Genomic DNA, 72,089 nt, shown 5'->3' with positions numbered 1-72,089 from the left:
TCAGACCAGTTATTTTACATTAAGAGGGTTTGTGGTCTGCACTATTCTGGGAGGAGAGGGTAGCATCTGTCCTTCTGAGTTGTGAATTGATGGGTGATGGCCTATTGCACTTGTTGTTCTATGTGTCTTTGTTCCGTTTTAAGCACTTGGATTCCAAACCAGTTATTTTACATTAGGAAGATTTGTGGTCCGGACTATTGTAGCTGGTGGGTATAGTCTACACCCTTCTAAGCTGAGAATTGCTGGTTGAAGGCTCGTTGTGTCTGTAAGTGTCTTTAGTTCTGGTTTTAGAACTTGGGCTCCAAACCAGTAACTTTACATTGGAAGGGTAGTGGTCTGGGCTCTTGTGGCAGTAGAGTATAACCTACACCCTTCTAATCTGGGAATTTGGTTGAAGGCTCTTTGCGTCTGTTATTCTGAATGTTTCTTAGTTCTGGTGTAAGCACTTGGGCTCCAACCTAGTTAGTTTACATTGGTACGGTTGTGGTCTAGATTCTTGAGGTGGGATAAGGTGGCCTACACTCTTCTAAGCAGGGAATTGCTGGTGAAGGCTTATTGTGCCTGTTATTCTAAATGTATTTATTCTGGTGTAAGCACTTGGGTTCCAAATTACTTACTTTACATTAGGAGGATTTGTGGTCTAAACTCTTGTGGCAGGAGAGAATAGCACACACTATTCTGGCTGGAAATTGTTGGTTGAAGGCCTATTTTGTCTGCTATTCTGAAGTGTCTTAGTTCTGGCTTAAGCCCCTGAGCTCCAAAGCCAGTTGTTTTTCATTAGGAAGATTTGTGGTCTAGCCTCTTGTGGTGGGAGAGTGTGGCCTACACCCTTCTATGCTGCGAATTGCTGGTGAATTGCTACATTATTTAAACTGCTTTCTGCTGCTGTTACTGTGATTTTATGTACTTTGAATTTTATAGCAAAGGCTAGATTCAGACTCACTGAATCTAGACTGTTTGGTATCACTTGAACACTAAAACCAGCTGTTCACTGAGATACTGAAAAACCTGAAGTATCTGTTAATTTCAACTAACTATAAATGCCTGTTTTTACTCTAATATTGCACTTTTAATTTGTATTTGCATTCTACTCTTATTTGAATTATCTGAACTTTTTTTGTTACATTTTACTCTACACTGCACTAGTTCAGGTGTAGCATTGCCCAGTTCCAAATTTGCTATTTCTGGGTCTGTTTTATAATGCCTGAGCATCAACTTCAAGCCACCTTTCTTGGTGAAGGCCCTTCTGTACCCTTGTGAGAGGAGGCTGCTGTCTGGGTCCCATCTGACTGAGGGTGATTGGACTAGAGCTAAGAGAGAGTGCATTCTTGTTGGCTAGTTTGAGTTAAAAATGGTATTTTCTTGCTTTTTTTAAGCCCCATCTTTCCACTTATTTGCATGTAGTGCACCATTGTAGTTTCTGTTGGTGGTTATAGAAGCAAACATTTTGTTTGTTAAATTCTCCCAGAGCACGTTGCTTGTGGTCCTCCAGAGGTTTCTCATGGCATTGCTCTATTGTCAGGTAAAACACTACACCTAGCCTCAGAGATACCACCACACATCTCATCCACTAACCACTCCTAATTTTGACCTCATTACCTGATTATATAAATTTACCTATCACTATGGATGGACAATTTCCCAAAGTTTCTTCAGCCAGCTTGGTTAACATGGGTATCCTGAGGCAGTGTAGCAACTGACTTATGTTCACTGACAACCCTCTACTCCTAGTCCACACAAACACATATGAAAGATGCAACTATATTAAGAACTTTGAATCCACATTCTCTTACACACGTCAGTACATATGACAATGAATGGGTTGCCAGCATGTACACCTCACCTCCTACTCCACCCAAACCCATATCACACACATACCTACATATGTGGAAGTCCTCACCAGAAACATACCTAAACACCAGAGACCTCCCAAACAAAAGCACAAACACAAGTACGCTACACATAATACTTCCTCTGCAGAATACATTACACATAATGCCTTATGCACCTGTGTCAACCCTTAAGGCAAAACACAAAATCAAACATATTAGTCATAGGTGATGCCATCATGAGACACAGTGATGTCCCTGTCACCAATATAGATAAAGAAAATGTCATGGTCAGCTGTCTGTCAGGTGCCAGGATACACCATATCACAAATGCACTCAAGTCTCTAAACAACAGATACCATTATGATTCCTTCATAGTCCATGTTGATGAGAATGACTTGAGATATTTCTATCTGGACTATATGAAGAGAGACCTGACCGAGCTCTTGGACTATGTGTCTCAGGCGGGTATGTCCCTAGCCTTAAGCATCCTTTTACCTTCATTTAGAATGATGCCTCAATACAAACAAAATGATTGACTTCAATAATTGGCTTATCTTCTGGTGTCATTTTAATGGGATCCACTATCTGTCATCCTGAGATGACATGATTGACAGACCTCAACACTTTGCCAGAGATGGTCTTCATCTGTCATGCCTGGTATTTTGGCTACTCGCTAAGACTCTTGCCACCCCCATAGTGCCTGTTTCTCAAGAACAAAATTCCTAATGTAAAAACTCCATTTAAAAACAACCTCAGGGTTATGCTGCTAAATGCTAGGCATCTCAACATGAAATTGCATTCACTGGAAGCTGTCTTCACCTTGGAAGACACAGACATTTGTGCAGTCATGGAGACCTAGTTCAAGGCTACTGAGAGCATCCCAGCCATACTAGGTTACACCTACTTCCACATGTTCAGGCCTTAAAATATAAGGTGTGGAAATTAAAGGAGGCGATGTATGAAAATTCATCAAAGATAAATACACCTCCAGATTGGTTAAACAGTATGACTCCCTGGAGACACTTCAGGTGCAATTAACTATTGTTAGGACACCTGTCCAAGTCATTGCCAGCTACACGACCCCCTCCATGAATCAGAACACCCACTCTGTCTATTTGGATCTTCTTGTGTTTATCAGGATATATCCAAACACCAATTTTTTGGCAACTTTAACTACCCATCCATTGGCTGGGTAAGTTACTTGTGCTGAAACTCATTTGCCAAAGGTTCCATGACTTCATTAACTCCAGTGCCCTGGACCAGCTGGTTGACACCCCCACAAGGGGTGCCAACATTCTGCATGTGGTGCTCAACAATATGGGGGACAACTGTAGCATTCCACTGTGAGGTCCTCCCTGGTGAAATCGGACCACAAATCAGACTCATACGAAGTAACTATCATACATAATCCCCCCTAACAGCAACTAAACTAAAAAACTTCTCCAAAGCAGATTATAACCTCACAGGATGGTATAAATAGCTTCACTGCACCTCCTCCCTCAGGTGAAACTGGCAACTATGCCAAGCTCTACACCAATGCTTTATACAAACACTTGTATAACTGCATTGACTCGGCTGTACCTGAAAGAATGAAAATCAGCCCCTCAAGGAAGTGCAAACCTGCCTGGTAGACAAGTGTTATTAACAGGCTATACAATAAGAGGAAGAAGGAGTGAGCCCTTTAAAACTGGAAATCCTCCCCCCTCAGCTTAAACAAGCAAATAAGACTTCTTGTGAAGTCCTCCAAAGCAAACTATGAGCCCATATTAGCTTCCTCAACAAAGGACAACCACAATGCATTCTGTAGTTATATCCGTAACCTAAAAGGAAAGGCCCAGATTTGTGCAGAACTGATAGTTAACAATACCACATATACTGAGCCTGTGGACATAGCTAACTTGTTCGCCAACAAGTTCTATGACAACTTCACTTCCCTGTCCCCAGCACATGTACCCCATGATATCCCTACCACCTGTCTCTTACCTTGTATCTCTAAAGAGCAGGTCATAAATGCCCTCTTTAAGGCCAAAAACAGAGCAACTATGGGACCTGATAACATCCCAGGCTGCATCCTACATGGGCTCCAACATGAATTAGCAACACCATTTGGTACTCTTTTCAATCATAGTCTAAGCACTGGCTTTGTACCAGTTGAATGGGAAACAGCCACCGTTATTCCCTTGCACAAAGGTGGTGCTTTTACTGACCCCAGGTACTAGAGACCTATTAGCCTGACTAGCGTTATCTGTAAGGCCATGGAGCAAATCATCATGGACCTTATCAACAAACATATAGGTAATCTCCAGACACTTGACCTTGCTCAGTTTGGATTTCTCAAAGGGAGACATGCCTGTTAAACCTAGTGGACTTCTTCAAGACAATCTCCAAGGTCTGGATGAGGGAAAATCTGTGCATACAGCTAGCTGGACTTAGCCAAGGTATTTGACACTATCCCCAACTCTCAGGCATCACTGACAAACTCAACCAACTTGCCATCAACCCTTATATCTTTAGATGGGTTGCTAACTGGCTCACTGGCTCACTGATAGAACTCATATAGTCAAAACAGAGGAATCCACCTCAAATAGTAGACCTGTAACCAGTGGTTTTCCACAGGGATCAGTCCTGGGACCTGTACTGTTTGGAATCTATTTCTTTGAAGTACAAGCAAAAGTTAAAGGTCTATGGCTGACAAAGTTTGTTGATGACTGCAAAATGGGAGCGGTCATAGAATCTCCAAATGATGTCAACATCCTACAAGAGGGTCTTACACAAACAAATGACTGGTGCCAAAGTCATGGCTCTAAACTCAGTGCAAAAAAATGTATTATCATTCCCTTTCTGTGTAAATTGATGATCCCACTAAACACCATCAACACAACACCTTACGTATGCACTCAGTTGTGAGAGACCTGGACACACAGGTTGACAGCAACCTTAACTTTGACCACCATGTCTCCACAGTGGTAAGAAGGGCATTCTATATTGCTCATCTCATAGGTAAGGGCGATGCCTCCAGAAAAAAAGAAGTTATAACCTCCTTATATTCTTCCCTCATCAGGCCAATAATTGAGTTCAATGCGCCTTTGAGTATGTACCTTTCTAAGCACCTGCAGCCACTGGAGAAACTACAAAGGTTCCTCATAAGGAAAATTCAAGGTCTTCAGCGTCTGTCCTATGGGGATCGTCTGAAATCACTGTCACTTTAGTCTATTTCATACAGATTACTCAGAGGTAATCTCTGCCTTGCATATAAGGCAATCTCTGACCCTGCGTTATTGGAAATGCTGAATATCAGTACGTCAAATGGTATACGGATTACTCACTCTAAAGACCTTAACCTGGTATGTGACATTAATAAAACCTGCTGGAGGGACATAGTTGTCTCCCAGAGGTTACCACACCTTTGTAACAAACTTCCCCTTCATGTCAAACAGAGCACCTCACTGGCCCTCTTCAAATGCAATCTGGATGATTGGATGGGTGACAATAAATTCACCCTGGGGGTTCCACCTGTGTCCCTCTTGGACAGGGACAATAAGTGCTGATTGTGGAAATAAGGGTAAGAGCTGTGCTAGGCTTGTAAGGGTCCTAGGGTCGTTAGCCTAGTAACTTCCTATGATCCTATGAACAGCCTGTAGGAGACAGAATACAGGGATAGGGCTTTGAAGTGGTTTGCAAAGACATGTTACTTATACCCTGTATTCTTTTAGTGACGACAGTCTGTGGATATTCCAGTTGTTGGATATGCCTGGTTATGTACACAGCAAAGGGAGCACCGTACTCAGTGATAGGGCTGATGAATACTAAATACAGTGGAACAATGACCTTGAACCTAGATGCCATACTTTTTTTTAAGTTGCACAACATAGAATTATTTCCTCACTACTCTAGACACATGATGATCAAAGGCTAGATTGCTGTCTATCTGTGTCCCCAACTTCCTGACTAGTGGGTTGACTCTTAGGAGTTTGTTGTTAATATAATAGTTGCCAGGGATAGATGACATCCCAGAGGATACTATCATGCATTTCTTAACATTTAGTTTTAGTTCATGTCTCTGACACCAGTTATTTGTCTGTGTCAGCTGTTCCCTAGTGTCAGTGGGGAATTCTGTGACTGCTTCTAATCTGCAATAGTCTGCAAATTTGGTCAGCTAAAGGCCCTTGATATTAACTTTAACATCACAGAAGTAAATGCCAAAAAAGTGCAGTCCCTGAGAGGCTCCAATTATGACTGGCCTCTTTGAAAAGGTGGACTCTCCATTTCTAAATTCCTAGGTCCTGTCGGTGAGCCAGCTGGTTATCCTCCAGATCATATTGGGTTTATACCTAACCTCTTGAGTTTGTCAACAATGTCCCAGTTGGATATTGTGTAAAATGCTATGGCCAGGCCAAGGTATGCAGTGCAAACAATTTTGCCCTCATTCCTTGCTTTGATGATCTTCTCAAAGAAGTCCACCATGTTGAGTAGGCATTACCTGCCTTTGATGAAGACAGATTGGGTTACGTCCCCTGTCTGGAGGTTTCCTATGTCATTATTGATCATTTTCACAAAAGTCTTTCCATGACTTGGCATATGAGACTAGTGAGAATTATGGGTCCATGGTTTCCAGGGTCTATACATCTCCCACCTTTGTGCAAAGGGATGACTGTTGCTATTCTCCATTCATTAGGCACAAAGCCTATTTGGAGGCTGTGGCTAAATAATGATTTCAGAGGGCCTGATAGGTCATGTGGCAGTTATAGCAGAATTATAGGAGTGGTTAATCTGTTAAAGAAAGGAAGCTGCCATAGGCTCAGGTCCTATATGCTGAGCCTGGGAGGTTTTTTGCAAAAACTTAGAGATAAGAGTCTGGTTGCATGACTGCTATATAAAAGAAAAGGCATAATTTGGCATTCAAAATAAAACTGGCGTAAGTAAGCAAAATAAAAAAACTCTGGAGTCTGTCTAAAGCACTTTTACCTATATACCAATGAGTTGGTTGGGCTTCATCAGGTCAGTAAAAAATAATACAGTGACATTAAGGGTATTCATATGGTTAACTCTTCTAAATGTATGCATGTCAGACTTTGGTTCATGGGTGATTACTAGGATAATGGCCACAGCAAGTCTTTTTAAGCCTAGCCTTGCTTACCAAGGACTTACAAGTTAAACACCTTAACCATTATGACAACCCCAATCATTGACTTTGAGACCAGCATAAACAAAGCAACAGATTTAGCAACATTAAACAATCAGTGTATGTGAACCACTAATAAATCCTTATATAAGTTACAAGAAGAAAGTTTTAAAATGCATACTTTCTAGAAATACTAATACTGATAAACATAATGGAAATTAGACTAAGAAAATGCTGTTGCAGAAAGCAGTTTTACAAGTGCTTCTAAACCTGCTATGTTAACTGACCTAATATTTTCATCCTAATCCTGTAATAGTTAACATATGTGAATATAATCATAGTTAAAAATAGATTACGCACACAGTTAAGTACTTTGAAGAAAAATGCATCTGTCTGTCAAAGCTATTGGGCAGGATTCACGAAGGCTTGCATGGAGTCTTAGAGTAGAGTAAGAAGTAAGACTCCATGCAGCCATCATGTCTGACGAGCGATCCAGGAACAGCCTGCAGGGGCGTGCAAGAGAGCTCCTAAATGGCTCTTACATAGACAGGGCTGGGATATGCAAATTACCTCAATTGCAGGAGAAAGGCATGCAAATGAGGTAGATTTGTGATTCAGGAAACCCAAACCTGTCCGAGTAAGAGCAGTGTTATTTGCAGAAATGTACGCAGTTGACAACTGAGTACCATTCTACAAATAGCAAAACGGAGCCATGACAGCTCCAAATAAAGGTTGCATCCAGTGCAGGAAGCATGCCAATGACCAAATATATGGCCATTGGAAATGTTTCCTGATGCAATATGAAAATAAAAATATTTTTTTTTCTCCGATTTCCGATGTTTAAGCATAGCGCAGCGCCTCGTAAATGGGCTGCGATCTAAAACACAGAAAACTAAAAATTAAAACCCACAAATGTGGATCTTATTTAAATTGTTAATGTACAATGCAAGGGAATGGCAGGCTGAAGACAACATGGCCACCGAGTAGAGGTTGCTAAGGGGGGAAGCTCAGTCTAAGAGATGTAACCAAGCATTAGTAGGCAATCCTATGTAAATGAGCATTAGGATAGTGAATCACAAGTTTACATAGCAAATGAGCAGTCAGTGGAGTGTAGGAGTAGGATAATGGGAGTAACAGAGTAGAAGATAGCTGACATCATGAGGGGGGTATGTATGAAAGAAGTGAAGCTCATTGGAGCAGAGTGGCATGTGTCTGCTGTCATTTACACATCATGGAAAGAGGTGTGTCAACAGGTAGGCTAGGGAAAGGCAAGAAATGGAAGGTGTATGCTGTGGATAACACCAACGTTTCTTGCTGAGCGTGCATGCGTGCGTGTGCGCACCTGTAAACCCAAGTAAGACAGAGTGGGCATGTGTAAGTGTGAGTGCGCATATTTTAAGCCGGAGTAAGCATGTATAAGGTTGTTTAAAGAGTTGTAAGCACGTTTGTGCTGGTGTGCACACGTTTTAACCCAAATAAGCAAGTTTTAGTCCGTATAAGCATGTGTGCGCGCTCGTTAGCTGCTGTGCGCGTGTTTGCACTTGTGTGCGCGGTGCTCCCCCCTGAGGAAACAGAAAGGAAAAGGAAGAACAACAAATAGTAGGAAGCTACCAGGGAGTACTAGCAGAGCTAGCAGGTGAAAACAATTAGAATCAGGCAATTACACAGGCAGTACACTAGCCCAGCCCAGCCTAGCACTTAAAACTCTGCAAACAACAGTCCATTATGCTTCTCACAACAGACACTGCAGTAAGTTAATAGAAGTGAAAACTGAAAAAGCTTTACTGAGACAAAGAAATGTTAGGGGCTGCCATTGCTGCTATAAGGTAATATATGCAACATGCTGAGGGTGGTGACAATGGAAATGCTGCTGGGCAACCCACAGTGAGGAGACGGAGAAGAGTGTACAGGCCCAGGGTAACCTACCAGGGGCTGCATGAGCTGGAGATAGTGGAGTGCTATAGAGTGGACAGAGACCTCCTGCAGAAAAACACAGAACCAACTGAGGGGAACCCATCCTAGTGGAAACCAAGGTATGTGTTGGCCTAAGAATATTAGCAATAGGTACCTTCCAGAGACCAACTGGTGATATGATGGGGATATCACAGGCATCAGCACCCAGGGTACTGCACCAGTTCCTGGATGCCATGTCAACACATGTCGGTGATCATGTATATTTCCCCAATTCCCGTGAGGTATTGGCCAGCAATATGCATCTCTTCCAGCAAATAGTGGAATACCCTGAGGTAGTGGGTGCAATAGACTGCATGCACCTATGCATCAAAGCACCAGCCGGCGAGCGGGGTAGGGTCTACTTCAACCACAAGGGCTTCCCCTCCATCAACTGCTAGGTCGTGTGTGATGCCCAGGGCATAATACTGAATGTGTGTGCAGGCTACCCTGGAAGCTACCATGATTCCCATATCTGGCATCTGACGCAGCTGTACCAGACATTTGCCAATGGGGACATCCCACATGGTCACCTAGTGGGGGATGCTGGCTATGCACTGGAGCCGTGGCTGATGACACCCATCAGAAATGCACAAACACCTGAACAGGAATGCCATAATGAGGAACACGCACAAACACGTAATGTAATAGAGCATGTGTTTGGGCTGCTCAAGTCACGGTTCTGGAGCCTGTACACATCTGGTGGAGCCTTGCAGTACTCACCAACTACATGTACCCAAATTGTCATGGTATGTGCTATGCTACATAATATGATCTTGCGAAAACAGCTGTAGCAGGACCAGCATAGGCCTGGGCCAAACAGCTCCCCACCATTGCCAAGGCCATCACAGGCAGAGCGTGACTCAGAGGAGGAACAACCTGAGCCTGCCCCAGTAGGCAGAAGGAGGCATGCCCAGTATGCTTCGGCCTTGGCAAAGAGGCAATGCATAGTACATACACTGGCTCAGTAGGAACTCTGGAAATTATACCTCTCTCTGACTCACACATATAGTAAAAGGGATGCCTAAGTTGACACTACCTGCTTTCAAACATGTGCAGGGAGTGTAGTATGTGCATCCAACATAGGCAGCCCTGCAGCACTACCTAAGGCATGATTGCCATGTGTTAAGCAATATAAAGCAGTGCTAAACAGCATTTACCACCATGCAGTATATGCAAACAAAATCGCACACACCAACTAGCACAACTGTGGTCAATGATGAGTAATATTGGGCAACGTCCAGCAATGTTGGTGAATATTGAGCAATGTCGGACAAGTCTGATCTAAGTAGGGCATAGCTGAACAAAAGCCAACATACTCATATTTGTTTAACTGGCCCTTAAGCAGTCTGGTCTGCTCAGTATGAAAATATAAAGCAGTGATGGGCCTCAAATCCAGGATACTGTGCACGATAGTCAAAGTACTGAACCACTAAACCGTGACAGTATTGCAGTGGTCACCCTGTATGAAGGAATGTTGATAAGTCTATGCAAAGTATCTCACGGAAACCCTGCAGGCACAGCATAATCCCTGTCGAGTTATGACACAAAGGTGAGTCCTGCAGTAAGAACAGTACCTGACTTCCAACACACACAGTATAAATGTTAATATTGGTCATGTTCACACATATCAACAAATGTAGTGGACCTCAGATAGCAACATACTGAAAGGTCACACTAGGCATGCTCACACACTTGAATAAATGAGACAAATGTCAGGCAACAAAACACGGAAACCTGCACTGGGCATGCTCACACACTTAAGCCATGTCTGAGTACAGCAGTGGGCCACGCATATCTGGCAGTTGCATGTGTTAACCCAGGAACCTGTCACTATCCAGCAATCCACCCTGTCCACACAGTTATATGACAACAGACACATCTATAATATAGTGGAACCCTGTCATAATCAAATATGTTCTGCCGATACCAAAGTTGTTTATAGAAACTGGTAAAGGAAAGATGATAAAGACCTGCAAACAGTCTCAGCAATAAACATTGTGCATCCTGAATATTAGCATAGGTTCAGAGGTCGATACTAGGCTATCTACCCTAGGGCATGTACAAGCCTAGCCAGAGTGTGTTTGGCATTCACAACCCTGTCAGATTACTACACTGTGTGTGTGAATAGTAGGTCAAACAAGATAGCCCATGTACTTTTAGGCTAGTGTGCCTCTGTCTAGCAGGGACACAGAAGATATCCCAGGGGTAAACATACGATCACCCATACAGTCATCAAGATGTCTCCTGTAGGTGGTCAGTGGGTGGCTCTGCCTATGTGAAACTGGGATTACAATCTGGAGTGACTGGAGGCTCTGGGATAAGAATCTGTCCCTCCAGCATGTCCTTTTAACATCTGTGCTGAGGTATACATCCCTGGAGTGTGTAGCTTGAAGGGAGTCGGATATCCTGAGGTGGAGCATGTCCAGTAAATCTGGGTTGGGTATATCTGTAAACAACAGGCACACATCATATCCGAGTAGGTGGTAAGCGACTGAGTAGAGCTGGAGTTACTGCATCTGAACTGTGCAGGGCATCTGTGTGAGTCCCTAGATCTGCTTGGTGAGGAACTTCTGTGGCCTGTACAGTTGCTGCATGTGTCGGGTAAGGTACACCCCAAATGTGGCATTGTAACCAAGCATGGTTGTGATGAGTATAGGGGTACAATGACCTCACTTGATCTAGATGTGAAACCATATGGGACAAGGTGGCCCACATAGAAGGTATGTCCAATCACTTTGGCAACGTGAAAGTCAAAGATGACAGTACGAACAAGTCATGTCCCCAAACCCCTAACAACTCCTACCGTATGTAATGGAGTACTACCTATGTGGTAATGTGTGGGCATGTTGTTATGCAACCAATGGCATTTAGCTGTAGGGCATGGCTCAGGCACCAGTCATCCATCTCTGTGAGACCCTGTTTGAGTATGCATGTGGCAGCTGGAGAGTTGATCATGGCACCCAGTTTGCAATCAAGTGCAAACATGTTCAGCCATATTCCCCCTGTGGTAGCCTGTATGTCAAACAAATATATACTGAACAAGAGAGGTCCCAGGACTGAGCCGTGTGGGATGCCATGTGTAACTGGTGTATAGGCAGACATGGCACCTGCCATTCTGACCATGTGGGTGCTATCCATGATCCAGGTAGCAATCCATCGTGTGAGATATGTGCCCATATTGACACTGGTGAGCCTATGCATAATGGCCCAGTGGGTTATTGTGTTGAAGGGTTTTACAATGTTCAGGTAGGCTGTGTGGACAACCGTCCCTATGTCGATGGACCTGTTAACCATTTAAAGACTACAGACAGGTTCAAGAGGCAAGATCTGCCCTCAACAATGCTGAAATGTGTAGGACACAGTGTCTGTAGGTTTGTGTATGAGTTCCATGACAATACGCTCCATAGCTTTGCAGAACAGGCTAGTTAGGCTTATAGGGCAATATTGTCTGTGGTCCGTTGTGGCACCAACTTTGTGGAGTGGGACCACTGTCGTTGTACGCCATTCCTTGGGTACATATCCTGTAGTAACTCTGATATTGAACAGTGATGTAATGTGAGGGTTACGTCTGTCATGAAGCTCGTGTAAGATGCAGGCCGGGACACCATCTGGTCCCATTGATACTGTGATGTTTGCTTTGGGGAGGGCAGCACTCACCTGTTACTGTGTGATGTTAGGGAGGTTATACTCTGTTGGGATGGATAGTTGCTCCTTAGGGGGGATGGGGGGAGACATCTGCACTGAACCTGTTTGCCAGGATGTTGGCAATGCCAGTGGGTTCAGGGTACATTTAGTCAGTATGCAGTAACTCACAGCATATCAGTGAGTGTCCACCCAGGTTCCTGACATAACTGAAGAAGGCAGTGTGATAGTCCTACATGTCTGGTGCAATTGTCCGGTAGAAGCGGCCCTTAGAAAAGTTAATGAGTGATCGTAGCTGTCTGCTAGTACAGATCACAGATGCCTTCCCAGTCTGGGATTGTGCTCTATTATGTAGTAGCATCCTCCTGACGTTGTACAGCTTATTAATGGCTGGGGTCTACCAGACAGGTCCTCTGCCATTGGAGTAGTGAGTCCTGTTGTTATTTGGGATAGCACAATCCATGCAGTCCACTAGATGTCTATAGAATGTGTATGCAAAGGATTCAGCAGTGTTAGCCATATTTGCCGCTGTCTCAGGGTCTCTGAATGATACCACCTTGCTTTGGTGAAGTGAGACATTGGCTCATGAGAAGTTCACCAAGATTACCCAGGATGGGTGTGTGGAGGGTATATGTATGTCCAGTGAGATACATGTATGTTCTGACCTTACCAATGAGGGGTATATCGCTGGTGTGGAACATAGAGTCCCCATGTTGGTGATGATCATGTCCAATATGTATTCCCCCTTGTGGCTGTGCTGACTGTTTGTGCCATAGCATATGAGTCTACAAATTGTAGTGACTGTTGGGTGAGGGTGTTGGGGCTTGAATAGTATCCCCAGTCAATATTTGTGTATGTGAAGTCACCCAATATAATGGTGTTTGTGGAGACCTTCATATTCTCCATAGTTCCCATGAAATCCGAGTGTGGTTCCTGAGTTTGGGAGGGTGGTCTGTAGCAGGCAACAAACTGAAAGGCAGTTTTGCACAATGGTAGTTGTATATGTATGGTCTGTGATGCTTTGTGCAGTGCTACTAACCCGGAGGTGTGTGTATCTGTGATGTATATGGATACTCCCCCTAGTTGTGTTGTCTGTTCCAACTCTTGTTGTCAGAAAGCATGGTATGAAGCATAACCTGGTAGTGCTGGTGTGCATAAGTGAGCCTGAACCAGGCATCTGTTAGTGCACAGATATCACTATCCTCCATACTGAGGAGAGTCCTGAGTGGCCGCAAAATGAGGGTAACACATCTGGTGTTGAGCAGCATTACCCTTAGTTTCATTTAACCTGTAATGTCTATGGAGGTGGGTTTGTCTTTTGAGCCCTGCTTAAAAAAGGCACTATGGTGGTAGCAAGAGCCTTGGCCAGTATTCAAAAGTCCAAGGGTGACAGGTGCAAGCTGTCCATAGTGAAGCTACATGGCATGTTGAGCATGTCACCACAGGCTGACAGACACTGTATCCCCTATGAATGAAACAAATTTGTTAGGCAACTGTTAAACGTGATATGTTTGTCTGTATACTGTGACATCATAATTGGTGGGTGTAAGATGCATTCCAAGGTCAGGGTCATACTGGCCTGGGCTACATGATCAGAGTGTTCCTCCATGTATCATGTCATGTGGTCCAGGGAGTAACATCTGAGGTTTTCCGCACCAGCATGGACAATGATGGTGCCAGTCCTGTACTTGCTTTGGAGTGACTTGACTGCCTGTTTTATGTGGCAGATCCTGGAACCCGACAGACAGCCCAAAGTGACTATTCCCTTGTTAGGGCTGGTGAGTGGTACATCAGTGTGCCTGACAATAAGTGTCACCTATTACAAGTGTATTAGGTGTGTTGTTTAGCCCGAAGGGCAGTGACTGTGTGACACAGTGACATTGTGAACTATGTGATATGTGGGTATTGTAGTGGGGTAACAGTTGTGTGTGTGTCTGCTTTGGAGGGCTCTGCTGCTTAGGCAGAGTACATTTACAGCATCCGAGTATGTCTATGTGTGATAATGTGGTTTGAGTGCTGTCGCTAGAGGATATGTGAGACTAATATGTGGTGTGTGTGGTTAACTTCACCACCTGATAGACTGTACCAGTCATGGGTCGAGAGAGTTCAGCACCCTGTACGTCTCTATAGGTGCATCGCACACATATATCTGAGTTTGTCAGGAGGAGGAGAGGGTTGTCTGTGTACATGAGGCAGATGTGACATTGTGTCAATATCACAATATTCACCAGCTGGACTGGAGAGTACACACAAAACCGACCCCTGGACATGCCAGGATATTATGATGACATACTCTGTAGCCTGATCACAAAGGATCAGTAGGTTGTTAAGTGTGTAAAAGAGTATAACAGGGATTAGTGCTCATGTTCGTTGGTGTTTTGTAAAGAGTAGCTGAGAAGGAGTCCAGACTGAATCATGACACCTCCTTCAGCTATGTCATAAATAGCAATGTACACCCATATATGTCCTGAGTCAGGGCCAACTGTACCTGACTGACAATGCTGACACCCTGACAGACAGGCCCATATGTACATACCCATCTCCCACTGACAGTAGGCCATATCATCATACCAGGAGATATCACATGTAGAATGGATGAGCAGCTACCCCCACTGCCAAAAGCATGGCAGCAAGTGGAATACATTGATTCCCAATATGTGTCATGCACAAACTACAGAACAAACAGATCCTGCACCTGAACAATCAGCTGAGCCTCACCCCTACACAGGATGTGGAACCATTGAATGTGTCACAGCAACATATGGCACTCCCCACAAATGTTGGTGCACAACACACCATGGGAAGTCAAGTCCAGTATGCCTATGAAGTCTGATCTGCAAGGTCATGGAGTCCATCATGGTTGCAGTCATAAACATAGCTATTGGAAGCTGACATGCACACAACCCTAGCAACTGTGGTATGTTCATGTGCGGATCATGGTTCCCAAACATGCTAGACTGTTTGCAAGGCAGCCACCCAGGACATACATCAATGAACACATCTACACATGTCTCACATAGACTTTGAATTGCCCTTTATCAACATCCCAGACACGTAGTATCCACAAAACCAACAAGCTGTGCATAAATATGTGTTGACATATGACGGAATGTCAATGTGTCCACAGATAGATCACACAAGGTAAGGATTATGAGGTCTTGTTCCAAGCTGTCGACACCTGCTGACCCACATGGACCATTCCTGGAATGGCTTAAAACAAAGTGTACAGACATCACCATGTCCAGTCTGATGATGTCACCATCCTATAAATACAGCAGGAGAAAGGAAACCAGCCAGTAAAGCAAATAGCGCTCCGTGTTAATGCAGCTCTCTTTAGTATCATAACATAGCTAGATAGGGGGTTGAATCCTGTAACCAGTGAGTGCGTGTGTGTGTGGGGGGGGAGGGCTGAGTGCAGTTTCCTTTGAAAGGTGTTCCCTTTTTGGAGACTGGGAAAACACACTAAAAGAGGTACATTCCTCTTTGGAAAGACTGATGATGTCACCATCCTACAAATACAGACGGAGAAGGGGAGCCACCCAGTAAAGCAAATAGTGTGATGTGTTAATGCATCTCACTCTAGTATCATGGCATAGTTAGATAGGGGTTTGAATCCTGCAAATGCTGACTGTATGTGTGTCAATGCGGTGTGGGTTTTGCTTTTACTATGATATGACATATTATGATTACAACAGTAAGTGCATTGCACACATCAGGTATCTGCATGGCAAATATATATGTGTACATGTCCCCTCAATCAGTACATAGTTGTGAAGCCTGCATACTACATGAATACATTTATTTCCATTGACAGGTTGTGCCGCTGCTTCTCAGATCATAGGTCACATATGTATGTATGTGACAAGGCCGTCCACTGTCGTGTTCTGTGGCCAAGGTCATCTGGGCCACACACACCCATGACAGTTACTTAAGAGGAGTGTGAGTGAGGGTATATGTCTGGGTATATGTCAGACATGTTCATACACAACAATGACTGCCAATAATGGACAGACTTTATAGGTGTACAACTGCCTTGTGGATATGCATTCAGGCCTCTAATGCCTTATGTGATACACCTTGAGACTCCACAATACCTATGGATATGTGGATACCAAGGGACACATGACATAACATGAGGCTGTATGTACACATTGGTACCCAACATACGTGTTGAGGGCTGCCACCTGTGCGGTACTGACGGGATAGTATGTAAAGTACATGAGGATGACTATGCCATAGTCAGCTTACTGCTATACAGCATGTATCAGACAACAGGTATCTGTCTGTATGATACCCTTGTGTAGGATATGCGTCCCATCCTGGGAATGCATTGTAGGCCAATGCATGCATTTCCAGATTTGGATGGACACATCCCTAGTGTGTTTGCATGTACCTAAGGGGGCTATATGCCAAACAGGTGTGGTCCCAGGAATGGGTGGCGGTCATTGCCACTGGTTAGTGTTATAGTGTAGCACCAGAAGGATCCAGTTGTTACTGAGTTCCCTATGACTGTGTGTCATTTGTCAGGACATCATCCAATGATTGCTTATAGTCATGCTGCTGAGGTTGTGTATACTACCAGGCCGCAAATCATTGACAGGTATTAATGGTATCACCCACAGCATAGTGTCAACCCATGTCATACACACATGTCTATCCATGTTAGTACATAACTGTAGTAGAATGCATACTGGCCATTGAAAGATACTATGAGATGTTAACAATGTGTACGACAGGGTATGCCACACGTCCCATGGGTCCATTATGCACATACATGCAGAAAGTGCACACCCACCATGTTCACAGATGTACACATGCTAATCTGTACTGCACACATCACACACGTACTGTCCACTCACTAACACATGCTGGCAACACATTACACTTCAGCCAAGTGGCACATGGGTGGACAATATATACTCAGACCTAACAGTGATGTAAACAATGCTACATTGACAATCAGAGCTGTTAGGTATGTCTGTGGTCTTTCCACTTGCTGTAGTTGTCATGTGAGGTACATACCACATGGGGCATTGTGATGAGTAGAGGGGAACACTGACCTATATTTCCTAGATGACACAACTTTTGTGATGACACTTACCACATAGACAGATTACATGATTACTGTGGCACTGTGATTATCAAAGGGGAGCCTACTGTCCATCTCTGTCCCGTGTTCCCTTCTGACACCTTCAGTCTTAGGCAGGCTACCACCTATGTGGCAGTTACTCAGTAAGGTGTTTTGGAATGGGATATGGCACTGCAGTATCAACACTGGTGTCCAGTCCATGCCTTGGACAACAGGCACCATTTGCAGTACATATGACCCTGTGTCTCCCTCTCTCTCTCTCTCTCTCTATATATATATATATATATATATATATATATATATATATAGCTATATATATATATAGATATATAGATATATACATACATACATATATACATATCTAATATCTAAACATATCTATACATATCTATCCGTATCTGTACATATCCATACATATCCATACATATCTATATATATCTATATATATCCATATATATCAATATATATCTATATTTATCCATATATACCCATATATATCAATAATATATATATATATATATATATATATATATATATATATCTACATATATCTGTATCAATCTTTATATGTATATATGTATATATCTATATATAGATCTGTATATCTATAATTCTATATATCTATATATATCTATATATGTATATATATATATATATATATATATATATATATGTATATATATATATATATATATATATATATATATATATATATATATATATATATATATATATATATATATATATATATATATATATATACACACACACACATACACACACACATATATATATACATATAGATAGATATATATATATATATAGATATATATATATATATATATATATGTATATATGTATATATATATATATATCAACATACATCTAAACATCCATTGCTGTACATATAGCTGCACATATAGGCACATATACTGCCCACCTTTCATGGTGGGGATGTCAATTATGCAACAGTTGTGAGACAGACGGTTATGTAATACTATTGCACAATGTTGTGCAGAATGCATTCTGTTGTCCTCAGGCCATATAGCTGTAGCAGGCCTCACTGCCTGTAGCTCAGTCCCACAGCATTTAATCACCACATGACATATATCGGCACTGCTTGCTGTCTGCAATGCCACACACTACAACCTACATACATATGTGCACATAGCAGCCTTCAACAACATACATATGTCCTGCCTTCTCTAACAGTTGCAGTACGTCCCTTGCCCTATGCAAATGTGCATGTACATATAGATACAGACTGCTGACACATATGGATGATTCACAGTATGTAGGGTACTCTTCAGACACATCTTTCAGATGTCAGCAAATACATATCTGTTACATACCTTACCTTTGTATTCTTCACCTCTGTCTGTTGTAGGTGTTGTATTTTTTTTTTTTTTGGTTTTGCCTTCCTCTGTGTGTTGCTGTTTGTTTTCAGTGTCTGTCTCCTACTGCCTGTTTGTATCTGTCTGTCTGTCTGTCTCTGTCTGTCTCTCATGCTCTCGCTTTCTCTCTCTCTCTCCCAGTTGGTGCAATGATATTATTGCATGTGTGGACAGCAGATACAGGCTGCTTTTCTAGGTATCTGCACATGTGCATGTGATGGCCTCTGCACCAATTGGTGCCCACCATTTAGTAATTGCATGCAGTCTGTTGTGTGGTAATTGCTGTTCTCACTGTGATTTCAGGACACTGCTATAAAATGATAGGTTAGGTAAATGTAGCCCTTTCAGTTTTGCAAGGTGGGGACCATGCTTGTTTGCTGTGGACACTGTTGTCTCAGTCAGAAGGTTGGTATATGTCTCATATCTGGATTCTGAGCATATGTATTACTACAACTTTTCTGACATACAAGCAGTGTCTACTCTCACTTATTGACATTTATCATTAAGTGGGATTCCCCACCTTTCTGCCTACTGCTACTACATTTCACAGGGAGTCTGAGGGGCACAGCTAACATTTGTTTGCAAATCAGGGATATCCCTGTAAACCAGTCACAGTTGGGAGGTCTGGCCTCTGACCTATTCAAATATGCCAGTGTTTATCCTGCTTTGATACTGTGTGGGGTTTGCAAGGTGCTACTGTAACATTATGCCCTACTAGCATGGCTGGTTCTCTTTTCACAGTCATGTCATGCAATTCCACAACACTTGCTGGTTAAGGGCCACAGAACATGATTTGTGTTATGCCATTCCTATTCTCCCTTTACATTCACTCATTGTAATGCATGATATATTTATTTCAGCACCACGTTATTGTATATCTGCTGTGGTCTAGTGGTACTTCATGCAGACTGGTGAGCCCAAGGTCTCGGGTTCGAGACTGACATGTGTATTTTATTTTGCTGCTGAGCAATACAAGAGCCCTGTCATACAGAGTGACTAAGGAACTTTCAAGCAATTGTAAGCAGGTTTGTGTGGGTTTGCGCGACACTTAGCAATGCTTAGCTAAGCTCACACAAGCTCACACTCGCGCACCCCCGCTAACTACTGCTTAAAAGTGCTTACTCCCGCTAACTCCCGTGTGAATTTCTTTGAAAGAAAAGAAAATGGGGAGATAGGAAAGTGGAGAAAAAGGGGGCACAAAGAGAGAAAGACAGTAGGGAAACCAGCTGGGATGTGCAGGAAGGGTGTAGGGAAGGCCCATAGCTGCCCATTTCTGTACCAGCAACAGCTGTGCATATGTTCATAATTTGGTGTGAAATTTGCAACCTTCCACCCCTGAGAGAAGGGTAAGGGCAACAGAGTATGTTGTACTGCCAATTATAATTATCAGTTTACATGTCCGGCAGACGTGTGCGTGAAATGGGCAGCTATGTATGGGGCGTAATTTTTTTGTGGGAACAGATTGCCCTTTTTTTTTTTTCCAGGTGAGAGTGGAATGTGAGGTAGGGGATGTAGGTATATTTGGGGAGGTAGGTTGGGGAGGTAAACAGACAAGACAAACAAGATGCATAAAGGGGTGGAATTTGACACATGGGGTGGGTGAACACAATTGATGGGGAAGGTTGTTTGGAAATCGCAAGCCCATGAGCCCACAGATGGTTACAGTGGAACTGAGATCCCCACCCATGGGCAGTCACCACTGCACCTTCACAGCCCCGAGGGTGGCTGTGCTGGGGGCTGAGTAGGATGGGCAGGCTCACCCGGGAGATGCGCCACTCTCGCCTCAAGCTGGCGTAGGGGATCAGCGACTGAACGCTGGATCTCCCTACACAACACAGCCTGGACCCTTCGAAGGGTGACAGGTGTCCCTTCCCCGCCCATGCTTGCATGGGGGGCATGAGCCCCATCCCCTGCAGTGCTTCCACCTGAAGGTGGCATAGGACCAACGGAAGAGGGGAGCTCGGGCTGGGCACCGGAGCTGCTGGTGCCAGGTGCACTCGCCAACTGAGGAGGGACAGGTGGGTCCCCTGGGACCGGCCTTCCCATATGTTCTGTGATTAGGTGTGTTAAATTACAACATAAACAACAGCATTCCAGATTAGTTGTAACAGCATGCAGTAATATTCCCATTAACCCAACACACCAAGGTTCCAACAGTTGAACAGCAAGCATAACACATGCATATATTGAACAACAGTGGATATTCCAACAGCATGCAGGGATGTTTGGTAGCAACAGGCCACCATGAACATGGTGTTTGAACAGGGCACATGCATCAACATGAATGCAAATATTTATAAAACAATAGGACATATGCCCCAACAAATATTTAAGATTACACATACCCATTGAGGTGTGGAATGGCATGGTTTATGCACAAACAGTAGGCTGTAGAAGAAACCTCAGTTAACATCTTATAATCACTTTTACTCTACACTACATTCCTAGTGACTGCAAGTGTATATTTCCTACATGTATTATTACACTTGCCACCAAGCATTAGGTTGTGTAATGGGTTTGGCTAGTTCAATATATACTTGACCTATATCTGACATACTAACTGTCCAAGATGCAGATGTTACTGCTACATATTTCATGGTTGCATTTATATTTCCTTATCTACATATCTGGATATTTTCACATGACATTTTCACTTCAATATGTACAGAACCCTGCATTTATTGAAGCACACTCACATTTCTGGGGAACATATTAGCATGCTACTTGTGTGCCAGATTTACTTATGCATGCCAGCCAGTAACTGACTGTTGAGGACTGTATATATGCTTCACAGCTACTAGCACTTCCATCACCCACTGTAGATGGGACTGCAGAACTCTGGGTTGCCAGCACTTTCTAACACAGTACTATTTGTATCATGCAAGGCTACAACAACATTTCAAACTAAGTGACACACACACACTCTGGGTGTTAAACCTTTATTACTGACATTACACACTTTTCCACAGGCTCACTCCTTTATTTGTTATAACAGTGCATATGGCAGACATATTCAAGACATATTATGCTTTTATTAATGGGTTAGAGCACACTTTTGCAGGCTCACTCACACATATTATATGACAGTACCTGCAGAGATTTTATTCCAGACATATGTTACTTTTCTTAATGGGTTACTACGCTCTTTTTCTGGCACTATGACTATTTCATATGACAGTACATGCAGAGGACTTATTCAGGCCATTTTATGGCTGTATTATTGTACTACAACACTTTATTTCATGCTCTCTCCCCTATTTTATATAACAAAACATGCAGAATTTTCTCTAACCTGCCTGGTGGCACAGCCTTTGCAGCCTATCAGCATAGGCTTGCTGATTCGCAGCACGGTCACCTGCAGCTGTGAAGTAAATGAAAGGATATTGAGACATACCTATCCGTTATACAGAATCAATTATCAGTTCTTACATACTGCATTCTATGGCTACTTACTCAGTCATGGGGCATCCTGCATCCCACGGGCATCCTGTATCCATTGGTTCAGGCGGTCCTCCTTCCTTCTCTTCAGGTCTGCATGGTGGTGATGGACCTGCTCACCAGTACGAGGAATGCCTGTGGCACTGCTGAGGTCATGAGCTAACCGGTTCCAAGCCTCAGCCTTGAACTCCATCCCTTGGAACTGGCCCTGCAGGAGTCTGGATTCATGACGGTGGACAAGGAGCCAAACCATGTATTTTGACTCCTCGATGCCCCAACGCTGCGCTTGGAAGCATGAACCCTCTCCTGCACCTGCCATTCTGACTGCAAATGTGAGCTACAATCAGTTATGGCGAGTATTCCTGCCTATGGGGCTTAAATATGCCGCATTTCTCGCACTTTTTTGTGATTGGCTGTTTTTGAGAATTCTAGGCTGACTGCAGACATGCTTAGCAATGATCTACCATTTCTAAGTATATGTATGCTAATAGTAGCTGTTCTTTCTAAGCTGTCATGGCTTAGTGGTTCTGTACTTTGATTAAGATACATAGGGTCCTGGGTTCGAACCTTGTCTTTCTTTTATTTTAATACTGTCTAGACAGGCTAGGGTGTGTGGCTGCATTTAAGCAACTTAGCTCTACGTTGCTCCCCGGTGCCCTATGGTGCCCTGGTTGGCTCGGCGCACACGTCTGCACAAACACATTGCGCTGGGTAAAGCACATTTAAAACTTTGGCCAACTCGATTGTGCTGGGTAAAGCGCTATTAAGCTATGGGCACCTGTATTGCACTGGGTAAAGCGCTTTTAAACTTTGGGCACCTCTGTTTAGCTGGGTAAAGCACTGCTTAACGGCAGCCTATTATATATCTGGATCCTTTAAAAATATATATTTTGTTCACTGATGCATTGGCCATTTCACTGCTTTTACTAATATTTTAATCGTATATGTCTGGTATTATTTCATATACTGATTTACAACATAAATACAAAGAGGAGTGGTGGGACTCAAACGGTGAACCCCTCCTCTTTGTACTTAAGCTCTACCATTACACGATTGCAATTTGGTGCGATTTTCCTAAACATTCTTTCTTATGCTCTTCCATGCCGGAATTGCTAACTACAACTAAGCAATGGGCACACCAGCACACACGTGCACAAATACGGGCAGCTATATCGTGGATTTAAAAAAAAATAAGAATTATTACTTTATATAAGTGGGATGGGGCTTTACAGTGTCAGGGAGTGTGGTGTTGGGAGCAAGTACATTTGAGCGAACTCGCTCTTGTGTGTTGACATTATGCTTTTTAAAACCTTGCAGGGGTGTGGACATTTAGACTGCTCAGCAGTCGGACACGCCCCCTGCTTTCCTACTCAGTCTGTGTAAGAGTTACGGTTGAGTCAGCATGCCCTCATGAATATTCATGGCACGCTGACATCATACCATTCGACTGCAGCCTCCGAGTAAGACATATTAAGTCTTACACGGAGGTTTCTTGAATCCGGGGGATAATTTATTTTATTAGTTTCTAATTGCATCTTATTATTATTATGTTCTTCATAATATTTTCTAAAGCATTAAATTTTGTATTTTAAGTCAGTCACTTTTAGTTTTATCCCCTTGCTTGACGATTATTTATTTTCTGATTTAATATTTTCTACTCAGCATTTGCAGATTTATCACAGGGTTTTAAATATGATTTTAATTTAACTAAATTAGACTGCAAAGAAATCAACTCCCTGTCCCACTCTTTTTCTCACCTATATACCAACTTTTAATTCTTCCATACAGACAAGCTTTTAAAGAATCCAAAAGTATAACCTCCTTATTAATTTCAATGTATTTATCTATTTTCTTTAGGCACCATTCCTTAAAACCTTTATTTTTATTATATATGCAGGGATTCTATGGTAGTAAATCAAATTACTAGGTTTTAATGTTAACATAAAAGAAATAGCATTCTGGTCAGATAAAGGGCATGAAGTTATCAATACATTATCAGTTTTGGAAAATACACTACTAGAAGTAAAAATGTTGTTAATGTTAGTCTGAGTGCCAAATCTATATGAACAATGTGTAAAGTTAAGAGAATTTGTTGAATTAATATCATAAATATCTTGCAAATGTAGAAAAGGAATACATCGATCCACTTTTTTGCTACTGAGGATAATTTAGGAATTCTATCATTAGTCGTATCTTTACTGGATAGAGTACAGTTAATATCTCATGCAATAATCAATTCACCTTTTGCATAAAATGTTATAATTTCTAAATATTTCTTGGTAACTTTGGCTCCAATCCCAAGTAACAAGTAAGAATTCACAAACATATATTATTTTTGTTAATTTCTACTACTGCTAATCCCAACATTTATTTATTTGTTTATTTATTTATTTATTTACATTTGTTCACATGGAAATTCCAACTGGACACAGGTTCTTTTTTAGTGGAGTGTATTTTTTATCAGAATATGTATTAAATACTTTAGGCATAGGTAATGAATTTCACCAAAGAATGAGAGTGCCTATCCTTGTTTACTTAAAATGAGAGCTCACAAGAGTTGAATAGCCTTTTAACATCATTGTATCAACATCTTCAGATAATAAACATGTTTCTTGTAAGAAAATTATGTGAGCTTTATGCAAATTTAAATATTTAAGTTAGTCCTTTTCAAAGGATAATTAAGTCTATTAATATTTAATGAGAGACAATTATATGCCAACATTTATAAAAACATTTGTATATGGAGATATAAAGTGATTTAGTACAAGTAATAGTAAGCAAATACTAAAAATGTTTGTTATAGATATATAGATAAAAAAATAAATGTCAAATGTGTAATCATTTAAATTAAAGTAAAAATAAAAAAAAAATCAATAATTTATCATGGAATAAAAATTCCTTGGTTTGCTGATATGGCCAAACAAATCATTTAATAATGTACACATCCTACCTTCAATAAGGTAAACAGTTACTACTACTGCTTGACTATAAAATAGTAATACTAGAAGATAAATAATTAAAGTACACTCAAGTCACAGTTGAAAAAAATCAATATAAAGTAATAGTGAGTAAAATATCAACAGTATGAAAACTGGACCATATTATATATTATTAAATATATCCAAAAATTCCACCCAAATCATACTACTCAAATATTTTCTTCAGTCAAAAAAACTGTTATATAACACAATTTTTTTAATAGAAACAACAAAAATAGTATTTTAGGCATTCTAGTTATTGAAGCATAGACAAATTGGAAATGCATTAAACTAGTTTACACTTATAATACTTCAACCTATAAGCATTATAGTAGGTTAAACATATCAAAATATGATATATTACTGAAGCTTATTAGATAAAATGAAAGAAGAGTGATAGAAAGAATCAAGTATCATGGATTCATAGATTAATACCACACTAATAGCCAATCACCTCATATAACATTCAGCCCTGGGCCCTGTGTTAGTAAGACTAACTGCACTTGCAGACTAGTATTAATTGATTTTGAAGAAGGTTTTAACTCATTCAACTAGGACTATGTGTGGGTAGTGTTGGAAGTTTTTGGACTTCTTTTCAACTTTATTCTAGGTGTGCAAAGCTTTATACAGTAACTCTTGTGAGGCTGTAATAGCAGGTTCATATATTTTCCACTTTTTCCCATTAAAGAGAGGAATGAGACAGAAGTACCCACTCGTCTCTATATTATTCTTATTAGCAACTAATCCATTTCATACTGACAGGATAAAACTGAATGTGCATAACTCTGAATTATCTTTGTGTAATAAAGAATGGATTCAGGGTAATTTTGTTTCTTTGTCATCTTCTGCCAAGCCTGCCAAGCATTTAGGAATGTATCTGTTAGCACAGTTGCTGTGAATGATTGATTATAACATACAGATTTTTTTTGATGAAGCTCATATTAGTTTGTATGTGAAGGGCTGGTTAATGCTAACTATATTTTGTAGGTTTCATACTGCAAATATGTTTTTAATTCACAAACTTTGTTATGTTCTTTGGCACTTAACTTCCACTTTCATAAACTACTTTTTAAAATATTTAAGTTAATCCTTTAGTTTATTTGGAATAAGGGAAGGAAGAAATTCCAAGACCATATTCTATTTGCAGCTGAAGCTATGCAAGGCTTTCAGATCCAAATAAATACAATTTATAATATTTTTGGTGAAGCAGGGAGACTTTTTGGGCTAAGTTGGAAGCCAAGGCTTGTACCATGAGTAGCACTTCTAATTTACTGCTGTTGTGGACATCCTCACAGATAAAGTATAACACCAAGGACTGAAATACCTTGGAGTCTGTCAGAAAGGCTTAAGTCTATGTTTCTAAAAATTATAAGGATTAAACATTTAGGGGAAGAGAAGTTCCATTGTGAGATACTCAGATTTAGAAGTCCGTGGTAAAACAGTATATTGACAAACTTTGCATTTAAGGGGATATTATCCCTTACCCATTTGGTAAGTAAGGATAGGTATGGTATTGGTGTTCACTGCTTTATGGATCTATAGATAATTCTTGGTCTAATTAATGATGAACATGGGCATTATAGTCATCTTAATTATATGGTGGGCTATTCCACTCTCATAGATCTTATTAAAATAGAAGTTATCCCACTCTGGGAGATAATTATAAAATATCTCATTTTATTTCACGGGATCCCGGGGCAACAAACATTGTGCATTTTCTGAATAAGTTATATGTTTTGTAACCAGGAGAGAAATAACTGAGTTTGTTAGAAAGTTTAAAGAATTGGACGCTAAACAAATCATTAATAAACAGCTTTCTTGTACATCTTATCTTGTCCTTCACTTCAGGAGCATCATTTTAAAATTCTTCGTAAGGGACATTAGACCCCCTTTTGATAGCAGGCATGTGGAGTGGGTTGCCTCTGACTTATTTGAATGCTGTGATACTCTTGGAGCTGATGTAATTCATCAGTTTTGGGCATATCCTCATATTCATTTCACTTTGATCCATTATCCCCATCATTATGAAAAGAGTTCTTAAAATACTGTTAGATCCAAGTATCAAATCTTTGATTTTATGTTCAGATTGGTTGAACTCCTTAAGATAAGGTAGGCTGCGTTTCTTTGGATAAGTTTCAGTTTCTTTAATGAGATGTGTTAATGCTATCTTTTGGAAATCCCCACAATCTCTTTATAGCCAAGCTCCAGAAAAGGCAGCGTTAACATTTGTTAGGAGAGTTTGTGTATGGGGATCTATAGCTAATTTGAGTAGTAATATTAAATTGCCATTTTAGTTTTAGAATGACTATGTAGCCCTATGAAATTATATTTTTAAGGTGTACCCCAAATAGTGGAAATTATTGATTTTTAATATTTTCTTTACAGCAAAGAAAGAGCAAGAGTTTTTAATTCTTTCTTTTTTCCTCTTTCTTTCTTTTTTATTTTATAGTTTACTGTGGCTGTGATATTTGAACTTTCCATATGGCTGTAGTTTGCAGCATTATCCAACTTGTTCATCTGATTTTAAAAGATCAAAACATTTTTTAACTTGTTCACTGATAAGGTTATTGTGATTTGCAGATGATGTTACAATGCTGTTACGATTTTGGAATTAGAAAAAACAACCTGATCTGACTAAATGTTACAAAATGTTTATTATATATATATATATATATATATATATATATATATATATATATATATATATATATACATACATATTATATGCCTCCCAGCCTTTGCAACCATAGATAGAGCACCAGACAGTGATATCGACTTCCTTCCACTACACCTACACATTTTCTTAGTCTACTCTATGTTTCCTCTTTGCAGCAAACTGCATTGCAACCTTCTTCACTTATATCCCTAAATTTCTCTTTCATTACTTCATAAGCTCTTTATTTACTATGTCAGCATCAAACTCATCTCTGTTTCCATTTGTTACTACCAGGCCTCCAGAGCATGTATCATCAACTTCTACTTCCAGAGTTATGGATATAAAAAACAAGGGAAAATGTTCCTCTATACAGAACTTCACAAAATAACATCTGATTTTAGGAGGGATGAGCAAGAATTTGAGAACAAATTAGGGGCATCACTCCAAACTCTGGACATTTGAAAAGTATGCCTCCAAAAACTTGAAATAAATTTCCACATCTTACCTTCACCTACCTAATATTCTTCCTTTCTCTTTGGCTCCTTTCTTAACCTTTCTGGCTACCTTTTCTGCTGCTGTGAAAGTACTATGTATCCAGTCTCCTTAGTGCTTGATCATATATTGAGCCTACCCTTTCTATGTACAACACTTTACGAGCAACTCTTTTCATTCCTTGTTTGTCATCAAGCTTTATTCTTCTGTCCCCATTTGTCTCCTCAAGCCTTCATCTGCTTCTATATTATTTCAAGTCACCATAGATTTTCCCTACCAGTTTTTTTTTGTCCAGGTACATCCATATTAGTACACTCTATAAGTAGTGCTCACCTGATGTTTTACCTTCCATGTGCTTAATGCTCCCTAGTTGCCTGTATATTAACCACTCACCCCTTACTAGCCTGAAATCCTCTTTCAGATCTCTAAATTGTTTCATCTCTAGCTTTAACTTACAATTTAGTTATCACATGTGGCTTAGCCTAAGTACTTCTTCTTCTGTTATAGACTAAATCAGGACTACTTTCTATTTACTAAAATGTTATTACTCCATCTCAATTTTTGAAAATCCTGTATTTGCTATATCCTCTACCTCAAATCATACTTCAGCATTTCCATATGCCATCTGACTCCTTCTCCAAAGCACTTCATCCATTGACCTTAAAGTTTCACTAAAGAGTTTCTTCAACTCTCCAGTCTCATGCCATTTTTCATTCCATGCTGTAGTATTGCAACTATAGGGACCCCACATTCCTTTGTAAGTAAGGTGTTCTCCATCCTTGATCCACTTATCTTCCTTTCTAACATGTCTTCACCTGCCTGGGCTTGTATCTTTCTCTCTAACATGTCTTCACATGCCTGGGCTTTTTGTTGTGTTCATACAGTTATGATGCATATCTTTCATACTTTACTGCTTATTACTACAGGTCTAAGTTCCCATAACTTTCAGTAGTATAGCTATCTATATGAAAAGTTGTGTAGAACATCACATTGAAACCAGAGTATGTATGTTGGTGGATTGTATATTCTTTCTTTTCAGTTTTGCTGCTATACATTTTATTCATATAAAAAGTAAATTATCTTTAAAACATTTGTATAACACCACATCTTTAAAATCCTGAGAATGCACTTTTTGATTTTATGCAATATTTTTATTCAGTTGGATAATGAAATGATTGCCAGTCTGAGTATTTTAGTATTTTAAGCTGCTGTTGATATTGAGTACTGCTTCTGATCATATGCTATGATGCTCACTGGATATACATTTGCTATTCTGTGATCATTCCAGTTCTTTTATAGCTAATCTCATAAAACATTTGTTTTCCTATACCACAGGCCTGCAGTGTGCCTTAAATTGTTGCAGGAATGAAACAAGCCCACAGGTGCAGTGGGATAAGCCTCAATTGCAATGTGCACCCATGATGACCCAGGTTTCACTAGGGTGTGGAAATGGAAAACTTGCTGGGTAGAGAAATAGCACTGACTGGTAGATATGAGTGCATATCTTTTGGGGGAGGAAGGTGGTTTATGAAGCACAATAGCTGACATCTGCTGAAGGAGACACATGAGTTTGCAAACAATGAATTTTCAGGGAGCTGCCACATTGACAATACATCCTTAAGAGCTGACCCAGTTAATTGGGATTTGGGAACTTTTGTGGACAGTGATCTAACTTTTGACCAACATCATGTGTCTCTTATTATAAGAATGTCCTTCTATATTGCAGCTTAAAAACAAAATAATTATGCCTAGATCTAGGGATGTCATTACCCCCTTTACTCAGCCTTCATTAGGCTGATCATTGAATATAATACCACCTTTGGCATATATCTGACCAGACACATGGAACAACTGGAATGTCCATAGATGTACCTTATTAAAGGATACAAGGCCTAAACAATATATCCTACATGGACCAACTCCAAGCCCTGTCACAATACATTACACTATACTGAGTATCCTACAGATTGCTAAGAGGTGACCTGTGTCTGGCAAGCAAGGTATCCTCCGACCCATTACTGATGCATTTACTGCACATCAACAAGTCAACTGTCATCAGAAATAATCTAGGGATCGAAACCTCTTCTGCAAAATCAACAGAACAGTTTGGAAGAAAAGGTATATCTCACAGAGAATACAGATGTTCTGAAACTACCTCCCCATCCACATAAAACAAAGGGCCGGATTCACAATGGCTTGCACGGAGTCTAAGAGTAGAGTAAGACTCCATGCAGCCATCATGTCCAATGAGTGATCCAGGAACAGCCTGCAGTGGTGTGCAAGAGAGCTCCTAAAATGGCTCTTACACGGACAGAGCTGGGATATGCAAATTACCTCAATTGCAGGCGAAAGGCATGCAAGTGAGGTAGATTTGTGATTCAGGAAACCCGAACCTATCCGAGTAAGAGCAGTGTTATTTGCAGAAATGTACTCAGTTGACAACTGAGTACCGTTCTGCAAATAGCAAAACGGAGCCGTGACAGCTCCAAATAAAGGTTGCATCCAGTGCAGGAAGCATGCCAATGGACAAATATACGGCCATTGGCAATGTTTCCCGATGCAATACGAAAAAAAAAATCATTTTTCTCCAATATCCGATGTTTAAGCGTAGCGCAGCACCACGCAAACAGGCTGCACTCTAAAAACCAGAAAACTAAAAATTAAAGCCCACAAATGTGGACTTATTTAAATTGTTAATGTACAATGTAAGGGAATGGCAGGCTGAAGACAACATGGCCACCGAGTAGAGGTTGCTAAGGGGGGAAGCTCAGTCTAAGAGATGTAACCAAGCATTAGTAGGCAATCCTATGCAAAGGAGGGTTAGGATAGTGAATTGCAAGTTTACATACCAAATGAGCACAGCCAGTGGAGTGTAGGAGTAGGATAAGGGGAGTAACAGAGTAGATGATAGGTGACATCATGAGTGGGGTATGTAAGAAAGAAGTGAAGCTTATTGGAGCAGAATGGCATGTGTCAGCTGTCATTTACACATCAAGGCAAGAGGTGTGTCAACAGGTAGGCTAGGTAAAGGCAAGAAATGAAAGGTGTATGCTGTGGATAACACCAAAGCTTCTTGTTGAGTGGGTATGCGCGAGTGTGTGTGCCTGTAAACCCGAGTAAGACAGACTGCGCGTGTGTAAGCGTGAGTGCGCGCGTTTAAGCTGGAGTAAGCATGTATAAGGCTGTTTAAAGAGTTGTAAGCTTGTTTGCGCTGGAGTGCACGTGTTTTAAACCGAATAAGCAGGTTTTAGTCCGTGTAAGCATGTGTGCGTGCATGTGAGCTGCTGTGAGCGTGTTTGCGCTTGCGTGCATGCCGCTGCCCCCCCGAGGAAACAGAAAGGAAAAAGGAAGCACAACAAATAGTAGGAAGCGACAAGGGAGTACTAGCAGAGCTAGCAGGTGAAAACAATCAGAATCAGGCAATTACACAGGCAGTACACTAGCCCAGCCCAGCCTAGCACTTAAAACTCTGCAAACAACAGTCCATTATGTTTCTCACAACAAACACTGCAGTAAGCTAATAGAAGTGAAAACTGAAAAAGCTTTACTGAGACAAAGAAATGTTAGGGGCTGCCATTGCTGTTCTAAGGAGACATATGCAACATGCTGAGGGTGATGACAATGGAAATGCTGCTGGACAACCTGCAGTGATGAGACGGAGAAGAGTGTACAGGCCCAGGGTAACCTACCAGGGGCTACATGAGCTGGAGATAGTGGAGCACTTTAGAGTGGACAGAGACTTCCTGCAGCAAATTGTTGAGCTATGCAGGCCATGCCTCACACACAGAAACAACAGAGGGGATCCCATCCCAGTGGAAACCAAGGTATGCGTTGGCCTAAGTATATTAGCAACAGGTACCGCCAGAGACCAACTGGTGATATGATGGGGATATCACAGGCATCAGCATCCAGGGTACTGCACTAGTTCCTGGATGCCATGTCAGCACATGTCGGTGATCATGTATATTTCCCCAATTTCCGTGAGGTATTGGCCAGCAATATGCTTCTCTTCCAGCAAATAGTGGAATACCCTGAGGTAGTGGGTGCAATAGACTGCATGCACATACACATCAAAGCACCAGCCAGTGAGTGGGGTAGGGTCTACTTCAACCACAAGGGCTTCCCCTCCATCAACTGCCAAGTCATGTGTGATGCCCAGGGCATAATACTGAATGTGTGTGCTGGCTGCCCTGGAAGCTACCATGATTCCCATATCTGGCATCTGACACAGCTGTACCAGACATTTGCAAATGGGGACATCCTACATGGTCACCTAGTGGGGGATGCTGGCTATGCACTGGAGCCGTGGCTGATGACACCCATCAGAAACACACACACACATCTGAACAGGAATGCCATAATGAGGCACACGCACAAACACGTAATGTAATCGAGTGTGTGTTTGGGCTGCTCAAGTCATGGTTTCGGTGCCTGAACACATCTGGTGGAGCCTTGCAGTACTCATCAACTACATGTACCCAAATTGTCATGGTATGTGCTATGCTACATAATATGATCCTGCGAAAACAGCTGCAGCAGGACCAGCATAGGCCTGAGCCAAACAGCCCCCCACCATTGCAAAGGCCATCACAGGCAGAGTGTGACTCAGAGGAGGAACAACCTGAGCCTGCCCAGTAGGAAGAAGGAGGAGTGCCCAGTATGCTTTGGCTTTGGCAAAGAGGCAATGCATAGCACATACACTGGCTCAGTAGGAACTCCGGAAATGATACCTCTCTCTGGCTTGCACATATAGTAAAAGGGATGCCTAAGTTGACACTACCTGCTTTCAAACATGTACAGGGAGTGTAGTATGTGCATCCGACATAGGCAGCCCTGCAGCACCACCTGAGACATGATTGCTGTGTTAAGCAATATAAAGCAGTGCTAAACAGCATTTACCACCATGTAGTATATGCAAACAAAATCGCACACACCAACTAGCACAACTGTGGTCAATGTTGAGTAATACTGGAAAACGTCTAGCAATGTTGGTGAATATTGAGCAATGTCAGACAAGCTTGGTCTAAGTAGGGCATAGCTGAACAAAAGCCAACATGCTCATATTTGCTTAACTGGTCCTTAAGCAGTCTGGTCTGCTCGGTATGAAAATATAAAGCAGTGATGGGCCTCGAACCCAGGATACTGTGCACTATAGTTAGAGTACTGAACCACTAAAACATGACAGTATTGTAGTGGTCAGCCTGTATGAAGGAATATTGATAAGTCTATGCAAAGTAACTCATGGAAACCCTGCAGGCACAGCATAATCCCTGTCAAGTTATGACACAAAGGTGAGTCCTGCAGTAAGAACAGAACCTGACTTCCAACACACACAGTATAAATGTTAATATTGGTCATGTTCACACACATCAACAAATGTAGTGGACCTCAGATAGCAACATACTGAAAGGTCACACTGGGAATGCTCACACACTTGAATAAATGAGACAATGTCAGGCAACAAAACACGGAAAGCTTGAACTGGGCATGCTTACACACTTAGGCCATGTCTGAGTACAGCAGTGGGCCACACATATCTGGCAGTTGCATGTGTTAACCCAGGAACCTCTCACTATCCAGCAATCCACCCTGTGCACACAGTTATATGACAACAGACACATATATAATATAGTGGAACCCTTTCATAATCAAATATGTTCTGCAGATACCTAAGTTGTTCATAGAAACTGGTAAAGCAAACACGATAAAGACCTGCAAACAGCATCAGCAATAAACATTGTGCATCCTGAACATTAGCATAGGTTCAGAGGTCGATACTAGGCTATCTGCCCTAGAGCATGTACAAGCCAAGCCAGAGTGTGTTTGGCATTCGCAACCCTGTCAGATTACTACACTGTGCGTGTGAATTGTAGGTCACACAAGATAGCCCATATACGTTTAGGCTAGGTGGGCCTCTGTCTAGCAGGGACACAGAAGATATCCCAGGGGTAAACATATGATCACCCATACAGTCATCAAGATGTCTCCTGTAGGTGGTCAGTGGGTGGCTCTGCCTATGTGAAACTGGGATTACAATCCAGAGTGAGTGGAGCCTCTGGGATAAGAATCTGTCCCTCCAGCATGTCCTATTAAAATCTGTGCTGAGGTATATGTCCCTGGAGTGTGTAGCTCTAAGGGAGTCGGATATCCTGAGGTGGAGCATGTCCAGTAATTCTGGGTTGGGTATATCTGTAAACAACAGGCACACATCATATCCGAGTAGGTGGTAAGTGACTGAGTGGAGCTGGAGTTACTGCACCCGAACTGTGCAGGGCATCCATGTGAGTCCCTAGATCTGCTTGGTGAGGAACTTTTGTGGCCAGTACAGTTGCTGCAGGAGTTGGGTAAGATACACCCCAAATGTGGCATTGTAACCAAGCATGGTTGTGATGAGTATAGGGGCACATTGACCTCACTCAATCTAGATGTGAAAACATATGGGATAAGGTGACCTATATAGAAGGTCTGTCCATCCACTTTGGCAATGTGATTGTCAAAGGCGACAGTACGAACAAGTTATGTCCCCAAACCCCTAACAACTCCTACCATATGTAATGGAGTACTACCTATGTGGTAATGTGTGGGCATGTTAGTCCCAAAGGGGATGACTATGCAACTAATGGCATTTAGCTGTAGGCCATGGCTCAGGCACCAGTCATCCATCTCTGTGAGACCCTGTTTGAGTATGAATGTGGCAGCTGGAGAGTTGATTATGGCACCCAGTTTGCAGTCAAGTGCAAACATGATCAGCCATATTACCCCTGTGGTAGCCTGTACGTCAGACAAATATAGACTGAACAAGAGAGGTCCCAGGACCGAGTCGTGTGGGATGCCACGTGTAACTGGTGTATAGTCAGACATGGCACCTGCAATTCTGACCATGCGGGTGCTATCCCTGATCCAGGCAGCAATCCATCATGTGAGATATGTGTCCATATTGACGCTGGAGAGCCTAAGCATAATGGCCCAGTGGGTTATTGTGTTGAAGGGTTCAGGTAGACTGTGTGGACAACCATCCCTATGTCAATGGACCTGTTAACAGTTTAAAGAATACAAACAGGTTCAAGAGGCAAGATGTGCCCGCAACAACACTGAAATGTGTAGGACACATTGTCTGTAGGTTCCTGATGTCTATGTGTATGAGTCCCATGATGATATGCTCCATAGCTTTGCAGAACAGGCTAGTTAGGCTTATAGGGCAATATTGTCTGTGGTCCGTTGTGGCACCAACTCTGTGGAGTGGGACCACTGTCGCTGTACGCCATTCCTTGGGTTCATATCCTGTAGTAACTTCAATATTGAACAGTGATGTAATGTGAGGGTTACGTCTGTCATGAAGCTCGTGTAAGATGCAGGCTGGGACACCGTCTGATCCCATTGATGCTGTGATGTACGCTTTGGGGAGGGGAGCATTCACCTGTTACTGTGTGATGTCATTGAGGTTACACTCTGTTGGGAGGGATAGTTGCTCCTTAGGGGGGATGTGGGGGAGACATCTGCACTGAACCTGTCTGCCAGGATGTTGGCAATGCCAATGGGTTCAGGGTAAGTTTAGTCAGTATGCAGTAACTCACAGCATATCAGTGAGTGTCCACCCAGGTTCCCGACATAACTGAAGAAGGTTGTGTGATAGTCCTACATGTCTGGTGCAATTGTCCGGTAGAAGTGGCCCTTAGAAAAGTTCATGAGTGATCGTAGCTGTCTGCTAGTACAGATCACAGATGCCTTCCCTGTCTGGGATTGTGCTCTATCATGTAGTAGCTTCCTCCTGACATTGTACAGCTTACTAATGGCTGGGTCTACCAGACAGGTCCCCTGCTATTGGAGGAATGAGTCCTGTTGTTATTTGGGTTAGCACAATCCATGCAGACCACTAGGTGTCCATAGAATGTGTTTGTAAAGGATTCAGCAGTCTGAGCTGTATCTACCACTGTCTCAGGGTCTCTGAAGGATACCACCTTGCTTTGGTGAAGTGAGATGGTGGCTCATGAGAAGTTCACCAAGATTACCCAGGATGGGTGTGTGGAGGGTATATGTATGTCCAGTGAGGTACATGTATGTTCTGACCTTACCAATGAGGGGTATATTGCTGGTGTGGAACATAGAGTCCCCATGTTGGTGATGATCAGGTCCAATATGCATTCCCCCTTGTGGCTGTGCTGACTGGTTGTGCCATAGCATATGAGTCTACAAATTGTAGCGACTGTTGTGCGAGGGTGTTGGGGCTTGAGTAGCATCCCCAGTCAATATTTGTGTATTTGAAGTCACCCAATATAATGGTGTTTGTGGAGACCTTCATGTTCTCCATAGTTCCCATGAAAGCTGAGTGTGGTTCCTGAGTTTGAGAGGGTGGTCTGTAGCAGGCAACAAACTGAAAGGCAGTTTTGCACAATGGTAGTTGTATATGTATGGTCTGTGATGCTTTGTGCAGTACTACTAACCCGGAGGTGTGTGTATCTGTGATGTATATGGATACTCCCCCTAGTTGTGTTGTCTGTTCCAAGTCTTGTGGTCAGAAAGCATGGTATGAAACATAACCTGGTAGTGATGGTGTGCATAAGTGGGCCTGAATCAGGTGTCTGTTAGTGCACAGATATCGCTATCCTCCATACTGAGGAGAGTCCTGAGTGGTCGCAATATGAGGGTAACACATCTGGTGTTGAGCAGCATTACCCTTAGTTTCATTTAACCTGTAAAGTCTATGGAGGTGGGTTTGTCTTTTGAGCCCTGCTTAAAAAATGCACTATGGTGGTAGCAAGAGCCTTAGCCAGTATTCAAAAGTCCAAGGGTGACAGGTGCATGCTGTCCATAGTGAAGCTACATGGCATGTTGAGCATGTCACCACAGGCTGACAGACACTGTATCCCCTATGAATGACACCAATTTGTTAGCCAACTGTTAAACGTGATATGTTTGTCTGTATACTGTGACATCATAATTGGTGGGTGTAAGATGCTAGACAAGGTCAGGGTCATACTGGCCTGGGCTACATGATCAGAGTGTTTCTCCATGTATCATGTCATGTGGTCCAGGGAGTAACATCTGAGGTTTTATGCACCAGAATGGACAATGATGGTGCCAGTCCTGCACTTGCTTTGGAGTGACCTGACTGCATGTGTTATGTGGCAGATCCTGGCACCCGACAGACAGCCCAAAGTAACTATTCCCTTGTTTGGGCTGGTGAGTGGTACGTCAGTGTGTCTGACAATAAGTGTTGCCTATTACAAGAGTATTAGTTGTGTTGTTTAGCCCGAAGGGCAGTGACTGTGTGGCACACTGACATTGTGAACTATGTGATATGTGGGTATTGTAGTGGGGTAGCAGTTGTGTGTGTGTCTGCTTTGGAGGTCTCTGCTGCTTAGGCAGAGTTCATTTACAGCATCCGAGTATGTCTATGTGTGATAATGTGGTTTGAGTTCTGTCGCTAGAGAATATGTGAGACTGATATGTGGTGTGTGTGATTAACTTCACCACCTGATAGACTGTGCCAGTCATGGGTCGAGAGAGTTTAGCACCCTGTATGTCTATATAGGTGCATCTCACATATATATCTGAGTTTGTCGGGAGGAGGAGCGGGTTGTCTGTGTACATGAGGCAGATGTGACATTGTGTCAACATCACAATATTCACCAGCTGGACTGGAGAGTACACACAAAACCGACCCCTGGACATGCCAGGATATTATGATGACATACTCTGTAGCCTTATCCCAAAGGATCAGTAGGGTGTTAAGTGTGTAAAAGAGTATAACAGGGGTTAGTGCTCAGGTTCGTTGGTGTTTTGTAAAGAGTAGCTGAGAAGGAGTCCAGACTGAATCATGGCACCCCCTTCAGCTATGTCATAAATAGCAATGTACACCCATATATTTCCTGAGTCAGGGCCAACTGTACCTGACTGACAATGCTGACATCGTGACAGACAGGCCCATATATACATACCCACCTCCCACTGATGACAGTCCATATCATCATACCAGGAGATATCACATGTAGAATGGATGAGCAGCTACCCCCAATGCCAAAAGCATGGCAGCAAGTGGAATACATTGATTCCCAATATGTGTCATGCATAAACTACAGAACAAACAGATCCTGCACCTGAACAGTCAGCTGAGCCTCACCCCCTACACAGGATGTGGAACCGTTGAATGTGTTACAGCAACATATGGCACTCCCCACAAGTGCTGGTGCACAACACACCATGGGGACTACAGTCCAGTACGCCTATGAAGTCTGATCTGCAAGGTAATGGAGTCCATCATGGCTGAAGTCATAAACAGAGCTATTGGAAGCTGACATACACACAACCCTACCAACTGTGGTATGTTCATGTGCAGATCATGGTTCCCAAACATGCTAGACTGTTTGCAAGGCAGCCACCCAGGACATACATCACTGAACACAGCTACACATGTCACACATAGACTTTGAATAGCCCTTTATCAGCATCCCAGACACATGTAGTATCCACAAAACCAAGAAGCTGTGCATAAATATGTGTTGACATATGAAGGTAAGGATTATGAGGTCCTGTTCTAGCTGTTGACACCTGCTGACCCACATGGACCATTCCTGGAATGGCATAAAACAAAGTGTACACACATCACCATGTCCAGTCTGATGATGTCACTATCCTATAAATACAGCAGGAGAAGGAAAACTAGCCAATAAAGCAAATAGCGTGCCGTGTTAATGCGTCTCTCTGTCTTGTATCGTAACAAAGTTAGGTAGTGGTTTGAATCCTGCTGACTGTGTGCGTTTGTGGGGGGGGGGGTGTATGTGTGCAGTTTGTTTTGAGAGGAGTGCCCTTTTTGGAGACTGGGAAAACTCACTAAAAGAGGTACATTCCTCTTTGGAAAGTCTGATGATGTCACCATCCTACAAATACAGCAGGAGAAGACAAACAAACCAATAAAGCAAATAGCATGCCAAGTTAATGCATTTCTTCTTAGTATCATAACATAGTTAAGTAAGAGTTTGAATCCAGAAAACACTGAGGGGCAGGGAGTGTGTGTATGTGTGCAGTTTCCTTTGAGAGGCATGCCCTTTTTGGAGACTACTGGGAAAACTCACTAAAAGAGGTACATTCCTCTTTGTAAAGTCTGATGATGTCACCATCCTACAAATACAGCAGAAGAACAGAATCCAGCCAGGAAAACAAATAGCAATCTGTGTTAATGCATCTCTCCCTAGTATCATAACATAGTTAGGTAGGGGTTTGAATCCTGCAAATGCTGACTGTTTGTGGGAGGTGGTGTGTTTATTGTGTGCAGTTTCCTTTTAGAGGAGTGCCCTTTTTGGAGACTGGGAAAACTCACTAAAAGAGGTACATTCCTCTTTGGAAAGTCTGATGATGTCACCATCCTACAAATACAGATTGAAAAGGAAAACCAGCCAGTAAAGCAAATAGCACACCGTGTTAATGCTTCCCTCACTCGTATCATAAAATAGTTAGGTTGGGTTTTGAATCCTGCAAACACTGACAGTGGGTGTGTCACTGTTGATCAATGCGGTGTGGGTTTTGGTTTCACTATGGTAGGACATATGATTAAATAAAGGGATATTGAGACATAACTATCCGTTATACATACTCCATTATCAATTCTTACATATTGCATTCCATGGCTACATACTCAGTTGTGGGGCATCCCGCATCCCACGGGCCTCCTGTATCCATTGGTTCAGGCGGTCCTGCTTTCGTCTCTTCAGGTCTGCATGGTGGTGATGGACCTGCTCACCAGTCCGAGGAACGCCTGTGGCACTGGTGAGGTCACGAGCTAACCGGTTCCAAGCTTATGCCTTGTACTCTGTCCCTTGGAACTGGCCCTGCAGGAGTCTTGACTCGTGACAGTGGACAAGGAGCCAAACCATGTATTTGGACTCCTCGATGCCCCAACGTTGTGCTCGGAAGCGTGTTCCCTCTCTGACACCAGACATTCTAACTGCAGATGTGAGCTACAATCAGTTATGGCATGTATTCCCGCCTGTGGGGCTTAAATATGCCGCATTTCCCTCACTTTTTTGTGATTGGCCATTTTGTAAAATTCTCGGCTGACTGCAGACCTGCTTAGTAATGGTTAAACTACCATTCGTAAGAATATGAATGTTAATAATGGCTGTTTCCCCTATGTTGTCATGGCTTAGTGGTTCTGTACTTTGTTTCTGATACACAGAGTCCAGCGTTCGAACCTTGTCATTCATTTTATTTTCATACTATCCAGACAGGCTAGGGGGTGTGGCTGCATTTAAGCAACTTCACTCTTTGTTGCTCCTCGGTGCCCTATGGTGCCCTGGTCATCACGGCATGCACATCCGTGCAAACACATTGCGTTGGGTAAAGAGCCATTGAACTATGGGCACCTCTATTGCACTAGGTATAGCGCTATTGAACTACGGGCAACTCTATTGCGCTGGGTGAAGTGCTGCTTAACTGCAGGCAATTTTATATCAGGATCCTTTAAAATATTTATTTTGTTCACTGATACATTGGCCATTTCACTGCTTTTTAGTAATGATTAAACATATTTGTCAGGTATTATTTCATATACTGATTTAAAAAATAAATACGAAGGAGAGTGGTGCGACTCGAACTGTGAACCCCTCCTCTTTGTGCGAATGCTCTACCATTACGCTATTGCATGCAATTGGCATTAACATTCTTTCTTATGCTCTTCCATGTCAGAATTGCTAACTCTAGCTAAATAATGGGCACACCCGCGCACACACACGCAGAAATACGGGCAGATATTTTGGGGATTTAAAAACATATATTTAATGTTTTGCATTTTAGAACTGTGATAGGGGTTTACAATATCAGGGAGTGTGGTGTTGGGTGCAGGGACATTTGAGCGGACTCGCTCTTGTGTGTGTGCTTTGTTTAGTTTTAAAACACTTGCAGGGGCGTGGACATTTAGACTGCTCTGCAGTCGGACATGCCCCCTGCTTTCTTACACGGTCCGTGTAAGACTTACGGTTGAGTCAGCATGCCCTCATGCATACTCATGGCACGCTGATGTCATACCATTCAACTGCAGCCTCCGAGTAAGACTTATTAAGTCTTACATGGAGGATTAGTGAATCCGGGGGAAAGTTAATCCCTGTCCATATTCAAGCACAGCATAGATCTATGGATACAAAACAGAAAATTTACCCCATGTCTACCCACTGTACTACTAATCAACAGAGGCAGCTCCTAAATGTTTTATCCCATGCATGGGTCTCCTCAAATTATCTGTGGTATGATCCCAGATATTCTCATTAGGGTTAGTATACAATTATCGACCAATGATGGGTAAGGCCAATCTATAACTAAACAAAAAGGGAAAAGCTTTAGGCTTAAAATGGCCCACAAGGGCAACCAGCCTAGTACTTACCTATAAAACCTATGAACCTATGAATGTCCCAAGGAGAGATGCCAGCAAAATACAACACTGTAGTTGAGATGCATTTGCCTGTGAAACTGTTATAGCTTTGCAGGTCCTACTTTAGAAATGCATCTTCTGATTGCCCTGGAGTTGGAGATCGGCACACAAAGACAACTATTCTCACATTATTAGGACCATTGAGGACATATTAGATGAATATGGGATGAGAGGCTTAATAATTGTGTGAAGATAGAGAAGAAAAAAGGCTACACAACCAGTTATCTAGCTATCAAATAAATACATTAAAAACACAGTCTTTAACTCATTCACTCTAATGGAGCTCAGGAAGTTTGCACTGTAACTTGCAATGGTCGGAACCTAAGTCTTTTGATCGAACCAAATTCTGTCCTCACATTTCAAACAAGCATTCATATCACTGGAACCACAGGGGTTATTAAAGAAGTATAAATGGGAAACTGTTCAGCACAAACTATTTTTATAGTGGTCGTATTCTTTAGGTTCTAGGTTAAATTGAATTTTATAAGTCACAGTAAACACAGTAATTATTACATTTGTAATATTTTGTAAACAATTTACAATACTCCAGTAATCACTCAAGTTTCAGAACTACTGTCAACAGCATTTTATTCATCTTGATGAGAGCTTTCATGTGAGGCAAATGAGTTCTGTTTGTGTTTCTTGGTTGTTGGGATATTTAAAAAATGTGAAAATTATATCTATATAAATTAACATTGTAAAATAACTTTTAATATCTATTTACCTGCACTAGAGAGAGGTTAAAATATTAATGCAGTTGAGTTTGCCATTGTGTAAGCTTTAAGATGAAATCAATTGAAACCTTGTACATATCATGGTTTTGGAATTATTGATCCAGATATGAACAAGCAATATTTGATGCCTAGAAGCATTAGTAGGAGTAAACTGAAGATGCACCTGGAGGCATCACTTGGGTGTAATGACATTAATGTTTGCTTTCCCCATCTTACGCCTTAACATTTCTTTATCACAAGCATATTGAAAACTGCTTACATGACTGGTGCCACACCATATATTAAGGGACCAGTCTAAGTCACAAGTAGAAGGGTAAGTACAACATCTATTGCTATTTTAGTAAGGCAAATCAACAAGCATACCCTTAGAAAGTTAAAAAAACCTGGAGTTCTTAGTGAAAATACACAAAAATGTAGATGGTCTGCAAGCCCTACACAGAAAGTGAGTAGTAATATGAACCCTATACCTCTACCCTTTTGCTAACTATGTTAGAATGAACACAAATATTGAAGGCATGGTAATGGGGAATAACTTAGAAATAAAAATAAAATTATTTGCTGGTGGCATCCTGCTCACAATATCTGATAAAGATAAATCATTAACTGAATTATTCCAAACAATGAACTTCTTTCAAACTATTTATGGTCTTCTGTTTAATGAAATCAAAACTAAAATGTTATTAATTAACTCAAATAAAAGGGAATTAAATAATGACTTTGTTAAGTACTTAGCACCTGATAATAAAATTAATTACCTAGGAATCTTATTAACTAGCAACACTACAGAAATAATAAATATTAACTATATTCATATGTTAAGTCAAATAAAATCATTAATGCAGAAATGGAATAAGATATTTTATACAATAGAAGATAGGTTGTATGTAATTAAATCAATAATTTCCCCCCAGCTGTTATATTATATACAATTATTTTCCATCCCTCCTACTAAGAAAATTATACAGAAATACAATAAAATGCTGCTGAATTTCCTTTGCTTTAACAATAAGCCTAGAGTAGTGCTTAACAACCATTTAAAAGGTTGGGAGAAGGATGGAATTAATCTAGCAGATATAGAGATTTATTCATTGGTATCTATTACTAAAACAGTTACTCTATCGCTGAATTCAACCTATACAGCCAAATGGAAATTAATCCATGAATCTATATGTAATATTATTAGTAACTGAGCCCATAAACAATATAATATAAATCCAACAAAATTCTTTTATAATGTCATAAAAGATAACATAATATTTAATAAATGTATAAAAAGAAAGTATATAATTGTTACTGAAACAATAATACTGTTTAGAAAATAAATAAACAGGAACTCAGATATAAAGACATGATTTTGTATTACATCCTATAGCTTGTACACAGAAATGTACAACTACCTTTGATTCAAATGTAATTACAGGGCTTAAAGAAAAAAAAAGTGATTTATTGATATCAAACACTCAATGGCAATACATTACTCACACTAGAGCAAATCAAAAGGAAATTTGAGTTAGATGATAAATTGTGGCTACCAATACAACAAATAAGCTAGTACATTACAAATAAGCTAGAATTGGTGACACCATCTTTAAAAAAAAATATTCCTAAGTTCATACATCTTGTGATACTTTTAATAAATAATACTTATAAAGGACAATGATATCTATCCAAAGATGACATCCTGCTGACAATATCTGATAAAGATAAATCATTACCTGAATTATTCCTAACAAATTTCTTTTGATTTGCTCTAGAAATAAAGAACTATACCAATAATAGTTATTAGAATTATTATTATCAGACTAATCAAAAGGATCCTGATAAAAATGAAAAAGAAATTATCATTCTCAGTAATCAACCCCTTTTCTTAAGTACAACTAACATTCTACTTTTATATACTACTTACATCTACTTTGACCTTACTAATGTAAATACCATAGGTACATAGAAAGTGTATATAATTAGCTGTCTTCTCCTCTATATACTATGTATTAAAACTGCATGGGAATGACACTACTTATACCTGCATATTTACTAATACAAAATCTATATATATCATCAGCTGCATTCTCCTCTATATACAGTGTATTAAAACTGTATTTGAATGACACAACTTATACCTGCACTTGTTGCTATATGTAATCAACATTTAACCGCTTAGATTAGTCTCAATAATGTAAAATCATTGTACCTTGTTTACATCAGTTTGTATTATGATTTTGTTATTTTGTAATTTTTGTTATTGTTTCATTATAGCTTATCTTCCCAGGCCTCTACTGAAAATGAACCTGTATCCAGTTAGACTAGCCCGGTTAACAAATGAAAAATAAAAATAAATAAATAAATAAATAAATAAATAAATTATCCTTTTATCACCAAGCCTTATTACCAGGTCAGTTCAGTGGAAACTATATGCATGGAAATTCCTACATATACTCTTTCTAACACCTCATAGATTAGAACTATATAAGAAACATGTTGATTGTTGGAGATGTAAAACACATACAAAAGCAGATTGGGAACACGTGTTTTTATTGTGATTCACTGAATAAATATTGGTTTGAAATTAATTATTTCTTTCAAATAATTTTAATGATACTTTTCAGTTAACCAAGTCATTAGTTTTGTTTAATGTACCCATACCACAATGTGTCCCAAAAGTAAAATATCTTTTACTGTGGACATTGTTTGCCACTGCACGTAAAGCCATAACAACTTACTGGAAGAATAAAGCACCACCGACTTTTCAAGATTTCAAGAAAATCACAGTCTTTGTGTCTCAAATGGAAGTAGCAACCATAAAGAAAAGAACTGATTAGACAACACCATACATCATTTATTGGCAGAAAGTTGATGAAATAGTGGACAAAAGAAATTGATCTGATTAGTCAGCACAGCATCTTAATACAAATTGCATATTGTATATGGAAATGTGATGCTATAGATTGTACACTTAGGCAATTGTATATAGTTTCTTTTGTAAATAGTTGACTAGTTGATTATGTTATATTATTTTTTATGTTTCACTATTTATGGTTCAATCTATTTGAAGACATGAAAAAAATTTTAATAAAAATTTCTTCGAGTAGAAAGTGGTCCTAAATTAACTCAATCGCATTCAATTCAATGAAGCTCTCTGTTTGCACAGTTTCTTAGTGAGGACAATTTAATGAAATTTTTTTTTTTTTTTTTTTTATAAAAATATACTATGCCATTCCACAGTGGTTGCAGCTGCACCTTCAGCATTTGCCACATAAGTTAGAGGAGAGAGGCGAAAGTGCAACTCTCTTACTGAGGATTTTGGATGATTTCCTCTAGTCACTGAACCTAAACTGTACTTTTGATTAGTTGCAGTTTAGGGCATGATAATTCAGAATATATAATCCCCAAATAGTTAATATAAGCAGGCATGTGTCTCTATTAAGGCAATGCTCCCTCTCTTCTCTTCTGGGTGTTGCTTCTGCAACAGATTCAGTCAGCACCCTTTCCACATCTGCCTATCTAGTTTCTTCCATCGCTTTCTGGAAAACTCCACCTTCCCAGATAATGTTTTTTGAGTGTGTGTGTGTGTGTGTGTGTGTGTGTGTGTGTGTGTGTGTGTGTGTGTGTGTGTGTGTGTGTGTGTGTGTGTGTGCGTGTGTGTTTGTGTGTTTTGGGGGGGTAAACTATATTATTAAATTAACAAAGAAAGTCCGTACACCAAGGGATAAATACCTCATAGCCAATAAATAAAACATCAATAGTAGAAACAAACAATGGCAATGAGGTAACCAGGCACAACTCCTTCTGCTATTTAAATAAAAACATCTTTTTTGTAAAAAATGGACAAAAGGTAAGCGCTTTTGCTAAAATAGCTTCATCAGACCTTCAAACAAATAAGAACTAAGTGATACATTTATAGTGCTAGTCATAAAACCTTGACCAACCAAAGTTGATCATCAGTTCAAATTTAGAATCATGTGATGTTACAAAGTATCAAAGCATTTAAAGTAATAACTCCAATGTTAAAAATCACTTGTAAAACAACTCAGAATATTCACCTTGAAGCTTAGTTGTATGACTATATAATAAAAACACATCCAAATAATTGATGTTATTGTCTCAATGACCCCTCGATAGGTGACTTAGTGGGTCAAAGTCCGAGATTCCTATATAGGAATAAGAAGAACCTCAAGAGACTACTATGTTATGGTAGCAATCATAGACCTACAGGAGATCAAACAACTTCCACTAAACCATGTGGTAAATGTAATTTCTGCCTTTTTATTCATAGCTCCCATGTCTTTGTGCATCCAGATTTGGACAAGGAATTCCATTTTAGAGCAACGGCAGATTGCTCAACTTCTAATGTTGTTTATTTAGTGGTGTGCGAACGCTACCGCTTACTCTATGTGGGAAAGACTAATTGACCCTTTAGGGACAGAATAAGGGAACATCTCTATGGCATTAGGACTCAATCTGAGCATAATGCTCTTTCCAAGCATATTTGAACAACGGGCGACTCGCATAAGTTTGGGTTTAGGGTGATTGAAGTTGTGACACCACTCATTCGTGAGGGGGATCTTAGGAACCACACTAAGAATAGGGAAACCCACTCGATCATTACTCTTAGAGCAGATAGAGGGAGAGAGTTAAATGAAAGGGCATCTATCAAGCCCTTGCTTAAAGCACAGAGAATAAGTAATAATTGAATTTGTGCTTGGCCTTTGATGATATGCGTTATTTTGACACTTTAATGTTCTTAGATTTGAAGCGCTTCAGACAGATAATGTTTTTATGATCATGTATTCTGTATATATATATATATATATATATATATATATATATATATATATATATATATATATATATATATATATATATATATATATATATATTAATTGAGACAATAACATCAATTATTTGGATGTGTTTTTATTATATAGTCATACAGCTAAGCTACAATGTCAAGATTCTAGGTTGCTTTACAAGTGATTTTTAACATTAGAGTTATTACTTTAAATGTTTTGATGCTTTGTAACATCACATGGTTCTAAATTTGAACTGATGATTGACTTGGGTTGGTCAAGGGTTTATATAAATGTATCACTTAGTTCTTATTTGTTTGAAGGTCTGATGAAGCTATTTTAGCGAAAGCGCTTACCTTTTGTCCATTTTTTACAATAAAGACATTTTTATTTAAATAGCAGAAGGAGTTGTGCCTTGTTACCTCATTGCCATTGTTTGTTTCTACTATATTATTAAATTGCCTTCAATGGTGTCGACATCCAGTACACATTCCATTCTTCCCAAAACTAAACAGAAAAGAAATGCTTTTCATCTTTTGGGAAGTTACCTGTCACTAACACTTTCACGTTGTATCATTCCTTCCCACATAACATACATCCTGTTTTGATTTCTATTAATTTCCTGTATTATCAGAGCCATCTCCATTCTGAATAAAACAACAACGTATTCCCTGGTCCTCACCATGATCTACTTTGCTAAATCACCTTACTTATATCTTAACCACTCTTCTTCCAGTCATTAACTTTCATACCATCATACTCTTCCTTGGGGTATTTGACACTACACATTCTATGTCACTATGTTTGATGCACATTCCTTATAGTTTTTTTCCCCATCATGACATTATTTTCTGCCCTTCCCACTTGGACCCCTCTTTTTTCTCTGGTTATATTTTAGCAGCTTCCCCTGAACCTTGTGTCTTGTATGCCTACACTGAGCCCTTTCAATATGCAATTATCCTATTGTCTGACAATAAACAATTTCCCCTCATTAGCTTAATGTGGCTATCAGTGTTCTAAATTCTGCTAAGACCTTGATGATTTTCCTTTTTGAGCCTCCTCACCACTTACTTTCCCTGTTTAGTCCTATAGAGAACCAATCTGCGTTTGATACACATCCTTATGTGTGTGTGTGTGTGTGTGTGTGTGTGTGTGTGTGTGTGTGTGTGTGTGTGTGTGTGTGTGTGTGTGTGTGTATAAAATTCTCCTACTCTTTTTTGAGAGTGGAAAAAGTATGTATGTTGCACCAATGTGGAGGTAGTGAGGATTACTGTCATTGAGCAGGCCTTTATGAAAGTAAATGAGACAGACTGAAGTGGGAGTAATGTGCAGGTGACAGCATTGCAATCTAGTGGCTTAAATACTGAAGTGAAGATGGATTTGTCAAATAAAGAAGAGGCAGCTAATAAAAAATAATGTTTTCATGGAGTGCAAAATACAGAGAATTAACTAAGGGAGCAAAGTAAAGAGTTATATAGGAGCATTAGAGAACCTCAGATGTAAGATGCATGTGTTAATGAGGCACCAAGATAGGGCAGGACAGATGTGCAGATGAGTAGAAGAGCTATAAAGCATCCATGCAGTACAATAATGCTGCATTTAAAACTGTTCCAGTGAAAAAGAAACCTGTTTTGGTTTGATTGATGTCAAAGAGTAATGTTGGAATACAGAGGTATGTTGTATTGGATTCTTAAAGTGACTTACCTTTTGGACCAGTGTATGTGCCTCTGGAAGTGCCAGTTAGAATCTTCATTCTTATGGTGAATATTTTTAAATCTACATTGGTAAAAAAAACTGAAAACAAAGGGCAGACAACAGCTATTCAAAATGATTTTTACCCATGCTGAATCCACTGAGGAATAAAAGCCCCAGTGACATCAACTTAAGAAAAACAAAGAATGTGTCCTTAGACTTTAATCGGTGCCTGCAGAGCATGCACAGACAGACATCCTTTCCAGTCTATGAAGTTGCCTGACATGTTGTCACAGGAGAAACACTAAATATATTTTCAGTAGTTTCCAAAACTGTTCACAAAACTTCTTATTGAAACAATAACCCAAATAAATACCAGTAGGTTCTGGCAAAATGCTTTCTAATACTTATCTCACCAAATACATACTTAAACGCACAAACAAGTCCTGAACCCACCGATGAGACCTATTGTGTCAGGTGGAGGATGGGTAATGGAACCCCTGTCCCTTTATATAGAAAAGCATCCATGACCTATTATAGATCAGAATAGGATGGTTCTTAGATACTCCAAACAATTCCTCATTGATCTATATGAATGTACCACTAATTTGATAGCCTAAATGGAGAGATCTTTGTCACACTTGATGTCCAGTCACTTTTTACCAACATTCCCAATGGTTTGGGTGTACAGTAGCTTCATGAATATCTCAATGCCAATAGTGACTATGAACCAGTACAGACGGGTCTTATATGTCACTTTCTGGAAGTAGTTCTTGAGAATAATGTGTTCACCTTCAATGGTAAAATATACATCCAGAATGATGGCATAGCTATGGGCACTTCATGTGCCAATAGCTACGCCAACATGTTCCTGGCAAATTGGGAGAATACTATATTCTTCTTCTAAAGATAGTTCATGAGAGAAAATATTCAAAACTAGTGAGTCCCTATACTTGCCCACATTTTCTTCAGGGTTTGGCCTGTGTTCCTCTCTCCTGAAAGTTTGCGCTTCTGACAGCCTCGGCTCACTGACCTGGTCTGCCTGAAGTCCTTGTCTATCCAGATGGGTAGAGGAAGAGGAAGGTGGGGGTGTAACACCTATATTGTTTTGGGAAATGCTAATAGACCCCCTGTGAGATGCATTATTCTCCAAGTTAGCTTTGGATCTAACTATTCTATCCAAACACACAGATGTTTTTCTGTGCATAGTCTTATTTACAACAATATTGGGATACAAATTACTGTCTTGAGCTACTCCATTCACATTACTATCATTCCCTTCATCTATAACTGCTGTTGCTGCACCAACAGTAGATTGTGAACCTAGTATGCGACCATCAGTAGTAAGACCATTATTAAATTCAGTAAGAACATGATTACTAACACTTACATCAACAGTTCTTTCAATTAATTGTCCATTTCTCGGCCACATAAAAATATTCCCATTTATGAAATCATTAATATCATGTAAAATCTTGCTTTTCTTTTGCTAGGTTATCCTGCGTTCAAACACTGCCATACAGTCCAACAAATTTTCAATCAATGGGTGAGCAATGTTCGCAGAATATGTATTAGCAATAAGGTCTTGTTTAGTTTTAAGCAACTCCTTGAGTCTAATTTCCTTTGGGCGGAAAAAGTTTATTAAGAGTTTCATATAGTTAGCGCTTGCCTCCAGATTCCGTTTTTGCCAAGGTGCAAGCAATTCAGGGTACTGTGTACCTTGTGTTGGCATACTGAAAACTCATAGGCCACGAGGAACAATCTCCTTCTCCAAACATGTCTCACAATGATAACGCTCCACCTGTACCCTTTTTAGTTTCAAAAAATCACATTCCAGTTCATTGATATGCTACTGTAACTGCTTGCTGTCCTGGGGCTGTTCATTTGAACCATCGGCACAGGAAGCAACGTCATAATGTAGGAGGGAGTTCCTATCCCTCAAAAGGTACTGGTTAAATCTCTCAAAAGCATTTCTGCTTAGTTCAGGTGGTTTGTTCGGTACATAATCCAATTCAATGATAATTTCCTGTTGTTCCACCATGTCCCCTTGTAGTAACGTAAAGATATGCACAAATAAGCAAAGAAAGTCCTCACACCAAGGGATAAATACCTCGTAGCCAATAAATAAAAAGTCAATAGTAGAAACAAACAATGGCAATGAGGTAACCAGGCACAACTCCTTCTGCTATTTAAATAAAAATGTCTTTATTGTAAAAAATGGACAAAAGGTAAGCACTTTCACTAAAATAGCTTCATTAGACCTTCAAACAAATAAGAACTAATTGATACATTTATAGTGCTAGTCATAAACCCTTGACAACCCAAGTCTATCATCAGTTCAAATTTAGAATCATGTGATGTTACAAAGTATCAAAGCATTTAAAGTAATAACTGCAATGTTAAAAATCACTTGTAAAACAACTCAGAATATTCACCTTGAAGCTTAGCTGTATGACTATATAATAAAAACACATCCAAATAATTGATGTTATTGTCTCAATGAATATATATATATATATATATATATATATATATATATATATATATATATATATATATATATAGCATAAATGATCATAGAAACATTATTTGTCTGAAGTGCTTCAAATCTAAGAACATTAAAGTGTCAAAATGATGCATATAATAAAAGACTGAGCACAAATTCAACATTTACTAATTCTGCATGCTTTAAGCAAGGGCATGATAGATGCCCTTTCATTTAACCCTCTCCCTCTATCTGCTTTAAGAGTAATGATCCAGTGGGTTTCCGTATTCTCAGTGTGGTTGCTAAGATCCCCCTCACGAATGTGTGGAGTTACAACTTCAATCGCCCTAAACCCAAACTTATGCGAGTCGCCCATTGTTCTAATATACTTGGAAAGAGCATTATGTTCAGATTGAGTCCTAATGCCATAGAGATGTTCCCTTATTTTGTCCCTAAAGGGTCTATTAGTCTTTCCCACATAGAAACAGAGGCAGCATTTCCACACCGCTAAATAAACAACATTAGAGGTTGAGCAATCTGCCGTTGCTCTAAAATGGAATTCCTTGTCCAAATCTGGATGTACAAAGACATTGGAGCTATGAATAAAATCAGCAGAAATTACATTTACTACATGGTTTAGTGAAGTTGTTTGATCTCCTGTAGGTCTATGATTGCTACCATAACATAGTAGTGTCTTGAGGTTCTTCTTATTCCTATATAGGAATCTCTGACTCTGACACACTATGTCACCTATCGAGGGGACTACTGTCAGGAGGGACCAATGCTTTCTAAAACCTTCTCTGACATCTATAGAGTCACTAGAGTAGAATGTAGGTATCTTCAGCTGTTTGTCATTAAATATGGTATTATCTGTTTGTACAGGATTCTCTCGGGGTCCATAATAGGGTTGGGCTACACTGTCCCTTAACTCACCTACTCTAAAACGGTTCCTATCAATCTCATCCATGGTATAGCCTCTATTCCCCAAGTCATAAAGTTAAATCTTTGATCTCTTCTTGGAACCCTATGGTTATAGGATTCAACCTTGACACCCTCATGTCTTGGCCCTTAATTAAATTAGAAAAAATGTGCTGAGGGTGCATACTGGTTCTAAATAACAAGGCATTCCTATAACAGGTCTTGCGAAAAACATCAGTATTCACAAGAACGCTGTCCAACCTCTGTATATATAAATCCAAATAGTCTATGCGATCATGTGAAAAATTCATGGTAAATTTCAAATAGTCTAACGAATTGTTCATCAAGGTGTGAAACATCATGATTTGTTCTATCTCACCTTTCCATAACAAAAACAAGTCATCGACAAAACGTCGATAGAAAACAACATGGTGTTGAAATTTGGGAAATTGAAAGAGAACCATGTTCTCCCAATGTGCCAAAAACATGTTGGTGTAGCTATTGGCACATGAAGTGCCCATAGCCACACCATCATTTTTTAAATACATATCCCCATCAAAGGTGAAGACATTATATTCCAACACCAACTCCAAAAAGTGACAGATCAAGTCACCTTTTAATAAATCATACTCACTATTAGATACCAAATACTCATGTGCATATTGTATACCCAATTCATTGGGTATGTTGTAAAAAGTGATTGGACATCAAATGCTACAAATAGAACACCCTTTAAAGGGCCCATTCTGGTAATACAATCATACAAATCCATTAAGAACTGTTTAGAGTGCCTTAAGACCATCTTATTCTGTTCTATTACTTGTCTAAGATGTTCCTCGATATAAATTGAGATCGGCTCTGTGGACCACCCTCCAGTGGCCACAAAGGGTCTCATTGGTGGATTCAGGAGTTGTTTGTGGACCTTGGGAAGGCCCTGTATAAGGATGATCAATTGATTCTCAATGTTGACAAATTTATAAACCTCCCCTGTAATCCACCAACTCCTCAAGTCATCTAACAAAATGTCAGAAATATTCTTCATAATTTGATGCACACTAGTTACTGTTAGTGATCTATAAAATTTCTGGTCACTCAGCATTCCTTTCATACATTCATTATAACAGCTTTTATCCATGAGAACAATTAGTCCCTCTTTATCAGCTGGTCTAATAATGATTGAATCATTCACTTGTGGAATCTTAAGTGAATCCCTTTCACCTTGACTCAGATTATCCCTCTTATATCTCTTCCTCTGAGTTGTTTTTCCATCATAAAATCTAAACAATTCTTCATCAGTCAATTTAATATAAGCATCCACTAAGGGATGGTTATGTGGTATATAGGTACTGCGTTTCCTAAAGGGTTGCACACTCCCATCACTATCTCCAAATTGTAATTTCAGCATGATATTTCTACAAAAGACCTTAAGGTTCAAAACAATATCCGATAGTTTGCTTTCACTAGTGGGACTGAAGGTTAGTCCTTTGTTTAAAATTTGTTCTTCTTCTAAAGATAGTTCATGAGAGAAAATATTTAAAACTAGTGATTCCCTTTACTTGCCCGCATTTTCTTCAGGGTTTGGCCTGTGCTCCTCTCTCCTGAAAGTTTGCACTTCTGGCGGCCTCGTCTCACTGACCTGGTCCGCCTGAAGTCCTTGTCTATCCTGATGGGTAGAGGAAGATGGGGGTGGGGTGTAACATTCATTGAGACAATAACATCAATTATTTGGATGTGTTTTTATTATATAATCATACAGCTAAGCTTCAAGGTGAAGATTCTGGGTTGTTTTACAAGTGATTTTTAACATTGGAGTTATTACTTTAAATGCTTTGATGCTTTGTAACATCACGTGGTTCTAAATTCGAACTGATGATCGACTTGGGTTGGTCAAGGGTTTATGACTAGCACTATAAATGTATCACTTAGTTCTTACTTGCTTGAAGGTATGATGAATTGCCTTCAATGGTGTCGACATTCAGTACACATTCCGTTCTTCCCAAAACTGAACAGAAAAGAAATGCTTTTCATCTTTTGGGAAGTTGCCTGTCACTAACACTTTCATGTTGTATCATTCCTTCCCACAAAACATGCATCCTGTTTTGATTTCTATTAATTTCCTGTATTATCAGAGCCATCTCCTTTCTGAATAAAACAACAACGTATTCCCCTGGTCCTTACCATGATCTACTTTGCTAAATCACCTTACTTATATCTTAACCACTCTTCTTCCAGTCATTAACTTTCATACCATCATACTCTTCCTTGGTGTATTTGACGTTACACATTCTATGTCACTATGTTTGATGCACATTCCTTATAGTTTTTTTCCCCATCATGACATTAGTTTCTGCCCTTCCCACTTGGACCCCTCTTTTTTCTCTGGTTATATTTTAGCAGTTTCCCCTGAACCTTGTGTCTTGTATGCCTACACTGAGCCCTTTCAATATGCAATTATCCTATTGTCTGACAATAAACAATTTCCCCTCATTAGCTTAATGTGGCTATCAGTGTTCTAAATTCTGCTAAGACCTTGATGATTTTCCTTTTTGAGCCTCCTCACCACTTACTTTCCCTGTTTAGTCCTATAGAGAAACAATCTGCGTTTGATACACATCCTTATGTATGTGTGTGTGTGTGTGTGTGTGTGTGTGTGTGTGTGTGTGTGTGTGTGTGTGTGTGTGTGTGTGTGTGTGTATAAAATTCTCCTACTCTTTTTTCAGAGTGGAAAAAGTATGTATGTTGCACCAATGTGGAAGTAGTGAGGATTACTGTCACTGAGCAGGCCTTTATGAAAGTAAATGAGACAGACTGAAGTGGGAGTAATGTGCAGGTGACAGCATTGCAATCTGGTGGCTTAAATACTGAAGTGAAGATGGATTTGTCAAATAAAGAAGAGGCATCTAATAAAAAATAATATTTTCATGGAGTGCAAAATACAGAGAATTAACTAAGGGAGCAAGGTAAAGAGTTATATAGGAGCATTAGAGAATCTCAGATGTAAGATGCATGTGTTAATGAGGCACCAAGATAGGGCAGGACAGAAGTGCAGATAAGAAATAGAAGATCTATAAAGCATCCATGCAGCACAATAATGCTGCATTTAAAACTGTTCCAGTGAAAAAGAAACCTATTTTGGTATGATTGATGGCAAAGAGTAATGTTGGAATATAGAGGTATGTTGTATTGGATTGTTAAAGTGACTTACCTTTTGGACCAGTGTATGTGCCTCTGGAAGTGCCAGTTAGAATCTTCATTCTTATGGTGAGTATTTTTAAATCCACATTGGTAAAAAAAATGAAAACAAAGGGCAGACAACAGCTATTCAAAATGAGTTTTCCCCATGCTGAATCCACTGAGGAATAAAAGCCCCACTGACATCAACTCAAGAAAAACAAAGAATGTGTCCATAGACTTTAATCGGTGCCTGCAGAGCATGCACAGACAGACATCCTTTCCAGTCTATGAAGTTGCCTGACATGTTGTCACAGGAGAAACACTAAATATATTTTCAGTAGTTTCCAAAACTGTTCACAAAGCTTCTTATTGAAACAATAACCCAAATAAATACCAGTAGGTTCTGGCAAAATGCTTTCTGATACTTATCTCACCAAATACATACTTAAACGCACAAACAAGTCCTGAACCCACCGATGAGACCTATTGTGGCAGGTGGAGCATGGGTAATGGAACCCCTGTCCCTTTATATAGAAAAGCATCCATGACCTATTATAGATCAGAATAGGATGGTTCTTAGATACTCCAAACAATTCCTCATTGATCTATATGAATGTACCACTAATTTGATAGCCTAAATGGAGTTTTCTTTGTCACACTTGATGTCCAGTCACTTTTTACCAACATTCCCAATGGCTTGGGTGTACAGTATCTTCACGAATATCTCAATGCCAATAGTGACTATGAACCAGTACAGACGGATCTTATATGTCACTTTCTGGAAGTAGTTCTTGAGAATAATGTGTTCACCTTCAATGTTAAAATGTACATCCAGAATGATGGCGTAGCTATGGGCACTTCATGTGCCAATAGCTACGCCAACATGTTCCTGGCACATTGGGAGACTACTATATTGTTTGAGAAGGATGCCTATAAACAACAGGTTGTTTTTTAATCGACGTTTTGTTGATGATTTTTTTCTTGTTATGGAAAGGGAGCCATGAACAGCTGTTGGATTTTCATAGCATGATGAACAGTTTGACTGAATGTTTGAAATTTACAATGGTGTCATCAGGTGATAGAAAAGAGTACCTGGACCTTTATATAGAAAGATTGGAGAATGGTCTGAGTAATACTGGTGTTTTTTGGAAGTCCTGTTATAGGAATTCCTTGTTAGCAAGAACTAGTATGCATCCCAGTTATATTTTTAAAAATTTGATTAAAGGTCAAGGCTTGAGGGCCTCCAGCTTGAACACCACGATAGAAGGGTTCCATAAAGAGATGGAGGACCTGGGAGGCAGGCTTAAAAATAGAGGGTACTGTTTGGACGAGATACAGAAGAATCTGTCTACTATTAATGCTTTAAGGGAATGTACAGCCTTACCCTATTTTGGACCACACAGCAGTGCTATGTGACCTGTAACAAAGGACCAGACTAAGAGTTACTTGAAAGTACTCCTTTTCTTTAGTAGTGATAATAAGGAATTGGTTGAGATTTTCACCAAGAATCGGTCAATATTGACGGTTGATACAGAAGTAGGTGAGTTAGTGGGTGAGAAACCCAGGTTTCTGTATAAGAACAGGAAGAAGAATTTGAAGAGACTCCTTTGTTATGATAGGAGTGCAAAGGATATCGAAGAGGTGGAGTGTTCAACACAACCATGTGGTAGATGTAATTTTTGTCCATTTATTAATACCTCCAATAAATTTCTGCATCCAGATTTGGGCAGAGAGTTTGCCTTTCATGTTACAGCTACCTGTATGACACCAAATGTTTATTTGGTGGAGTGCGAGTCTTGTCACTCATTTTATGTGGGCAAGACCAACAGGGTCTTTAGGGATAGAATAAGAGAACATATTTATAGTGTTAGAATTAAAGCAGAGCACAATGCTCTCTCGAAGCACTTATACAGGCAGAGGAAACACATAGGTTCAGTTTTAGAGTTTTGGAGGTGATAAGGCCACATATTCGGGAAGGTGACATTAGGAACCACACAGAATGTAAGGAAACCAACTGGATTATCACCCTCAGGACTGATAAGGGAAAAGGACTGAATGAGAGGGCTTCATTGAAAACACTGCTTAAAAAGTGGAGGGTACAGAAGTAGCACATATACTCACATTTATATTTATATGTGTTTATTTGAGTAGTATCCTTTTATTTTGTTCTGTTTTTATTCTTAGTATTTTTATTATTTTTATTCTGTATGCTTATACCAGCATTGGTAGTCAGTGACCATTGTATGTTTTTTTAAAATGTATTTTAAAATGTTTGTCATGCTCCTTTAACTTTCATGTGAGTCTGACTAATGTTTTAATGTGAATGGATAATGAAAAGTCAATTTATATATATATATATATATATATATATATATATATATATATATATATATATAAAATGTGGTGCTTTGGATATTTGTTAGATGGTCTGATGAAGCTTTTTAGCGAAAGCGCTTACTCAGTTTGATGTTTCTATTTTTGCTAATAAATTTATGAAAAAGGAAGAGAACAGACTGACTGGTTGTCTCGCTGCTATACTTTATTGTGAAATACATACTTAAGTTTAACGAAACACTTTAAGTAAAGCCACTATGTTTTGAACTACAACACAAATGGTTTATCATACATAAGGGAAAGAATCATTCAGGGATGTCAAATTTTAGTACACCTTAAAGTTTGTATATTAATTTACTAAAAGAGGACATTGTTTTTTTTTTAAACTACATTATAAATGGCTATAGCATGAAAACAGTTACAATTCCTAACTGATGATGTTAGGCAATAGGACATTGTGAATTAGACAAAGGAATCATGTGTTGTGGGGAATTATTTAAAACAAGACTATTGGAGAAAAAGATAAATGGTCTAGTTGTAGGAAGCATGGCATTCATGGAAAATTGTGAATCAAAAACTGAGTAGCTGCAGGAGCTTCATATTCTGGCTCTTCAATTGTTTGACTGACTGAAGAGACACATGATGTGTGAGGTGCTCCGAGATGAGGGACAACCCAAAACATATGGTTTCTATGAGGAAGATAACTTTTGATAAATATTTGCAATAAGAAAAGATGTAGGGAAGTAAATATTGTGGGAAGAAATAGCCAGGAAATTGTTATGGCTAGGCTTGTATAGCCCCTAGGGCCGATAGCCTAATACCAACCTATGAACCTATGAACCAATGTCGGTTCATGGGAAAGTGACTTATAATGACAAATTGCAAGATGAAATGTAATAGATAGCATAAATTAAAGCTCATGTGGTGATGAAATGTAATAGATGGCATAAATTGGAGCTTATGGTGTAGAGGTAACATTCTCGCCTCACAGCAAGAGGTTCTCTGGTTCGATTCTTGGCTGGAGTGTCTTCCGTGTGTAATCTGCATGCCCTCCCTGCATTCCTGTGGGTTTTCTCTGGGTGCTCCAGTTTCCTCGCACATTTCAAAGATATGCTTCTGGGGTGTTTCTCCCTGGGCCTCTGATGAAAATTGGCTTTGTTCCAAGTTGGACTTTCCTGGTTAACAAATGTTGAATAAATACATTATGTTGTATCTTAAGTTAATGAATATGTTTATAAATGATGATGAAGAACTGAACAGTGTTAATGATGACACAGAAGTATAATGTAATAGATGGCATAAATGAAAGCTTGTGTGGTCTCATAAGTCAATGAATATGTCCATAAATTATGATGCAGGACTGAGCAGTGTTACTAATGACACAAATAAAAACAGATTAAACAGATAAAGTAAACAAAAGAAATTAGCAATATGTCAGTGAAAACAAAGTCATTATAAAGACTAATACAAGGGTACATTGATGAAAAAGTAATATAATGTACATATTGAAAATAGATTTGCTTCTCTAAAATGAAAAACTTAGAAGGGCTCTGACAGATGAAAATTTGATTAGCAAAAGTACAGGAAAAGAAAGATGAAAACCATTTACTAAAAAATGGAAAAAGCTTTCTTTTTTACTACTTGTGAATGTTTTCAGCAATAGAAATGAAGTGCACAGATGAATGTATTAGAATGGTGAATCAAATTAGCTTAAATATAATTTATTTGACTGACATCCAGTTTTGAATGAGCAAAAAAGATTACATTTTGAGAATTCATGAGGAAGGCAACTACTGTAGAACTTCGTCTGGGATATATGTTGAAAGTAGCCAAGCATTGTTAAACAAAGCTATTGTTGAATCTTAAATTATATAATAGTAAATGAAGGGCATGTATCAGTGATAAATTTAAGGACTAAAACAGAACATATTAGATTGGTGATAGTTTATGTTAAACTACTGTTGAAGAATGAACAGATTTGTTTGAGAAAGGCCATTATGTTATAAATAGATTGATTTTATTGGTATAAAAAAAGTAAAAGAAGTAAAAAGAAGGAAATGTTAATCCAAGAGATACTTAAATGCAAAGAGTTGTAAAAATTAATGGGAAGTTGGCATAATGGTTAAGGTGTTTACCTCACAAATGCAAGGTGCAGTGTTTGATTCTCACATGGGGTAATTGGCTAGGCTTAAGATGGTCCACAGGGGCAGTTATCTTAGTACTAATCTATGAAATGTGCAGGAATAATAATGCAAAAAGAAAGACATGACAAGATGCTGCCAATCTTTTACAGATGATATTTTGAGTGTCTGTCTAAAGCCAATGACAAAGAACTCCTGGTGATTTGAATCAAATTGTTCAGAAAAGTACTGAAGATGATATTCATTACAATTTATATAAAAGCATCTCAGAGATCTGGTCATTCTTCCTCAGAAGAGGGTTGTGAGCAAAATGAGGGCTAAGATGTAGTGCTGGGGATAGCTAAAAAAGTAGTTAATAAAGAGATTTCAAAGATATACAAAAATAAGAAATATTTTCTTTAACTCTAAGTAGTATAAAACCAAAATACAGATGATTAGCTGTTACTGATTGGCTCAATAATCAGTCCTGTGACATCATTTGCATTTAACGTAATATATATATTTTTTCAATAATAAATCTTTATTATTTTTCCAATTGTTAATACTATACTACAATATATATACATTATATACATGAATGCTTCCAACAGTTACATGAGATCATTATACATTGAAATAAAATTCTGAAAAGAGTATTAAAAGATCTAGTATCAATATACAGGCTTATCAATACTGACTTCCATATTAAGTATGTACTTCCAGGGGATAACTGGATTTAGAACATTAAGCCAACACAATATTAAAGATTTGCTCCCATATTTTTGTATTATTTATATTTTTCTTATGATCTTTGATTAATAATTTATGTGCTAGAATATGTTTTATCGCTACACTTTTAAAGTTTTCCCATGAAGTCTGAGATGGATTCAACCAATTTGTAGCTATATAAAGCTTCATTAACAAGAAAATATGTATAAGTATGATCATTTGGGATCTGTCCAAGTTATTCGGAGGGATATGAAGAATCATAAACTCCCAAGAAAGTGTGGAATGTTGATAACCCATTTTTGTAATTGAATTTTTAAAGAGTTCCAAAGTTTAAATATACATTTACAGCTCCAGAACATGTGTAAAAGGTCAGCCGTTTGATCAATACAATATGGACATTTAGGTGAATTTTTGGAGTTGAATTTATGCAGACTGAGACGAGTGTAATAAGCATTGTTAAATATCATCAGCTGAGTAAATAATAACTTTTGAAGAGATACTGATTTTAAAGTTAGGTTAATTGCTTTCAATATTTTATTATCATCAATCAGTAATATTTTATCCTTCCAGTATTTTGATAAGAGTATTTGTTTTTTAGATTTCACGTCTTTTACCAAATTATATGAAGACGTTATATATTTAGAGTCCTGCATAAGAGTTTGCCATAGATTTGAACAATTAGTTAAATCTTCTTCTTTAATTTTGAAATTACTGAAATAACTTATGGAAAGATCCTTTAATTGTCTCATTATAATTAAATAAGAGTTAGGAAGGCTCATCTCTCTTAACGTGTCATGTATCGAGATACCAAGATAAGGATATAGATCAAGTACGGTTAAATCAACTATAAGTGGACATTTTTTAAGATCTATCAAATGATTACTGATTTTCAAATTCTGATTCTTGTGAAAGGGTTAGAAAGTCATCATATATTGCAAGAGATTTAATGATTTAAACAGGTTTTGTAACAATATTATATATAATCTAATATACTCCATCAAAGCATATAATTTAAAGGTATCTTTATTTAAAAAGGGTAATGCCTTAGAGTTAATACCCAATCTAACAGCATGTTTATAATTCAGAACCAACCACTTAGGTGACCATTTACTACTGGATATGTCAAAATTAACCACTCTTAGAATTCTATTAGAGTTTATTATTAAATAATATAATTCAAAATTAGGTAAGTCTAAACCTCCCTTATTTTTCGGAGTCATCAATTTGTCATAAGATATTCTAGTTTTTCTAGGTTCCAATACAAATCTAGCTAATTCCGTATGAATTTGTTTAAAGAATTTCTTAGAAATTGAGACTTGAGCAGCTCGAAAAATATATAATATTCTGGGGAGTGCATTAATTTTAATAACTGAAACCTTTGCCATTGTTGGTAATTTCAGATTATTCCATCTTTTTAAATCAGACAATATATGATTCCAAATCAGCTTAACATCATTCACATAGAAATTTCTATTATCTGTGGAAAAAACAATACCCAAATATTTTATTTTTTCTTCGGATTTTAACTGACCTACCAATGGTAAAAGCGAAAAGGGTTTAGGCATTTTTAATGGAAATAAATTTTTTTTTTTTAATTTATTTTGTAATTAGATATTTCTGCAAATTCTTCCACTGCTTTTAGTATTTTCTTGGTATCTGAAACAGGCGTCGTACAGTAAATATTAAGGTCATCAGCAAAGGCAGCCATGGACATTTTAGTACCATATATTATTGGGGCATTATGATATGTATTTTGCTTAATATGTAAAAATAATGGTTCTAAATATAAATTGAATAATATAGGAGATAACGGACAGCCTTGATGGGTTCCATTCTTAATTTGTATTCATTTTGAGAAGTTTTTATTAATGTATAAAGTTGTATAAGGATTATTATATAGTTTTTTAATGTTAAAATAAAGTCTTGGGGTATATTGAAGTATGGCAAAATATCAAACAAAAAGTTTAAATTAACTCTATCGAAAGCTTTTTGTGCATCAATTATGAGTGCGTAAACATTAAGATTTCTATGACTGGCATAAGAAATTAGTGTATGAAGTGATAACGTATTATCAGTAGTTTGTCTGCCGTTTATAAAGCCAGCTTGTTCATTAGATATTATTAAATTTATTACCTTCTTCAATTTATTAGCTAAAATAGATGTCATAATTTTCATGTCTATATTTAAAAGTGAAATAGGCCTATAGTTATCCGGGTTTTGAAGATCTGCATTCTCTTTAGGTATAAGAATTGTTTTTGAAGCATTAAAGTGTGAATCATTAATTTTATTGTTGATTATATAATTAAATATATGTGGAAGTATTTTACCTAACATATCACTAAAAGTTTTGTAAAACTCTGCAGTCAGACCATCCGGTCCTGGAGCTTTATGCGGTTTCAAATTATTAATTGTATCTATTATCTCCTCAGAGGAAATTGGTTTAATTAAACCCACATGAGATTCATCACCAATTTTTGGAAAGATAATCTTCTGCAGAAAATCGTTATTAATCTTATGTGTAAGTAATCCCTGATGCTCGCCATACATTTGAGAGAATATTAATTCAAAGGTATTCATAATATCTTCAGTATTAGTATGTCTTTTATTATTAAACTGTATTTCAGGAATTTGAGAAGGTATTTTCGATTGATTAATGATACAAGCTAGTGCTTTTGATGGGGTCTGAATGTGATTAGCATATTTTACCAGTATTTTATGTTCATGAAATGACAATCTACTATTCTGTAGCAAAAAAGATCCTTTTGACATTTTAATAACTTCGTTTCAGTTTGTTTGTTATAGTTCCCAATTAAATCCTGATCTAATAGCTTAATTTTAGATTCCAGTTCTTATATGTCTCTAGTTTGTATTTTCTTATAATAAGTAGCTTTTTGAAGAAAGATTCCTCTTATTTGTGCTTTGGTTGCCACACATTCTATATCAGGTGGATGTCGCTGTTTGGAGAGGTTAACTAGTAGAAGACTAAAGGTCTCCTGAACCTCGTGGATTATATCTTCTTTATTTAATAAATTCAGATTTAGAGACTAATTATAACCTCTATGACGTATACTATTTCTAATGTCTTTGTTAAAAGTTAATGTGATTCTAGAATGATCCGATAAGTGTCGAGCTTGTATAGATACACAGGGATCTAAATTAATTAGTACATCTGAAATCAAGAAAAAATCAATCCTAGACCACATTTTGTGACAACTTGAATAAAATGTGAAGTTATTTGTATTTATTTGATTGTTTGTATATTTAAAAGGGTCATATAATTTAAAATCTGCTTTAAGTTCCTTTAATGCTACTACTGCTTGATTATTAAAAGACCTGTGGGAACTTGATTTATCCAATTTGAGATCTTGATACGTATTCCAATCACCTCCTATTATTATATAACAATTATTATATTGATTAAGGATAAAATAAAGTGATGCTATAAAAAGTTGTTGATTGGTACACAGGGCATATATATTAAGAAGTAAGACAGGTTTATCATAAAGGGTAGATGAAAGAATCACATAGCACCATCTTCCCTCATTGTCTATTTTAGAATCTAGAATTTTCTCTTGATACTGATTTTTAATAATAATAGCAACACCTGCACTATTAGTTGTCCCTTCTGAAGCTACAACCTCTCTAATCCATTTCTTATCCTTAACAACAGCCCATTGGTCATTGGTCAAATGGGATTCTTGTAGTAAAATAAAATATGCCTTTGACTGGAGAAATAGATGAAGAAATAATTTCCTTTTTTTCAAGTTCTGGAGCCCTTTAGTATTCCATGAATCTATTATCCACATACTAAGATCTTTAATTCGTTTAAGTATACTTTAAAATTGAGAAACTGTACTAAATTCAAATATACTAGCACAATATATATTGTCTGGAAGCAATCTTGACATCCCATCCCATACCAGTGCCTATCCACTATTCCCCTGGACCAGGACATACATAGGTTTCTTACAATGTTAAGAATTTTACGGGTAAATAACCTTACTAAATATCTATTCTTTACCTTACAAAATATAACATCAAAAGCATGCAAAAAACCTATAAAAGCTACATCTAACTCTACAAAGCCTAACCAAAACATTCCCTAATAAACACTGATAAATATCCACAGCTCTTGAACAAACTGTTTAGTTAAACATATCAAGTAAATGGTCTTAACTACACATATAGTTACTATCATTCCTCACTAATAAATCTCAAATGTTTATTTACTTATACTAATTGGTTGTGTCTCATTAAGTTATCTAACAACCACATTTAAACCTAGAGTAATCAAATATGAGACACTAACCCATATTAAACAGTAGAATTATTAAATTAAAGATAATTCACCATATGTACTATCAATTGAAAGAGAGAAAAAAAAAACTACAGAGAAAGTAAATACTTAACACTTGAGTATTATATTTGGATCTGACTTTATTTGTAAAGCCCAAATTATCTAGGATTTAATGTCAGCAAGTAAGGTGAATGAAATTAGAGCTCAAACTTCACTTTAATGACTAATATAATTAAACTTATAAAATAATGACTAAATAACAAAACCCTCAAAATAGTCGGAACCAAATGTTAATATATAACCAAAGCATCCTTCACATTCCTGGAGAACCAACAATGGAATATCTTATGGTCTCTTTACCTACTAAGTACCCCATCACTAAATCACCTCATTATCTAACCATTTGCAATATTAGAACATAGCAATAATAAAATATAATACAAGCTTATCAACAACATCAACATTCAGCATAATATACCTGAGGGAAAAGAGTAATTGTGGTAAAGCTGTATTTCCTCTAAACAATCAGTTAATTAACACATTTTAAGCTGCTACAGCATTAACTAAATTGTATTCATACCTGAATGAATTCAAAGTTCCCTTTGGATCACTAAATACATTTTACGTACTTTAAATGTCCACAAATGTTAGTATTGCAGTCTAATTAACTTTTCCCTTCTCAAAAAAGAAATTCCTGCTTCCTGAGCTTGTAAGCTTGTCCTCGACTTCGCGACAGGGGAACCATTAAGCGGACGGACTTCCGGATGCGCCACTTCGAAAACGGACCCTCAGCAGCACCCGAAGGACTTCCTGTTGATTCGTGAAGGAGCTCAGTTCGTGAAAGCCATAACATTTCGGAAGATCTTCGCAGACGATCAGGACCTGTAAAAAAAAAACTAGATAACCACTTTCCAAGAGGCCTGGTGCACAAAAAAAAAACAAACAAAGGATTTTTAAGCCTCGAGACATAGCAACAGTAGAATCCCAGCATCCACGTTGCTGCAAACAGACTGGATGGCCAGATCAAGCTTCCGAAGCAGGAAGAGACTTAAAAATCTTCAGAAAGGTAACTTTTGCTTCTTTTTTTGTAGATATGGAATATTTGGAGCCATCGACTGTAAAAATTAATGTGTTAGGGTATTTCATTTGAAATTTAATATTCTTTTCAATGAGAAACTTGCAGTATGCAGATAGTGCTTGTCTAGCTTGCCTTATTTGTAATGGTAAATCCTGAGCCATGGAAACTTTATTATTGTGCCACATAATATAACCTCCATTTTTTTTAACAGTTAATATTATTTTGTTTACGTCTTGGTAGTTGAGTATTTTGACGTATACTGGTCTAGGTATGTTTGAGGCTTGTGCTTCTCTGAGAGCTCTATGAGCTCTCTCTATAACTATTTGTTTAGCCATATCAGAGTCATTGAACAACATTTCAAGTATTTGTGTAATAGTTGAAATTAAATCATTGTATTGAATAGATTCTGGTATTCCTCTAATAATTATATTATTCCTCCTGGATCATGCCTCCAAATCCAGAATTTTATTTTGCATAGACTGAATATCTAGGTCATGAATGTCTGTTTTTTTAGCAAGCAGTGTTATTCTGTCTTCATTCTCAGATGTTCTGGCTTCTGTTTTATCCATCCTTTTGAGAATTTGACTGCATGTAGTACCAAAAGATTGTACCTGGTTAGATAGCTCTTTCAAAGCTTCTTGGATGGGTAGCAAAGCAGTTTTAATATCTTCCATATTGGCCAGTTGATCCGGTTTATTTTTCATTCCAGATTTTAGAAGTTCCTGCTGTTTTGTAATCTTCTGCGTTTTTGAGGTTAAATCTTTTTCTGGTGATTGAAGTTCTGATAATTTGGTTTTTGTTGTTGTTGTTTCCATACTTTTGTCATCTTTTGACATTGTAAAGCGAAGCAGGACTTTACTATAACTGAATAGTAAATAAGCCAAGTTTGCTGCTCAGACAGTTCCTTTGTTTAGTACTCTGTTCAGGGTCAGTCAGTCAATCAGTTCCAATCCTGGTAATAGGTTCATAGGTTCATAGGTTCATACTAGGCTATCTGCCCTAGGGCATTTATAAGCCTAGCCAGAATGTGTTTGGCTTTCGCCACCCATTTTAAATTTATTTTGCTATGCCCTTTTTCGAGGTTAGTATAGTGTGCCTCTGTCTAACAGTGACACAGAAGTGATACCCGGGGTAAACCTACGATCTCCCATCCACTCATCAAGATTCCTCTTGAAGAGAGTCAATGAGGGACTCTGCCTAACCTGGACTGGGATTTTATTCCAGAGTGAAGGGAGCCTCTGGGTTATGAATCTGTCCCTCCAGCATGTCCTATTTATTTCAGTGCTGAGGTTCAAGTCTCTCGAGCACGTAGCTCGATGGGATTTGGATTTTCTGAGGTGCAGCATGTCCATTAATTCTGGGTTGGACATGGCTTTATTACGTCAGGCACAGATCGCCTCTGAACAGGCGGTATGCCACTGAGTAGAGCTGGAGTTTCTTTAACCAGGTAGCATATGGCATCTGTTTGAGCCCTTTGATCCTCTTGGTGAGGTACTTTTGGGGTCTTTCCAGTTGCTGCAGGTGTCTGGTAAGGTACATCCCAAAAGGGGCATTGTACTCAATTATGGGCCTGATGAGGGATGAGTAAAGAGGCACGATGACCTCCCTTGATCTAGATGTGAATCCCTTCATGATTAGGTGGGCTATATAAAATGTTTTTCTAACCACTTTGGCCATGTGGTGTCAAATGAGAGATTGCTATCAACTTGGGTCCCTAGGTCCCTAATTACTTCTTCTGTACCTAATGGATTACCACCTATGTGGTAATTTGTGGGCACTTTGTTTTTGCCAAAGGGGATGACTATACACTTTTTGGCATTTAGCTTGAGGCCATGGCTCTGGCACCAGTTGTCTGTTTCTATGAGGCCCTTTTGGAGGATGCTTGTGTCGGCTGGAGAGTTGATTATGGCACCCAGTTTGCAGTCATCTGCGAACCTGGTCAGCCACAGTCCTTCCGTGTTGGCCTGTACCTCCGAGAAATATATACCGAACAAGAGAGATCCCAGGACTGAGCCTTGTGGGACACCATTTGTAACTGGTTTCGAGTCTGACATGGCTCCAGCAATTCTAACCATGTGGGTTCTGTCCTTGAGCCAGTTTGCAATCCATCTAGTGACATAGGGGTTTATATTTAAGCTGGTGAGCTTATCTATAATGCCCGAGTGGGGTATTGTATCGAAGGCTTTTGCGAGGTCCAGGTAGGCTGTGTGGACCACCTTCCCCTCGTCAATGGCCTTGGTGACTATTTCAAAGAAATCAACCAGGTTTAAGAGGCAGGATCTGCCCTTAACAAAGCTGAACTGGGTAGGATCCAGTGTTTGTAGGTCCCCAATATCTTTATTTCTGAGGTCCATGATGATCCTTTCCATAGCTTTGCAGACCAAGCTAGTCAGGCTTATGGGGCGATAGTTTCCAGGATCCGTTGAGGCACCACCTTTATGGAGAGGGACCACTGTTGCTGTACGCCACTCTTTGGGCACATATCCTGTAGTAAGGCTGAGACTGAACAGTAGTTTTATGTTTGGGTTTAGCTCTTCTTGGAGTTCATGTAGGGCGAGCCGGGACACCATCTGGTCCCATTGATGCTGTGTTTTTGCTTTGGAGAGGGTGGCTCTTACCTGAGCATCTGAGATGTCAGGGGGGCAGCACTCTGCTGTGATAGATATTTGCCCTTTTGGTGGAGAGTGGGGGGGGGGAGAAGTTTGCGCTGAACCTGTCAGCTAGGATGTTGGCAACGTCTGTGGGTTCGGTGTATTTTTTGTCATTTTGGACTAATTCTGAGCATATCTGGGAATTACCACTCAGGTTCCTAACATAATTAAAGAAAGCCTTGTGATTATCGTTAGTGTCCTGCACAATTTTTCTCTCAAAGCTGGCCTTAGACAATTTTATGTGTGCCCGTAGTGTTTTGCTAATACTGATCAGTGATGCCTTCCCTTTTTGGGATTTTGCTCTATCATTTAGTAGCTTCCTCCTTCTATTGTATAGTTTGTTTATGGCTGGGGACCACCAGACAGGACGTCTGCCTTTGGAGGATTGTATTTTGGTTTTATTTGGGATTGCATGATCCATGCATTCCTGAAGGTGTTCATAGAATGCGTTTATAAAGGATTCTGCGGTCTGGGCCATATTTTCCACAGGCCCGGGGGCTTTAAAGGATTCCACCTCAGTTTTGAGGAGTGTGAAATTTGCTTTAGAGAAGTTTTTCACTGTGGTTTTCTGGGCAGGGGGTGGGGTCGGGATGTGAATATCCAGTGTGATTAGTTTATGGTCTGATCTTACCAGTGAGGGATACACTTCTGGTCCGGAGAAAAGAGTCCCCATGTTGGTGATGATCAGGTCCAGTATGTTTTCCCCTCTTGTGGGAGTTGTAACAAGTTGTTCCATAGCATTTGAGTTTATAAATTCTAGGAACCTTTGGGCTAGGGTGTTGGAGCTAGAGTAATGCTCCCAGTCTATGTTTGGGTAGTTGAAGTTGCCCAATATAATGGTGTTTGGAGAGACCTTCATATTTTCCAGTGTTCTCAGGAAGGACGAGTGGGGTTCCTGGGTTTGGGAGGGTGGTCTGTAGCAGGCTATAAACTGGAAGGCAGTTTTACCCACTGTTAGTTGCACATGGATAGTCTCTGATGCTTCGTGCTTTGCCACCAACCTGGAGGTGTGGGTATCTTTGATGAATATCGATACTCCCCCTCCTTTTGTGGTTCGGTCCAAGTTTTGGGGCCGAAAAGCATGGTATGAGGTATAACCTGGTAGTGCTGGGGTGCTCTCGGGAGCCCTGAACCAGGTTTCTGTTACTGCACAGATATCGATGTTCTCCATGCTAAGGAGAGTTTCAAGTGCGTGCATCTTGAGGTTTAGACTTCTGACGTTGAGTGGCATTACTCTTAATTTCTTATCCCTTGTGATACCTATGGAGGTGGGTTTGTCTTTTGAGCCTTGCCTAAAAAAGGCACTATGGGGGTAGCAAGAGCCTTTGCCAATATCCAAGAGCCCAGGGGTGACAGGTGCAAGCCGTCCCTAGCAAAGCATCGTGGCTTGTCGAGCATATCATCCCAAGCTGACAGGCATTGGATCCCCTTTGAATGACACCAGTACTTAAGCCAGTTGTTGAAATTGATCATCTTGTCTTCATATTGTGGCATCATTCTTGGTGAGGGTAAGATGCTACTCAAGGTCAGGGTCATACCGGCCTGGGCTACATGCTCAGAGAGCTCCTTTATGTCTCTTTCATGTAGTCCAGGGAGGTGCCTCAGGTCATTCACACCAGCATGGACAATGACTGAGTCATATTTGTACTTGCCTTGGAGTGACCTGAGTGCTTGTGTTATGTGGCGGATCCTAGCGCCCAACAGGCTGCTCACCGTGACCCTCTCCTTGTTCAGCCTGGTGAGCGGGACATCAGTGTGCCTGACGATAGAGTCACCTATTACAAGTGTATCAGGTGTGTTGTTTAGTCTTAACGGCTGTGACTGTTTGGCACACTGGCTTTGTGAGATATGTGTTGCACTTGTTTTGTTTTGGGGTAGCGGCTGCTTGGGTGTCTGGTTTGGAGGTCTCTGCTGCTTCGGCAGATCTTTATTTAGAGCCTCCGAGTATGTTTTTGTGTGATTATGTGTTTGGTTTGCTGTCGTGGTAGGTTTATGTGAGACTGGAACTGTAGTGAGTGTGGTTTCCTTCTCCTCCTGACTGGTTATGCCTGTACTGAGTTGAGAGAGCTTAGCCTCCAGTTTGGCTATATGGTTGCATCTCTCACATGTGTTGGAATTTGTTGGGAGGAGGAGAGGGTTGTCTGTGTACATGAGGCAGTTGTAACATTGCCAGTTGTAATTTGTTTAATTCCCTCAAGTTCCTTCACCTCTCAAGCGATATTTAATTGTAGTGGTTTAATTTTAGCCAGAAATTAATGTAGAAAAACTTGTGGTATATCCTCAGGGTTAGATTTTGTTCCGGATATTTGAAGAGCTGTAGATATGCAGTGCCTACAGAATGGCGGCCATCTTTGAATCCTAACATAATATTTTTTTTCTACTCTTGTACGGCAGCATTTGGCATTTGTTTTCTTTGGCTGTTAAGGCAGCTGTGAGGTTTCTTGTTAAGTAATGAGCTTTTTTGATGGATTGTATTATTTTGGGACTATTCATTTATTTAATAAATATGTATGTTCCAGTTGATCTAGAAAAAAAAAAAACTTGAGGTATCTTACATTTTAGTAATTTAGTTTTGAATTTTTTACTTGCAATTTCTATCATACAACATCTAAATGCACACATATCACTTATACAAGAAATAATATGTTATGATCTAAAATACTAACAGCTAAAGGAAAACTTTATTTTTGATAATATTTAAACATACACACACACACACACACACACACACACACACACACACACACACACACACACACACACACACACACACACACACACACACACACACACACACACACACACACACACACACACACACACACACAATATTTATGCTGAAAAATGTATTTATTTATTTATTGACATTTATTGACATTTGTTAACCGGATTTGTCCAACTGGGCTTGTGGCCCATTTTCAGTGGAGACCCGAGGAGGAAAGCTCCAGTAATACATTTTAAAACAAGTACAATTTTAAACAATATTGATATAATAGCAGTTATAGCAAAACAATTCACATATGTTAGGATACATGCATAAATTTAAAGTTGCATTAAAAAGAAGCTAAGTAACA

Source organism: Protopterus annectens, chromosome 5.part0, assembly GCF_019279795.1.
Source record: "Protopterus annectens isolate FY-2018-M chromosome 5.part0, PAN1.0, whole genome shotgun sequence".
NCBI classification, from domain to species: Eukaryota; Metazoa; Chordata; order Ceratodontiformes; family Protopteridae; genus Protopterus; species Protopterus annectens.
This window is presented reverse-complemented; position numbering follows the sequence as displayed.